We start from the raw sequence: 72,089 nt of genomic DNA on the forward strand, positions 1-72,089 counted from the left end.
ATATTATACTAAAAAGAGTTTATAAAAATAAAATAAATGTAGATAAAATCAGAAGAAAAAATTGAAAAAAAGTTATGAATAGTTTCTCAGATAAAAATCTTAAAGCTCAAATATGGAAAGAATTTTCTGCAATTTAAAAAAAGAACAAGTCATTCTCCAATTGATAAATGGTCAAAGGCTATAAACAGATAGTTTTCCAATTATGGATCAAAACAATTTATATTCATACCAAAATTCTCTAAATCATGATTGATTAGAAAAACACAAATTAAAATAACTTTCATATATTATTTTACACCTATCAGACTGACTAAAGTGACTGAAAGTGAAGGCAACAAATGTTGGCAGAGATGTGGAAAATTGGGACACATCCATTGGTTTTTGGTTTTTTTTCTTTTTTAATTTATATTTTTATTATAGCTTTTTATTTACAAGATATATATATATATATATGGGTAATTTTTCAGCATTTTCAATTGCCAAGCATTTTGTTCCAATTTTTCCCCTCCTTCCCCTCACCTTTTCCCCCAGATGGCAGATTGACCAATACATGTTAAATATGTTAAAGTATAAATTAAATACAATATATGTATACATGTCCAAACGGCTATTTTGCTATACGAAAAGAATTGGATTTTGAAATAGTGTACAATTAGCCTGTGAAGGAAATAAAAAATGCAGGCAGACAAAAATAGAGGGATTGGGAATTCTATGTAGTGGTTCATAGTCATCTCCCAGAGTGTTTTCGCTGGGTGTAGCTGGTTCAATTCATTACTGCTCTATTGGTGGCCATGTCCATCAGAATTGATCATCATATAGTATTGTTGTTGAAGTATATAATGATCTACTGGTCCTGCTCATTTCACTCGGCATCAGTTCATGTAAGTCTCTCCAGGCCTTTCTGAAATCATCCTGCTGGTCATTTCTTACAGTACAATAATATTCCATAATATTCATATACCACAATTTATTCAGCCATTCTCCAATTGATGGCATCCACTCAGTTTCTAGTTTCTGGCCACTACAAAGAGGGCTGCCACAAACATTCTTGCACATACAGGTCCCTTTCCCTTCTTTAAAATCTCTTTGGGATATAAGCCCAAAAATAACACTGCTGGGAGGAATACAGAAAGGCTTGGAGAGACTTAAATCAACTGATGCTGAGTGAAATGAGCAGAACCAGAAGATCACTGTACACTTCAACAACAATACTGTATGAGGATGTATTCTGATGGAAGTGGAAATCTTCAACATAAAGAAGATCCAACTCACTTCCAGTTGATCAATGATGGGCAGAAATAACTACACCCAGAGAAGGAACACTGGGAAGTGAATGTAAATTGTTAGCAAATCAAATGGTATTTACACACATATATTGTATCTAGGTTATATTGTAACACATGTAAAATGTATGGGATTACCTGTCATCGGGGGGAGGGAGTGGAGGGAGGGAGGGGATAATTTGGAAAAATGAATTAAAAAAAAAAAAAAGAATATTCTAAAGATCAACTGGCAAGGTAAGGTACTGGATGTTGGAGTCCCTAAGCTAAACTGCCAAGCATTCAAACTGTACTATGGAGAGCTCCACTCCTTTTTTTTTTTTTTTATAATTATAAAAATTTTTTGACAGTAAAAAAAAAAAATAACACTGCTGGATGAAAGGGTATGTACAGTTTGATAACTTTTTGAGCATAGCTCCAAATTGCTCTTCAGAATGGCTGGATGTATTCACAATTCCACCAACAATGTATCAGTGTCCCTATTTTCCCACATCCCCTCCAACATTGCGCATTATCTTTCCCTGTTATTCTAGCCAATCTGACAGGTATGTCATGGTATCTCAGAGTTGTCTTAATTTGCATTTCTCTGTACTAATCCATTGTTGTAGAATTATGAACTTATCTAATAATTAATTATTATTACAATCTGGATTTATACCTCTAAAATATTAAATTGCTTATACCCTTTGACTCAGCATTATCATGATTATGTTGATTTCCAAAGATGATTAGGGGAAAAAAAAGAAAAAAAGAACCTATTTGTCCAAAAATATTTATAGCAACTCTCATTGTGGTGTCAAAGAACTGGAAGTGAAAACTGGAAATTGAGAGGATGAATATCAATTGGGTAATGGCTGAACAAGTTGTAGTGTGTAATTGCGATAGAATACTACTGTAGTATAAGAAATGATGAGCTCAAAGATCTTTAAAAATATGGAAAACTTTTATAAAATAATGAAGAGCAAAATGAGCAATTACTTCAGGAAAAGTTTCAGTTAGAAGATGAGATTTTATCCAGGACTTGAAAGAATTCAGGGAACCCAGGAGGGAGAGATGAAGATGATGAACATTCCAGGCATGAGGGATGATGCCCATCAAAAATATCCAAAGCTGGGAGATAGATATTTTTTGAGGAACAGCAAGAAAGCCAATGTTACTAGATCACAGAGTATTTGTAGATAGAGTGGAGTAAAGCATAAGAAGATAGAAAAGGTAAGAGACAGCCAGGCCAGAAGAACTTTGAACACCAAAAAAGAGGATTTTATTTTTGATCTTAGAGATGATTAAGTAGCCACTGGAGTTTATTGAATGGAGAGAAGAGGTGACAAGGTCAGATGTGTAGTTTAGAAAGATAACTTTGATAGCTGAATGGAATATAGAAGGGAGTGAGAAGAGACTTGTGGTAAGAAGACCAGTAACCAAACTACTGTAAAACCTAGGTTTGGAATGAGGAGTTCCTGAATTAGAGTAGGGGAAATATCAGAGGAGAGGAGGAAGAGTATGTAAGATCACTGTATAAAGAAAGATCAAATCTGGGGCTGTAAGGCAGAGGGTAGGGTGGAATGACAACAGATTGTAAATTGGATAAGAGAAATTTAAAATTCATGAATACTGGATTGGTACATGTGTGGGTGATGATAAGATCAAGAATACAACTATCTTTTGTGTGGCTGAGTGGGATGGAGTAAGTAAAGGAAAATGAATTAGTTAAAGAACTATGAGGCTAGGATGTTTGAGAGCATATCGATGGGCATTTTGAAATCACTTAATGTGGGACTTGAGTAGGAGAAAGATTGTGTCAGGCACTGAACTCAGTGTAGAAAGAGATATGAGTGTTTTAAGAGATGGTAAACAGCAACTACCAGAATTTTGATTGAGTAGATACAGTTTGAGTGTGTAATGCCGGAGAAACTGAGACAAGATAGACATTAGAGAGTTTTTAATATTTTATTAATTGGAGAGTTTAATTGACTGGACAGGACTCTCGTCTCAAAGTATCCAGTGATGAATGGGGGAGTGACAAACCCTTTTATAGCTTTCAAACAAAGAAAAGAAGAAGAGCAGGAAAAGTTAGAACCGTTTGGTTCTGTCAGAATGGGGAGAGTAATAAATGCCAGAGTCAGGATGTCAATTGAAGTATCTGGGATGATCTTATCTCTTTTTAGAGGGACAGTGTTACAAATTCTTTGAAGGCAGAGGGAGCTAGGAGCCAGGATGTCTGATCTTGACAATTTATAACCTTAGAGCAAATGGTCCTCAGTCTTAATGAACCAGGGGAGTTTTTACAACTTAAGGGGACTGAGGCAGAACAGTAAGGAAACTGAGATAGAACAATTCAGGGAAACTCAGGACAATAAGGGAAACTAGTGCAGGGAAACTGAGGTAGAACAGCTCAAGGAGACTGTGGCATAACAAGTGAACCTCAAAAGAGGAGAGATTATTCAATGATAAAGGTAGAGTGAACCTAAAAGTATCAAAGAATACTCCAATTTAACCCAATCTCCTCCAGCAAAGGGGATTGAGTGAAAGTGAAACTAGTGGTGAAAAGACTGGTCAAAGAGTCTGTGTCATCAGGAGTCAGCCAAGTCTCAATGATGGTCTCAATGATGGAAGGAATAGGACACAAAAAAGATAAGCATCAGAAGCAAGTTTTTTTCTCCTATGGACCAGGCATTCTAAAGTATATGGTAGAAAGGATTAAGTAGTTTTGGAGTGGGGAATTCTATGGATTTAGGTGAAGGGGATTGGAAGGAATCAGAGAGTAAGGGGCTAAAATGTAGTTCGAAGGGTACTAGCCCAGAGATTAGAATCAATAGAATAGGGAGATTATGATTAGGATGCTAATCAAAAGGAAAACTATAGGGCAGCAATGTATCCTTGTAATGGAATGAGTGTTGATGTGGAATTCAGGAACTGAGGATTATTCAGAGATGTGTTGGAACCAACATAGTTTGCAAAATTTTTAACATAGCTATTTTCATCTCAAAATTCTGCAAATGCTACATATCGAATTTAATTTATTGTTGTGTTTTATATAGTTATTATTTTGATTGTCTAGATTTAAGAAAGTGAAAAAGAAAGAATTCATAATGCCAGTTAAACTTTAAAGTATGTTCTAAAAAGCAGCTAAGTAACTCAGTGGAGAGAGAACAGGTTTTGGAATCAGGAGGAACTAAGTTCAAATCCAGCATCAAAAACTTACTAGTGATAAGTGGAACCTTGCTTGCCTCTCCCTAGCATATTCTGCATATGGAAATATGAATATAAATTAACTATATATGTATATATCTATATCTATATCTATGTAAATATATATATACACATATATGTATATATCTATATCTATGTAAATATATATATACATATATGTGTAAATATATATATATACATATATATGTATATATATATATATATATGTGTGTGTGTGTGTGTGTGTATATATATATATATATATATATATATATATATATATATATATATATATATATATAAAATTTCTCTAGAGAGCCCAACATATCACAGGTTCCTGTTTTGCCACTGATTAAATTAAATGAATTCAACAAGAAGTTATTAGACTCTGTGCTATAAAATATTTTTCTAATTATTGGGTGAATCAATTTAGATAAGACATAATCTCTACCTTCAAAGAGCTTATGATTTAATAGAATTAATATGAATATTGTATGGGAAATGTTTTAAATATTTAATCTGATAAAGAAAAAAAACTTGGGGGAGAGGACCAAGTATTTGAAGGATTATCATGTGAACCACACATTAGAGTTTTTCTGATAAAGGTCTCATGTCTAGGATATCTAGGGAACTGATACAAGTCTATAAGAATAAGAACCATTCTCTAATTAATAAATGGTTGAAGGATATGAATATTAAATTTTCAGTGGAAGAAATCTAGACTATCAATAGTCATATAAAAATGCTCCAAATCACTAAAATTTAGAGAAATATAAATTAAAATAAATTGGGTCTCTTCTCATACTCAAGAGATTAGCAAAGGTGACAACAACAAGTAAGAACAATAGCAAATGCTGGAGGGGCTGTGGGAAAACAGGCACATTAGTGCATTGTTAATGAAATTATTCATTGTTTCCATCATTATAGAAAGCAATTGGAGCTGTGCCTCCATCTCCCAATTACTAACTTTTGTATACTTTTGCCTACCTTTTAAGTGGAGTTAATTCCAGTGCTGGAATTTAGACTCCAGCTTTCTTAGTCTCAATAATACCTAGCATTTATATAACTCTGTTATTTACAATTTGACTTTGATGGATGTATTTCACCCTCTGAGTTTCATTGTCTTGAATTGAAACATTAAGGAAGTAGATTAAGCCTGTGATTCTCAGGTAAATAGCAGAATTCCTAAATACAAGGTTTTTACATAGGAGTATATTCTCTGCAAAGCCATGCCAGGAATAGAAACAGCTGATTTATGGATTATACCAAAATCTCTGCCAATTTTTAGGTGTGTATTAATTCAGCTTCCTGGAATGGGTATAAAGAAGAATGGGTGTGTAGAGCTCATACAAACAGATTTCTTTATGAAGCACATAACTCTGTGAGTGTATACATTCATATATATATATATATATATATATATATATATATATATATATATATATATATATATATATATGTGTGTGTGTGTGTGTGTGTGTGTATACATATATACACACACACAAATGTGTAAATACACTCATGCATATGTGTGTGCATATATGTACGTATACATATATATGCATGTTGTATATGTAATTATATGTTAGGTATGAGTTAGAGTAGTATTAGAAGTCTAAGTCATGCATAATCTGTTATCTCCTTCTTTGCTTTGGTCTGTGGAGATGCTAAAATGTACCCTAGCAAATCCTCTGGGTATTTAGGAAAGTCCAAAATTGTGTATCTCCATAAGGAGGATGGCTACATGAGGCAATTGGGTTGTTTCTTTCATCTCTGTTCCTTTGAGGCTGGCTTATTGATTTCTATACATTGAGAGCAAAAGAATAATCTTGCCAATTCACTATCACTGGCTCTGTAATACATATACATTTGTTTTGCTTCTCTCTTTTCTTCCTCTCCTCTTGCTCACTTTCTGTCCCTTTGCAAAGCTGGGACAGTTACAGTGACGCAAGCAGCTACTTTGCTAAGCCAAGTTGCTTAGTCAGGTTTCTATTTGTGCTGCTTCAGTAGTAGTTGACCTTGGAGGAGACTAAAAAAGAATCTAGGTTGCATTGTCAGAGCTTGGGATACCATGAACGGCGGTCTTTCCCCTCCCACCACAACTGTTATATGCTGGTGAGATTTCTAGGAGCAATGAGCAATAGTTTGGGAGGCTAAGGAAGACTAAAAACGTTGATAGGGAATCCAAGTACTGATTTGATTTTGCTTTTGAGTAGCAGAATATACACTTTATAATTGGGTATATAGTCAACATTGTAAAGAGATCATTTTTTAGATGATGACAACAATGGTGATGATAAAACCAATCAACCTGCATTATTAAGCATTCTTTGAGTATTGGATAATGATGATTGATGTCATTTCCTGCCGTTTTGTTATTCAGTCATTTCAACTATATCTGACTCTATGACCCCATTTAGAGGTTCCTTGGCAAAAATACTGGGATGCCTTATCATCTCTTTCTCCAACTCATTTGACAGGATAAGGAAATGAAGCAAACAACAGTGAATTCACTTGTACTTCGGCTTTTTAGGCAGGGCTGCTGTTGAAGGCCTACCTGCACTCTCACCGGTTCCTATTCAGTGGAAGACTGATTCTCCAGTGTGGGAAGAACAGTGGCCCTTAAGAAGTAATAAAATTCAGGCCTTATTAGACATAGTGCAAGAACAACTTGATCAAGGACACTTGTGGCCTTCTCTAAGTCCTTGGAATTTCCCAGTATTTGTGGTGAAAAAGAAATCTGGAAAATGGAGGATGTTAATTGATCTAAGAAGAGTAAATGAACAGATGAAAACTATGGGAACTCTTCAGCCTGGACTTCCATCTCCTACTCAGTTGCCAAGAAAATGGCCTCTTTGGGTTATAGACATTAAGGATTGTTTCTATTCTATCCCTCTAGATAAGGAGGATATGAAAAGATTTGCTTTTTCAGTGCCCAGTGTTAATTTGGCTGAGCCTTATAAAAGATATGAATGGACAATTTTGCCACAGGGAATGAAAAACAGCCATATGTGCCAAATGTATGTTGCTGCTGCTCTTGCTCCAGGAAGAAAAGCATTTCCAAAAGTAATATTGTTACATTATATGGATGATATTCTGGGATGTGCACCTGAGGAACAAATGTTAAAAGCATGTCTACAAAAGACCATGGAAACACTAAAGTACTACAAACTGCATATAGCTGCAGAAAAAATACAAAGACATGCTCCTTTTCAATATTTAGGATATGAAGTATATCCTAAGACACTCACAATACAAAAGCTTTCTTTAAGAACAGAGAAGTTGGACACCTTAAATGATTTCCAAAAATTAATAGGAGATATCCAATGGATGCATCCAGTGTTAGGCTTAACTACCAATCAACTGCAACCTCTATATGACATTTTAAGGGGAGACAGTGCTTTAAATTCACCATGCCAGCTTACAAAAGAAGCACAAGAGGCTTTGAGAGAAGTTGAACTGGCTTTTTCCTATGTGGTTGAAAGAGTCACTCAAAAACTCTTGGAAATATCAGTTTTTGCTACAAAAGAGGCACCCACAGCAGTCATTCATCAAGGGGACAGAGTGATTGAGTGGGTGAACCTCCCAGCATAACCAGAACAAAGCCTTACTCCTTACCCAGTGCTTGTGGCTAGAATTTTATTAAAGGCCATTAAGAGAGTAGTACAATTAACTGGGATAAATCCTGAAAAAATATACACATTCTATACTAATGCACAAATTAATGTATGCTGTGAGACCATCCCAGAATGGCAAATTTTATTGACCACCGCTCCAAATTTTGCACATGGGTCTCCATTAAAGATAACCCGGCTACTACATAATTGGTGATGGATTTTTGAAGAAAAGGTTTCTAAGATTCCTCTTAAAGAACCAACAGTCTTTACAGACACCTCCAAAGAAAATATTTGTGCTGTATACTCTCATGATTTAACCATAAAGAGAGTAGTCAGAACTCTTTTTCAGTCCACTCAGCAGAATGAATTATTTGCTATCATGCTAGCTCTTACTTATTACCCAGGAGACATAAATATAATTTCTGATTCAGCCTATTCAGTAGGTGTAGTACAAAGAATTGCCCCAGCCCAAATAAAATCTGCAGCTTCTAATATTTATCAGCTCTTTAAGGAACTTCAAGAGCAAGTGAGAAAGCATCCAGGCAAGATTTATATCTTGCATGTCCACTCACATAGTGGACTTTCAGGTCCTATTTTTGATGGAAATTCAAAGGCAGATAGCCTTTTAATAACTATGTTAGCCAGAACTCCTTTATTTCAGGAAGCACAAGAATCTCATTCTAAATATCATCAAGCTGCTCGAGCTTTATGTTTACAATTTGGAATAACAAAAGAGGAAGCTAGGAACATAGTAAAAAGCTGTACAGCTTGCCTTCCTTTCCACGCTCCTACACTCCCTCTAGGGAAGAATCCTCATGGTTTGAGACCCAATGAAATCTGGCAAATGGATGTGACCCATTATAAATCTTTTGGTCATCTGTCTTTTATCCACGTGGTGGTAGATACCTTTTCAGGATTCACTTTTGCAGTGCCAACAGCAAAAGAGACAGCCCCAAGTGGTCACTGAATTCCTTATCCAAGCATTTGCAATTATGGGTGTGCCACAAGAAATAAAAACAGATAATGGACCTGCATATACTTCTAACATTTTTCACACTTTTGTGTGCAGTATAAGATTTTATACACCACTGGCATATCTTTTAATCTGCAAGGTCAGGCAATAGTAGAGAGAAGAAGCAGAGACATTAAGATACTCCTCCAAAAACAAAAGAAAGGGGGAGCCACAGGTAACCCTAGAGAACTCCTAAATTTAGTTCTCTATACCATTAATTTTTAAATTTTTGACAAAGATGCACTGGCTCCAGCAGACAAGTTTTATAACCCACCAGAAGGGCAGTGTCCAGTACAAGCAGCTCCACTGTCTAGATAATCGTCAGGTAATGTGGAGAGACCCAGAAAGTGGTGAATGGAAGGGACCAGATAGTTTAATTGCCTGAGGGAGAGGGTTTGCTTTTATTTCTTCAGATGGAAAAGGAATCAGATGGGTACCAACGAGTCCCTATTCATCTTGTCCATCAGAGAGAGACAGAAAAAGAGAAAAACCTCAAAACAAAGGAGAAGATCTAAGAAACATTTGACACTGAAAGAGCATGGCTGATAAGGAGACTGTTAAAGATTCCCTAACACAAGATAAGACTGGTAAAGAACTTTAAAACCAGCAGGAATCATTGGATTTCCTAACATAAGATGAGACTAACAGACAATAGACTTATGGACATGTATAAATTCTCAATTTATGATTATTTGATCATGTTATTTGTTACATCACTTCTAGCATGTGTTATGTTACTATGTGTTTATGTAATTTATATAATTATGTGTAATACCTCCCATATTGATGGATTTATGTTTCAAGGCCATGACTACCCTATGTTCTAAATCAAAAGAAAGGGGGAGATGTTAGGATTACAAGGTGATAACTCAGGTTATCTAAACAATTCTCTAGCTCAGAATTCACACCTTTAGTTCAAACCTTTAAAAAGAAGTTTACACCTTTAGACTTCTGAAAAGGAGTTTACATATTTAAAGGAGCTTACACCTTTAAAAGGAGCAAGTTCATTTGTTGAAGTATTTCTCACAAGCCCCTGAGTTCTCACAAGTCCATTCTCTGTGAGGATAAAAGAAGGCAACATTGAATCTGAAGTCAGTTTAGAGTGGGAGAAGAACAAGACTTCCTGGGAGAACTTCAGAGAAGCTCAAGGAGATTCAGAGCCAAGATTCAGGAAGAAGAGGATTTGAGATTCTACCTTCGCTCTGGCTAGAGGCTGCAGAAGCCTCCCAAGAAACCTGCTCACAGAGGAAAATATTTTACAGAAAAGAAACCTCCTCTCAGAGAAGGATTATAATTGAGAGACCACAGGACATTACACAGGATTGCATAACTAATAAATGTCTGAGATCAGACTTGAACTTATGAAAAGAAGTTTTCCTTTCTTCAGGCTAAGTACTGTACCCATTGTGCCACCTACCTGTCCCAACGCTTGCTCAGATCTTTAGCTTTATTTTTGACTCTACTGATTGATGAGAGCTCCAGCTGTCCTATCAGGCCATTTTCTTGCCATTATACCTTAATCTTTTCCTGTTTCTTTCTGCTTTTTCTATTAAGATGAGGAAAAGGAGTATACCTGTGATTTTATTGGCATAGGGGATTTCTAGGTATAGAATTAGCCATTTTTAGTCTTTGAGATTGATCTAATGCACAAAAAGGCTAAGTAACTTGATCTCGATAATATAACCAATATGCATCAGAGTCAGCACTAGAATTCAGGTTTTCCTGGTGTGCAATCCAATTCTCCAGCCATTATCACATGAGACCCTTCTCTAATAATAGTAATGAAATCAAAGTATATTAGCATTAGAGTACGGCTCCTTCATGTACTATCTCTGTGACTTTTCCTTTCCCTGGCCAAAACCCCCTATATATAGTACCTTCCCTCTTAGAATAAATGTTCCTTGAGAGCTGGCACTACCTAGATTTTGCATTTTTTATTTTAGGTGCTTAATGCATGGTGATTAATATGTAGTGACATATTAGTTAATTATAGTGTTATAGTAATTAATGCATAGCATTAATATATATATATTTTTTTCATTCATTCACTTTCAGTCATGATGATAATGATGGTGGTAGAAGCAATAGAAAGAAACATGGTGAGCACAGGTAAGCTGAAGAGTATGATCAAGGATGATTTATGCTCTAACACCAGCATAAAAGAAATAATTAGAGATATGTATAATTGAAAAAGGCAGTGGCAGAAGACTATACATAGATCATGTAGTAAAAATAGCTAATAGTCTGTGGGCAACCTCTAATAATTCTGGAAAACAATTTGGAACTATACCCCAAATATTATCGAACCATACCAACTCTTTAATTCATTGATACTCTTACTGGGTCTAAATTCTAAAAAGAGCAAAGAAAGAGGAAAAGGACCTATTTGTAAAAATATTGATAGCACATTTTTGTGTGGCAAAATAATTGGAAACTAAGGGGATATATATCAGAAATGATTAAGGGAATGGTTTCAAAAATACCTGGGTTGGGGCAGCTAGGTGGTGCAGTGGATAGAGCACCAGCCCTGAAGTCAGGAAGACCTGAGTTCAAATCTGACCTCAAACACTTAACACTTCCTAGCTGTGTTATCCTGGCAAGTCACTTAACACCAATTGCCTCAGGAAAAAAAAATACCTGGGTAGATTCGAACAAATTAATGCAAAACAAAGTATTCAGAACAAAGTTCAAAGCAAAGTGGACAGAACAAAGAACAATTTATGTAACAGAAAAATATTTTGAAGTCAAATAACTTTGAAAGATTTAAGAACTCTGATCAAGACAATTACCAACTATAATTCCAAAGGACTCATGTGATTCACCTGCTGATAGAGAGATGATAATCTCAGATTGAAGATTAAGATACTTTTTTAAACATGGCCAATGCAATAATATTTTGCTTGACTCTACATACTTATTACAAGTCTCTTCTTTTTCTTTCTTTTTTTTCCAGTGGGAGCATAGAAAAAAAAAATTTAAAAACAGTTGGGCAACCTTAATACTTAATTAATATTCACAAAATATTAAATTAAAAATAACATTAAAATTAAAAATTAAAATAGTTTTAGTACATTGGATAAATCTCTTTTGGAGGACTCACAGGATCACATATTTATTGGAGGTCAAGAATGGACCAGGATGAAAAGGTATAGAGAAATTATTAACTGAATCTGTATGAGAGTGCCTAATGTTGATGAGGTCATGGAGCCTAGTGTTCAAATATGATAAATATAATAAGGATCTATAAATCCTCAGATGAAATTGCAGAATCACTTGCAATGTTATGTTATTATTGAAATGAAAGTGCATTGGCCTCAGAGTCAGGAAGACCTGAATTCAGGTCCTGCCTATCACATATAATGTTTATTGTGACCCTGTTCAAATCATTTCTCTCACTGATTTAGGTAACTCTCAATAAGTCTACAAGTTACAGGTGAGTGGATGGTTTGCATAAGTAAATGGTGTTCTCTAGTGGAAGTGCCAGATATCAATAAGTCACTGGCCCAATAAAAACAGATAGATACATAGATAGGTAGATAGACAGACAGATAGATAGGCAGATAGATCGATAGATGATAGATACATAGATGGATAGATGAGAGTGACAGAGAGAAAAAGAGAGAATGATGGATTGATGCATGAACAAATAATTAATGAATGAATAAAATTGTTATTTTTAATTTTCAAAACATTGGATAGAATATAATGATTTTACCCAATATGGGAACAAATAAACAAATGTTTCAAAGGATGAGCAAGCATCTTTGGAGGGAGTATCCACTTGGATGAGATCAGAAATCTCTTCAGCAGTGTTTTAGAAGCATCTGAAACCAGCTTTCTATATGAGCATTTATACCTTCAAAAATCATCAAACAGTATATACTTCACTTTTTTTTCACAAATTTTAATTAATTAGATGATTAAATAAGTCAAGGCCAGCTTTATGATTTTATTGATTGTCCAGACTTTTTAGAAGTGATAAGAGCATTTTAATAATATATATATTAAATATAAAATTATATCTTCTACCTACTTTTTGAGGGAGAGTCAATTGTTAACATTTACCAGTGTCTGTTGGGGTATTAAAGTATTGGTGTGTATGTGAATCTTGTATCCCCAGCTGAATGAAAAGTTCCTTGAAGATAGGAACTATGTGTTACACTTTATTTTCCTTAAGCATCTAATATCATATGTCGCATATTGGAGGTCTTTAACAAACATTTAATGCTTTGATTCATATGTGTTACATGAAACCACTCAGAATTAAAAGTAACACAATTCTATAGTAAGGCAACTTGCATGGATGCAGAAAGTTACACATAAATATTTTTTAAACCCAATGGGTCTGTCCTAGGTGCCTCTAGGTTCTGGTAAATCAATATCAAAGTTCTAGAGAAGATACCCTGCTCATACCTTAGAAATTCCTAGAAATGGTTTTCTTTTATAATTCAGAGCCCTGCCTTTTTCATGAAATGAATTTTTTTAAGGAAGGAAGTTTTTTGAAAAAAGTGAACTTAATAGGAAATTACTTTCCAAGCAGACTTTTATTAAAAATATTTTATATGCAGTAATTTCCATCTAAAATATTATTAAAAATAAATACATTAAGAAACTGATCTCTTTTGAGGAATAGAACAGAAATAAATGAATAAAAAATCCAAATATGTAGTGTCATAACTGATATAAACATAAAAAATGCCTGCCAAAAATGGGCTTATATTTTAGACAACCTACATGATTGACATTGTCATTGTGATTTAATAATTATAAAATGGACTTTTCCTTAAAATAATCAGTAGCATCTATTTAAAACCATCAGTAAGCATATATGTAATAGAGATAACCTGGAATCATTTCCAATAAAATCAGGAGTAAAACATAAGGTTGCCCACTATGACTATTACTATTCAATATTCTATTAGAAATGCTAGTTTTGGCAATAAGAGATGAAAAACAAATTAAAGGAATTAGAACAGGTAATGAGGAAACCAAATTATCACTCTTTGTAGATGATATGATGGTATACCTAGAGAATCCTACAGAATCAACTAAATTAATCCACAACTTTAGCAAAGTAGCAGGATGCAAAATAAATCCACATAAATCATCAGCATTTTTATACATCACTAACAAAATCCAACAGCAAGAAATACAAAGAAAAATTTCCACTTGAAATAATTATTGATAGTGTAAAATCTTTGGGAATCTATGTGCCAAGGGAAAGTCAGGAACAAAACACTTTCCACACAAATAAAGGTAGATCTAAACAACTGGAAAAATATCAAGTGTTGTTGGATACATCAAGTAAATATAATAAAGATGACAACATCAAGTGAATATAATAAAGGTGACAATATTCCCTAAATTAATCTATTTACTCAGTGATATATGAATCAAACTTCCAAGAAACTATTTTATTGACCCAGAAAAATAACAATGAAATTCATCTGAAAGAACAAAAACTCAAGAATTTCAAGGAAATCAAATGAAAGTGGCTTAGCTGTACTAGATCTAAAACTATATTATAAAGCAATGGTCATCAAAACAATTTGGTACTGGCTAAGAAAAAGAGTAGTTGATCATTGGAATAGGTTAAGTTCACAGGACAAAACAGTCAATAACTATAGTAATCTAATCTTTGACAAACCCAAAGACCCCAGCTTTTGAGATAAGAATTCACTATTTAATAAAAACTGCTGGGAAAATTGGAAACTAGTATGGCAGAACCTATATATATATCTATACATATATCTATATATATATGTATAGATATAGATATATGTATAGATATAGATATAGATATAGATATATAGTGTTTAATACATATTTTAACATATTTAAAATGTATTGGACTATCTGCCATCTAGGGATGGGGTAGGGGGAAGGAGGGGAAAATTTGGAACAGAAGGTTTTCAAGGGTCAATGTTGAAAAATTACCCATCTACATGTTTTGTAAATAAAAAGCTATAATAAAAAAGAAAAACTATTGATCTTTCCTTTGTCTAAATTTGTCCAGCTTCTTCACAACATCTATTATTCTCAGTTCTGTTTTCTGGAGCTATGCTAAACAAGTTTAAACTCTTTTACCTTGACAATTCTTCAGCTTAAAGATAGCTATCAAATTCTCCTCCAGTCTTTCCCACAACACACACACACACACACACACACACACACACACACACACACATTAATCATTCCCAATTTTTTAACTGTTTAACATATAGCATGAACATTAAGCCATCCATTACCCTGATTGTTCAGTTTTTGGCTTTTCTCCAGATTATCAAAGTCCTTTCTAAAATGCAGTCGTCAGAATTAAACCCCATATTCTAATTATCTTCTGATCGATATATCAGGAATATATGCCTCCTTATTTCTGATTATTATCATCCTCTTAATATAGCCTAGAATTGCACAAGCCTGTCTGGTTGCTTATATAGTCTGATCACATGACTTGGTTTCATTTGCTAACTTTTCCACTTACTCTTTTTGATAATGTAATATTTATTCCCCCCAATTACATGCTAAAATAATTTTTAACATTTTTTCAAGTTCTAAGTACCAAATTCTATTTCTCCCTTCCTCTGTCTTGTATACCTGACTCTCCTACATAATCTTTTTTCTCATCTCTACAACCTGCCAGATAGACTTCTCTATTAGAAAATTCATTTTTCTCACATAATTTTGTTAATTGCCCTTATGACTAGTTAATTATAATATACTGCTGATTGATCGCAGGATAGCTTCTGACATGAAAGGTAAGGAACCATTCAAAACTGGAAAATGTGTGAATAAGATCTTGCCATTTCCTATGGAGGAAAAAAAAACAATCTAAATCTCTTCTGAATCTCTCATTTGTTTCAATCTATGGATTAAGGATGTCCTGGGAAATTTCACAGGCTCATGAAATATTCTTCATTCTGCCTTGGCCTGAAAACTATTGTGCCCATAGCTATGTTTTGACTGAGGAAGGAAAGAACAGGAAAGAGATGTAGTCATAGCTATGTTTTGACTACATCTCTTTCTTGTTCTTTCCTTCCTCAGTTTGCTTCAATCCCACTTTGGAAGTGGGAACTATCATAGATTTGGAGGTGTCATTTGTTGACCCAATTAATGAGAAGGTATTTTCCTAATATTCATACTTGTAATATTTTCCCTTCCTTCTGTTCTCCCTTGGATTTATCTAGTCAGACCACTTGGCCTTATCTTAAATATATTCAATAAAATAACCTATTACTTTCAGTATCAACAGACTCATTTCATTCTTTTGGAATGCCTTTTAATACTACAGACAACACAATAGTAGAAAATCCTATCTTTCAAATTAAAGTTGAATTAAATTTGTCATTTCTTTTAATTTTCTTAGAGCTTTATGCTTCATTATAAGTAGGACCACCCAAAGATACCACAAAACAGTTAACATTTCTTTTTCAAGATAACCATCTGAGTATGCAAAAAAAGATAAATGAGTCAATCAAGTGACCTAGTTTGCATTTTGCATGATATTTTTATAGTCTGTTGATTTAGCAAGGTTATTAATCTTTTCCATAGCTCTCCTACTGTGCAATTCTCAGTACTGAGGTAGACTCCATTATTTGGGAAATTGTAGCACACATCATGGTACGTGAATGGAATAGAAGATCACTGCCTTGTAAGAAATGTTGAATATCATATTGCTTGCCTCCTTAATGCTGGGAGAAGAAGTAGAGGAGGATAACTTGGAATCAAAGGCAATTTTTAAAATGAAGATTAAAAAATAAAGAAAAAATATGAATATGAAGAATTTTAAAAAGCATGAGAAGAGTTACACATATTTTCGCATAATGAGTAAGCAGAACCAGGAAAACAATATGTACAATGACTTCAACAATATAACTAAACGAACAAAAATACTGACACAGAATGTTGTGTAATTACAAGTGACAAAGTCTGGCCCAGAGGAGAGTTGAAAAACTTCACCTTCCCCCACTTCTTTGCAGAAGTTTAGGACTATGAATGTGGAGCATTGCATATATTGTCAAACTTGATAGATGCATTGATTAGTTTTGCTATATTACCTTTTTTTCCTTTGTCTAAATTCTATAAAGAGGAATCACTTACTCTGTGATTAAAAAAAGATGTGTTCATAAATGATAGCAAAGTAACAACAAGGTATCAATATACTTTCTAAGGAAAACAATGACTGTACAGAACTGAGGAGTCAAAGTAAATGTATCTTTCTTGCCTAATTAAGGTACAAATTCTTGAAGGGCAATGACATCTCTGTGCAATGCCTACCAATCCCTGAGGTACAAAATTAATATAACTTGAAGAAAACACTATTCTTAATTCCTTTGGGCTGTTAGCTACTCATCAGATAGTTGATTAGTCTGAATAAAATTAATAATAAAAGTTTTATAGTTTAACAAGGTTGGATAAACATCAATGTAATACATTCATTGATTGTCTTATTTATTGCTCACATCTCTGTGAGGCACATGCTATAAATCTTACTATTCCCATTTTATAGATGAGGAAAATTTTCTTAAATCAAATATTTAAGTAACTATTTAAGGTTTTCGAAATGCTTTACATATGTTGTATTATTTTATCCTCACAGGAACCTTGTTAGATAAAGGCTATCATCATCTTTATTTTTGTTGTTGCTATTTAGTAATTTCAGTCGTTTGAATCTTTGTAACCCCATTTTGGAGGGTTTTCTTGGAAAAAATATTTGCTAAAAGATCTTCTCCAGATCACTTTACATATGAGGAAACTGAGGTAAACAGGGTGAGGTGAATTGCCCAGTACCACAAAGCTAGTAAGGATCTGAGACAGGTTTTAAATTCAGATCTTACTGACTGTAGACCTGGTGCTCTTTCCACTGTACCATCTAGCTGTTTCTTTCCTTATTTTACAAATGAGGAAATACAAATTAAGGGGAAACTGAAAGAGCTTAAATAACTTGTTGGTACTTACATAATGTATATAAAAAGGCATGATTATCCTTCCCCTTCCCTTTTCCAGAGAGCCATTCCATATCACAAATATGACTTTTTTAGAGGAGAGGAAGTCAGTTCAATTGATCAATACATTGAAAAAAATCAAAATATGTATAATATGTGGACCTTCCACCTACCATCTCCATAAAGAGGTAGGTTAGAAGTGCCTTCTCAACACTCCATTCATGTCCTATTTGATCTTTTATAATATTGTCATATTATTTGGCATATATATATATATATGTATATATATATTTCCATTTATATTGTTGTATATGGTTTTCTTGGATCAGATTGCTTTATTCTGTATCAGTTCATAGAGATCTTTCTATGTTTCTCTATATTCATTGAATACATTTCATGCAGAACAGTTGTATATCATTACATTCATGTACCACAATTTGTTGAGTAATTCTTCAGTTGATAGATATCTGCTTTGTTTCTGATTCTTAGCTGTCACCAAAAATAAATAAATAAATGCATGTTGATTTCAACAACAACAAAAAAATAATTAATAAATAAATAAAAATAAAAAGTCATGATTCAGAATTAGGACTTACTTCACTTCAAATCCAAGATTCAATTTCACTATAGATGGTGTCTAGTTTGTTTATTGTGGTGGGGTTCTAGTTACTTTCTTCTCTATTTTTCACTTTATATAATGAGAATATGAAAATAACTTGGGAAAGAAGAGGAGGCTAGAACATTGATTGATCTTTGGTGCCTACATTAATTCATCAAAAATGTGTGATTCTTAGGGGAAGCTAGATGGGACAATGGATAAAATGCAAGGTTTTGAGTGCCGAAGTCACTTTACCTACTTTGACTCAGTTTCTTTATCCATAAAATAAATTGGAAAAGAAATGGCAAACCACTCTACTATCTTTCTAAAGAAAACCCTGTATGATGTAACAATGTGTCAGACATGACTGAAAAGACTTCCCAAGGTATAATTCTTACAAAGATGGGTGGACAGTGTAGAATTGAAATCAATTATCAAAGAGTTCCCAAATTTGCCATCCTGTAAAAAAACAAACAAACAAACAAAACCAAAACAAAACAAAACAAAAATATAAGATATATTTTGCTGTAGGTCCTAATTTCCCCTAATCAAAACTTTCTAAAGGATGACTTCTATAGAGAATAAGTTCCTCAGATACCCAGATAGCCAGGATGCTTTAGCAACACATACATAGCATGGATCATCAAAAATAGAATTGGCCTTTCTGTGTTGGTCATCACTATGGCTATTAGGAGCATCTGCTGTCATAATTAATCTCCCTAACTAAGGCAGAGTTCTCCAACGGAGAAAAAAGCTAGGTTTTTTGCATTGCACCTTTAGAAATTCATTAAATTGGCAAGAGCTGAGGTAAATTTGGAGAAGTTATGGGACAAATTGAATCAAATGGGCTGAGGTGAGAACAGGCAATGTACATAGTCATTTTGAATTTCCTTGGAAACAGGGCAGGAAACAGCTAAGAACATTGTAGTAATCACTTCTGAGGTATATAAAGGCCACAGAAAGCTTTCCTTTAAGCATTAAAGACATTTAGAAAAGTAGATATGTGCATAAAGTCCAACTACCCATTTCTATCAGAATATATTGGAACATAATGAAAAGCTGGGAATAAATGAAAATAGAACAAGATATCAATACTAGTTCTATAAACAGCACAGAATAAAACTTTGGTTTCTTTTTCTGCTTCTATGTCTTTTGCACTGATTCTATTTTGTCAGGTAAGCAGAAAAGAAATAATAAGATGCAAGGAGGGGAAAGAAGTGTGGAAAATGCTGATGAAGCCCATGACACCTCCGGTTTCTTAATGATCCTAACTATATTTCAGACAATATTAAGAGCCAAACATAAAAGAATAATAAAACTGAGGTATCTTCTTATTTTAACCCTTACAGAGGCAACATGTTAAAATAACTAGGGAGCTAGACTCACACATCCTAAATGAGTGATCCTGGATAATTAAATTAAACTGTGAGGGGCCATATGGGTACACTTATTTAAAACTATCATGGAGAACACATTTCAGTCTACACTAGTAGAAGGAATTTTCTCACTAAGATTTCCTATACCAATGGAATCACAGGCTTGGCGCCATCTCATTTCATCCATGTCAATTGTTAAGCTAAGCATATTTGTCACAATACCTCAAAGCAATCTTTAAAGTGAATCATTTCCCCTTGCTTTTACTCAGAAGTTGTCTATGGGTATAAGTTTGGGTGAGATTGGAGATAATTGAATTTTCCACTTATATGGTTAATGAGACCCAATCTCATCCCTTCTCCTAGTAAAATGTTTAGGGAAAAAGGTGGACTTTTTCCCTCTTACAAGAAAATGGAAAGTTTACAGATTCCTTTTAGATTTGTGATCATGCAGATGGAGAGATGAACGAGAGAAGCATAAGATACATCTATGACAGGGGAACAATGATTAATAACCAGTGGCAAGTCAAAGGAGGACCTAAATAAAATGGTCTTCTTCAGAGTCACCTGAGGAAAAATGAGAGAGAAGAGCAAAAGAAAGGAAAATTCTGTTTCCTTCCAGATTTTAGAGAGAACAGTGATCAGGAAGGATCACGTCTAAGAAGATGAGGGGAGAGTTCCTGATTCTAGCACAAATTTCCAACTCAAGAACAGGGATTGAATTAAATTTGGATACACAATGAAGAAATATAATGGGTTAAAGGAAACCTAAGAAATAAATATAGAAAAAGAGAGGAACTACATTTGGTAAATAGAATCACTTGGTCCCCAAGATTCAAAAATTGGATGGGGAATAAAGCAAGAGGTAAAAAATTAAATTAGAGCTCTGATAAAAAAAAAAAAAAGATAGGGAAAATAAATAGCTTAAAACAGAAGGTATAAAACCTGATTGGCTAGTTCTTTCCCTGAAAAATAGAATATTTTAACTAACTCTAAAAATTTAATGGAATAATAAGAAATATTGGAATAAAGTTAGAAGATAGAAAATTGGAAGATTTTTGGGGGTATCTAAACAACTGGCCTGGAAAAGAGGAGAGGAGAACAATTTCAGAATAACTGAGCTCCCATTACTAAACAAAAAACATATATTATCTTCTTTGAAAATATAAAGAATGCTCCTCAAATTTATTAGAAACAGAGAACAAAATCAAAATAAAAATGATCCACCAAAAATTTTCTGAAATTAGCACCCAACTCAAAATATTCAAATTACAAACTTCCAAAATAAAGAAAAAAATCCTGCCTCTAAGTCAGAAAAATAAATTTTAAATATCAAGGAACCATACCAGGTTCACAGAAGATTATGCAGCAATTTCTATAAAGGGAAGTCTTCAAATATGAAATATCCAAAAGACAAAATTAAAATGTTTACTTTATCTTTGAATTTGAATTTGAATGAAACCCAACAGGATAAAAAATTGGAGCCTCAAAGTATATCCAAGGGCCTCCGTACATCCCTTTGTGTGTTCTTTGCTGTTAGAATTTATTTGAGAATTAGTTTAGACATGGGTTGGCAAATGGCCCATATATTGAATGCATCTCATATGGATTTTTTTTACATGAACCAAAAGCCAAAAATAGGGTTTTTATATTTTTTTTAATGGTTAAAAAAAGTTAAAAGAAGAATAATATTTCACGACATGTGGACATTATATGAAATTCAAATTTCAGTCTCCATAAACTTTTTTATTATAGCTTTTTATTTACAAATTATATGCATGGGTAATTTTTCAGCATTGACAATTGCAAAACCTTTTACTCCAACTTTTCTCCTCCTTCATCCCACCCCCTCCCCCAGATGGCAGGTTGACTAATACATGTTAAATATGTTAAAGTTAAATACAATATATGTATACATGTCCATACAGTTATTTTGCTGTACAAAAAGAATTGGAATTTGAAATAGTGTACAATTAGCCTGTGAAGGAAATAAAAAATGCAGGCGGACAAAAATAGAGGGATTTGTCCATAAACTTTTACTGGCTCATGGACACACATTCATTTATGCATTGTTGAGAGCTCTCTTCCTGCTATAGTGAGAATTGAGTACTGGAGAAAGAAACCAAAGGTGGTGTTCTCAGCACTACTACTCCAAACACTACAAATTCCACTGATGCAATTATAACCCAACAGCATTTGAGTGCCATGTGTAACATTGTACCTCAACATTTTCTTATTTTTATTAGCAATACATACTCATTAAGTGGATGAGAAAAGTTTTTATGACACAGTGGAATACAGATTATTTTGTTATCAAATTAGATGGATTGAAAGATATTGTGTATATTATGTGATGTTATTATATCTGTGCTAAAAGTATAATATGCATTGATATTATCAGGTTAAGTATTTGGATAATAAGCATGTATTAAGGAATTATTATGTCATGGACTGTGCTAAGTGCTGGGGATATTTTTAAAAAGGTAAAAGACAGTTCCTATCTCAAAGAGCTCACAATCTAATAGAAGAAATAACATGTAACTAACCATATACAAACAAGATATATACAAGATAAATAGGATATAATCAAAAAGGAACTATCATTAGAACTGAATTTGCCTTTTGAGTCAATCACATCATACTACTGACTTATATTGAGTTTGCCATCCACTAAAACCCCCAGATCTTTTTCAGCAAACCACCTTATACTATTTAAATTATAACATATTGTAAAATATTGTGATACTTTCCTTGATGAATTTTGCCTTATTAGATTCAGCTCAGTGCTCTTGCATGTCAAGATCTCTTTGAATCCTAACCCTATATTTTACTACATTAATTGTTTCTACTAGCTTTGGGCCATTTGCAAATCTGATGAGAATATTAAATGCACTTTATTCAAGTCATTGATAAAAACATTCAATGACATAGGGTCAACCATCAATTTCTTGTACATTATTCTGGAAACTGTCTGCAGTGTTGATCTACTCTTTGACACTGACCATTTAACCAATTTTTTAATTATCTAATTATATTTCCATTGAGTAATATATCTCTTCATCTATCCCATAAAAATAGTATCAAGTATTTTATTAAATGCTTTAATAAAATTTAAATACTAAAATTTCCCCCAGCTACCCATTTAGAAAAAAATAAAACTAGCTTTGTTTGACCTGACATGTTCATAATTCCATACTAGCTCGTTGTTTTTGTATAGTTTTCCCCCCTTTAATTTATATTGAACTAAATACCAATTAAATACTAGCATTTCTCTATATGTATATGTACATATATATGTATCATGCATGTATATATGATAGAACAATAAAAAGGATTACACATAAAACTCATAATCTTCAATGCACCTACATATCTATCTTTTCACATGTATAATAAATTTAATATATAAATTTCAATGTTGTCCTGCTTGTCTATAATTCCTTCTGATCTATTTTGTGGTGTGCTTTTTCTGTTTGTGTTTTAAAATGTCTCAGTGCTTCCTTTTTCTTTTCTTTTCTTCTTACTTTTTTTGACTAAACTATCCATGTCTCTCCTCACTTTCCTGTCCCCCATATTGGAATAAACAAAAACTTGTAACAAATATAGTTAAGTAAACCAATTTCCTCTATGTGATGGTTCTAAAATATATGTCATATTCTATGTTTTCATTCCATCACCTCTTTTATCATGAGGTAGGTGGAATGTTTCATAGATCATCTAATTGGTCATCTTCACAATTTTAATCCTTTCAAGGACTTTTGTCATAGATTTGTTATATTAATTCTTTTCCTATTTTTTCTCATTTTGATCTAAATTATTTCATATAAATCATCCCAGTTTTCTCTGAAGTCATCCTTTTCATAATTTCTTACAGTGCAATAATATTCTGTGATTTGTTTAGCCATTCCTTAAATGATTGGGTACTCACTTGGTTTCCATTTCATTCATACTGGATTATTTTTAATCACTACTTCCCTTTCTAATTGTCCAACAATCATCTTTTTCACATAATTATGAAAATATAATTGAAATTGAAATAATAATAATAAAATAACAATATTGAAACTCAGAGTATTTGTCCTTTCCCAATCTTATGATGTCACACCAATTTCACTTGATCTGATCTTTCAAATATCACTGACATTTGGTCAGCCACTGTCGTTTTTTTCAGTAGAGAAATGTAGTTCATCTGATTTATGTCACTTAAACTTACTAAGGACAACTATCTCCTTACTTATCTTAGGTGCCAATTCTTTGTTAGCTATTTTTAGTTTGTTATTTCCAATGTAAAAGTTTTTTCACTGACAATGACAACAAAAGTAAAATTATGATACACCAATCTTAACCTTTCTCTGTTATCAGTTCATCATGCCATCCTCTTCTGTCCCTTATCTTACCTTAAAAATCAATTCTTTTCAGGGTCTTTGGCTTCCCTTATCAGTCTCTGTTAATTCTGAGTCTTAGCATTACTCATACTACTTTAACAAGACCATTTTTGTAAATTCATCTTACTTTACTTATATTTTCTGTATAATTTTCTTTAAGTAAAGTTGGTTGAAAAGTTTCCTTTGTATCTATATTGGTTTCTTCATCCAGATCCTATTTTCCTCTTCTTTATAATTATTTCCTTTTGTATCTTCAAAATCTATTTTTGAGTATCTCTCATACCTCCTGGGCTAAATTTTGCTCAGGGCACAATCACTCCTAAGGAATGGGAAGAGGTGGATAAACTTAATGAAAGCAAGAAAAATAGTAAATACATTACACAGGATGTGAACAAAAGTTTTTATACTTAAATTTTAGGTCCTTTGCTCAACTCTGCAATAATATTTGTGTAATACATAAGGAACAACACATTTAGAGTAGGTGATACAATAGTCATGGACTTCAGATGATGAGAACCAGAGATAAGGTAGTAGTTCCATATTCTGGAATAATAACTGGGTACCATGATGAGGAGAATGAAGGAAGATGAGGTTTTTTGTTTACTTTTGTTTTGTTTTGTTTTTGAGAGATAAGGGATACAGAGACATTTCAAAAGTCTTAAGTTGCCCATTAGAGAAAGAATGATAGAGCAAGAAATAGGTTTAGGTAAATGGAAATTTTTAGCTGGATTTCCAACAGAGAAGAAAGCAAATACTTCTAAAGGGATCAAATTTGGAAAATTGGGAGAGGAGTGGTTTGAAAGTAGTCTGAATGCGACTAAGGATGAACTATTTCTATTCTAGAAAAATAAACTATCACAAAAATGTCAGAAAAATAAAACAAGCCACAAGGTTTTATGCTCTATCTTAGTTTTAAAAAAGGCAAGCAGAAAATACTCTGTGCAATGTATTAATGTGAAAATGATTATGTTTCATTTTCCTCAATGTATCACTTGACTTTCAACTCTCCCTAGATTTGAAACAGAGCTAGAGGTACTTTTGTCAATTCCCAGAATGACATTCAACAACAAAATCTGTCTGGCAAATTCTCATAGGCACTTAGCCTTATTTTATCTTAGAAATGGTACTCTAGCACTCAGACTAGCCTTAAAATTGTATAAAATAGGTGACTATATAATAGAATCTTAGAAAGAGACTTGGAAAGAACAATCATAAAGGTTGGAGGACATACAAGTACCATAGAAAGCAAGAGAAGAGATATTATGGGGGGTAGGAAGAAGAGGTCAGCATTGTTTCAAAAAGCACCTAGAAAAGTAAAAAAAAAAAAAAAAAGGCTAGAGATAAGAAGTCACCTTATTTTACAATATGAAAGACAATATAAGGACTTTTGAGAGATCAATTTCAATCTGTTCTCATTACCTAATTGTACTTGTTCGGACTTATACCTACATTTCTTTTTATTTTTACCACTTAGCACTTACCATGCATATAGTATTTAATAATTGGTAACTGATAAATTGGTTCTATATGTTAACTGATTCACTCATCTTTTAAGAAGAAAATGGGAAATTGTGGAAGGTAAGCCTAGACTGGTGGTGCCCTTAGTGTAAAAAGCTCCCAATCTGAATACTTCCTGTCCACATTCAGATTGGCAACTTAATTGAAATTTAGAGTTTTGCAGTTGCATAAAACACTGAGAGTTAAGTACTTGCTCATATTTACGTAGCTAGAATGAGAGAATCCTGATTCTAAGACCAATATCTATTAACTTTAAAATGCTACCTTTTACTGAGTATTCTAGCACATATTTTTGCTCAGAACTTTTTTTGTTTATTTGTTTCTTATTTAATGAAATAATGACTCCCTTTCACCAATAATTTTAGGTCACATCTTTCTCTTGATTTCCAAATAATCATATCATCAAAGATTTAGAATTTTAAAGGACCTTAGAGATAACCTAGTCCAAACTTCTAAATTTACATATATGAAAATGAGCTCCAGAGATATCAATCTCTTCTTTTCCACCAATCCTACTTATTTGCCTACAAATATAGCCAAGTTTTTTTTTTTCCCAATTCTACAAAAGCCTTTTTTAAAATCCTAATATTAGGGCAGCTAGGTGGAGCAGTCGATAGAGCACCAGCCCTGAAGTCAGGAGGACCTGAGTTCAAATGTGGCCACACTTAATACTTCCTACCTGTAATGATCCTGGGCAAGTCACTTAACCCCAATTGCCTCAGGGGAAAAACAAAACAAAACAAAATAAAAAAAACTTCTATTAAGGGAGAAACAGAAGTAGAAGGGGAAAAGGATAAAAAAGAGGAAGGGCTGTAAAAGGGGTAGGCTGTTTGAGGGAGGTGTTGGTCAGAAGGGAGAGGAGGAAAGGAAAGAGAAAAGTATAATTTAGGAAAAATAAGATGGTGGGAAATACAGAGTTAGTAATTTTAACTATGAATGTGAATGAAAAATGAATTCTCCCATAAAACAGAAGCAGATAGCAGACTGGATTAAAAGCTAGAATCCTATAATATGTTGTTTATAAGAAACACATTTAAAGCAGAGGGATACATACAGAGTAAGAGCAGAATCTATTATGCTTTATCTTAAGTTAAAAAAGAAGTAGTAGTGATCCTGGTCTCAGATCAAGCAAAAAAAAAATAGGGCTAATTAAAAGAGATAAAAAAGAAATTACATTTTGCTAAAGGGTACCATAAATAATGAAAGAATATCAATACTAAATATATATGTATTGAGTAGTATAGCATCCAGATTCATGGAGGAGAATTGCAAGAAAAATTTGACAGCAAAACTATACTATTGGGGGATGTCAATCTAGCTCTCTCAGAACTAGATAAATCAAACCACAAAATAAATAAGAAAAAAGTTAAAGAGATAGATAGAATTTTTAAAGTTAGACATGATAGACCTTAGGAGAAAACTGAATGGAGACAAAAGAATTTGACAAAATCCAACACTCATTCCTATTAAAAACAGTAGAGTATAGAAATAAGGAATATTACTTAAAATGATCAGTAGTATCTATTTAAAATCATCAGCAAGTATCATATATATAATGAGAATCAACTATAACCATTCCCAATAATATCAGGGATGAAACAAGGTTGTCCACCAACACCATTATTATTCAATATTGTATTAGAAATGTCAGCTCAAGCAATAAGAGAAGAAAAATTAAAAGGAATTAGCATAGGTAATGAAGAAACCAAATTATCACTCTTTGGGGATGATATGATGGTATACTTAGAGAATCCTAGAGAATTGACTAAAAAACTACTAAACAACTTTAGAAAAGTCTCAGAATACAAACTAAATCCACATAAATCATCAGCATTTTTATATGTTACCAACAAAGTCCATTAGCAAGATATACAAAGAGAAATTCCATTTAAAAATGTAGATCATATAAAATATTTGGTAATTTACCAGCCAAAGCAAAGTCAGGAAATATATGATCACAATTACAAAACATTTTCCATACAAGTAAAGTCAGATCTAAAAATTAAGTCAGATCTAATCAATAGGAAAAAATATCAAGTGCTCATGGATAGGACAAGCCAAAATTCTAAAAATGACAATACTACTTAATCTATGTATTCAATGCCATATCAATCAAACTCCAAAGAAATTATTTTACAGAACTAGAAAAAAGACAATAACAAAGTTTATCTGGAAGAACAAAATGGCAAGAATTTGAAAAGAATTAATGAAAAATGCAAATGAAGGTGGCCTAGCTATACCAGACCTAAAACTATATGATAAAGCAGTGGTTATCAAAACCTTTTGGAATTGGCGAAGAAACAGAGTAGTCGATCAGTGGGATAGGTTAGAGTCATAAAACACAATAGTCAATGACTATAATACTCTAGTGTTTGATAAATTCAAAGACCCCAGCTTCTGGGATCAGAACTCACTATTTGACAAAAATTGTTGGGAAAATTGGAAACTAGTATGGCAGAAACTAGGCATTGACCCATACTTAACACCCTATACCAAGATAAGGTCACAATAAGTTCATGATTTAGACATAAAGAGTGATACTATAAGCACTTTCAAAGTGCTCTCAGATCTATGAAGAAGGAAGGAATTTGTGACCATAGAAGAATGAGAGTACATTATAGAAGCAAAATTTATAATTATGATTATATTAAGTTAACATATTTTTGTATAAACAAAACCAAGGCAGACAAGATTTGAAGAGAAGCAAATAAATTGAGAAAAAAAATTTTACATCCAAGGGTTCTGGTAAAAGCCTCATTTCTAAAATATATAAAGAATCAATTAAAATTTATAAGAATTCAAGTCATTTTCCAATTGATAAATTGTCAAAGGAAATGAACAGACTATTTTCTAATGAAGAAATTAAACAATTAATAGTTATAAGAAAATGTAAAGGGTCACAGATAGTGGGGAACCCTGAGAAAGATATAAGAACCTTTAGTCCAGTGGAATTCTGCTGACGTATTTGCTCCCCATCCCCCCAGGAGCATCTCGGCCTTCCTGAGAAGTCAGGGAGCATAACAACATGTGTTGTAATTAAAGCAGAGTGACACCAAATGGCAAAGAGACATCTACACACAAAAGCAAGTTGTTTATGTGGTCCCCCATGCATAATACCCTGTAGTTAGTTCATGTGCAGTGTACTATAGTTATGTAAGTGTATTAGGGTATATAAGGCTGAGAAAATTTTGACCATCCAGTTTGACCATCTTCAATAAGTTCTATCCCTTCATTCCTCAACCATGATCAGGAATCAGGTTGATACCAAAACCTTCTAGTGAGCAGGTCTGGAGAAGAAAAAAATGTTCTAAATCACTATTGATCAGAAAAATGCAAATTAAGACAACTCTGAGGTACCACTATATAGCTCTCAGATTGCCTAAGATGACAGGAAAAGATAATGTAGAATGTTGGAGAGGATGTGAGAAAACTAAGAACTAATACATTGTTGGTGGAGTTGTGAACTGATCCAACCATTCCGGAGAACAATTTGGAACTATTCCCAAAAGGCTATCTAACTCTGCATACCTTTTGACCCAATAGTGTTTCTACTGGGCTTATATTCCCAAGGAGATCATAAAAAAGGGAAAAGGACCTACGTGTGCAAAAATGTAGCAGGCCTTTTTTTTTAGTGGCAAGAAATTAGAAACTGAGTGGATACCTCTCATTGGAGAATGGCTGAATTAGTTGTGGTATCTGAATGTTACAGAATATTATTGTTCTATAATAAATGATCAGAAGGATGATTTTGGAGAGGCCTGGAGAGACTTATATGAATTGATGCTGAATGAAGTGAGTAGAACCAGGAGAACATTGTATACAGCAATAGCAAAATTATATGATGATCAATTCTGACAGATGAGGCTCTTTTCAATAGCAAAGTAATTCAGGCCAGTTCCAATGGACTAGTGATAAAGAAAACCATCTTCACCTAGAGAAAGGATTGTGGTGACTGAGTGCGAATCACAACATCATTTTTTCATTTTTTGTTGTTGTTGTTTGCCTGCATTTTGTTTTCTTCCTCATCATTTCTTATACCACCTAGTTGTTCCATATAATGTATATATTGAGGTAATGCATATATGTATGTGTGTGTATATATATATATATATACACAGTCAAAAATATATCTAGATCAACAAATATGTATACTTACTACATACAACAAATAGGTATACTCACATTAGACTGTGAGTTCTTTAAGGGCAGGAATTCTTTTTAACTTTTCTTTGTAATTAGTAGTTTAGCACAGTAGCTGATACATTGTAGGAACTAAATAAATGTTTATTAACTAGGAATTGGACCCGTGATTTGATATAGTGATCTTCTGGATGATTAATCTTCCTTTACCAATTCAAGTCAGTATCTTCTTTGCAAATTATAATCTTAGAAATATACATATAGCAACCAAAATGTGCCACTGAATACAGTTTTTCCTGGCTGGGAAACTGGCTCTCTATCCAATATGATAGGCTTTTATGAATGATGCAACAATGTATTTCCTTAAAGGGAATTTGTTTTAGTTTACTTAGCAACTGTATCTTGAAGAACATATGAATATTTGTGCATTTGTGTTTCCTCTCAGGGACACATAAAAATATAATCCAGAGGATATTTATTCTATAACTGTGATAACTCTATTAAGTGTCTTCAAGAAAATCAGATAGCTGCTCTTTGCACCACCTAGATATCATTATACATTGTTTAGCACATTATCATTCTTCAGATACCTTTTAATTCCCAGGTTCTAGATACATTCTGTAGCTTTTATATTAGTTTAACTTAACTGTGCTATTGGAATAGCATAAATTTCTTTTTATTATATGAACATCAAACCCCTGGTATCTCAGATTGAGTCTTTGAGTTTTACCAAGAAGAAAGACAATGTTTAATAGTAATCTACCATCTTTACATAAAGAGGTATAGTGGACATGAATTTTTTTCTCTACCATTGATGTGCAAGGTAGAATTTGACAATGTATAATTATGAGCACACAAATATGAAAATAGACTATTTGTTATTTTTTTCGATTTTCAATATTACAGATGTGTGGAAATTATTCTAGTTTAGATGAAGAACCAAAATGAATTGAAAGTCTTATATTAAAGTTTATCCAAAACTTCTTTTATTGAATAAAGGAATGGGAGAATTCTTTATTCCTTCTAAGGCTATCTTTTGTGTGTGTAATATATATGCATATAAGTAGATTTTATACACAGACCTCTTACCTCCCTAAGGGCCTACCCTGATGCCTTGCTCTCTTATGCAAGTGATTGTAGTTTCTCCAAGTCTATACTCATATATAGCACAACTTCTAATAAGTCTTAGAAACCTAGAAACCTTGGAAACCTTTATGAAAAATGGTAAGTCTATTATTTCCTGATTTCCTTCAAATTTCAGTTCAAGCTCCACCATTTGCATTAGCCAGTTCTAACCCTCCATGTTGTTAATGTCTTTCTCCCTACCCTCAAAGAAAAAAACAAAAAGCTTGCATATATTTTGGCTTTTTAGCATATTCATGTATGCACATGTTTTGTTCTCAAATGAATGTTCCTTGAGAGAAGAAACTTATTCTTTAATGTTTGTAAGCCCAGGTTTTTAGGTGCTTAATGATCCAAGAGCTAATTTTGATAAGTTCATCAAGGCTCATCACCAATTTTTTCAAAGGAAAATGAAGTTTTTTACATAGCAACTCATAAAAATAATTTAACTTATAGTGGGATCATGATTTTCGTTGGTGAAAGGATAAAATTCAAGTTGATAGTAATGAAATAACAGATTTTTGAAATATTGAAGTGCATATTTGTAAATATACATAGATGTATATATGTGTATTTATGTGCCCTTTAAAATGATTTTAAAACAATTTTTAAAAAAATAGAAGTAAAGGCAAGTAATGGAGGATGAATACAAAAGTGAAGTATAGTTTATAAAAAAAATGTCAGAAATGTCAAAGCTTAGAAAGAATGAGCCTGGTAAAGAATGCTTATCAAAAAGAGTCAGAAGGAGAGAATAAGAACAGCACAAGGGATTCTAATTGGTTGATTGGTTGGTTGTTTTTAATTTAAGCTATATGGAGGGGGAAAGAAATATCAAAATATGGAAATATGACTTCTCAGAGTAGATTGGATGATTATGATTAAAACAGAGGAATGACAATAGATTGAGAGTTCCTAGATAGAATACTTTAGTTTTTAAATCCCCAGCATGTTAAACAGTGCCTCATTCATATTAGAAGCTAAATAAAATTTCATTTAATTGTATTGGTGCCATAAACACTCAACTCTTTATTTGACTTTGTTCTATTACCAGAAGAATAATATTTGAACTATATAGGGCAAAGGAGAAATGACTAATAGAAAACTGAAATCCAAACTCCATAAAAAGGTAACCTGAGGTTATATCATTGCCCTATATGACGAGTTCAAGTTAACAAAATTCCAAAATTTCGGAAATTCAAAAATTGCATATTCAGGTATAATCAAAGTACTAATTAATGTGATAAAAAACTGTGGTTATTGAATGGTCTTATAAGCCAGAAATACCATATGAGATCAAGGCAAATATTACTGAAATTTTCCGAAAAGGAAACAGAATGCAGTCTGCACACTATCAGTCATGAGTTTAACTTTAATTCCTGGCAGGCTTCTAAAATTTATTATTAAAGTGATGGTTTAAGAATGTCTAGAAATGAAATTGCTGTTCTTAATGCCAGCATGACTTCAGTAAGAACAGATTGCTCCCAATTAGGACTTTATGTACTTTTTGGATAGATTTACAAAGCTTCTGGATCTGGGGAATCTCTAAGTCTAGTTTAACAATGTTTTATTAAAGAATTTGACAAAGATTCTTGTGTTATTCTTGGAAAATATAGAGAGATATGGCCTGAAATGTGTTGAGTTAGGTGAATTTGGAACAGGTTATATGGCTGGAACCAAAGATTATTCATTAAAATTGAATTTCAAGTTGGCAGGAAGTTTCTAGTATAATACTGCAAGGCTCTGTCCTTGACCCTGTGCATAGACGGGCATAATTATGACCTTTGCTGATAACACAAAGTTAGAAGAGATGCTTAACAAGTTGGATGACAGAATAAGTATTTTCAATTGTGACACATTAGAAAATTCTAATCTAAAATGATAAGTATGAAATTGTATACTTAGTTAAAAACAATAACAACCAAACTCACAAGTATAAAATGGGGGACGCATAGCAACAGGGTAGCTCAACTTAAAAATATTTGAGGCTTTGAATGTATTACAAGGTCAATGATATGATATAGCTTCTAAAAATGGTAATGTAATATTCACCTGTATTGAGAAACAAAACTTTCATAAATAAAGAGATGAAAATATCTCTGTACTTTTCACCAATTAACCCCTGTTAGTATTATTATATTTGGTCCACAATATCACATTTTAGGAGATATTGACAAATTGGAAAGTATCCAGATAAAAGCAAACAGGATGATGAAGGGTTTTAAGGTTACAATTGTTTGGAAGAATGGAGGATGTTTAGCCTGATAATGAGAACATTTAGGAGATATTATACTTGTTTTAGATTGTTTGAAAGGCTGAAACCTGTAAGAGGGATTAGATTTGTTCTCTTTGTCACTAGAGGGAAAAATTTAAGATAAAGCATAGGAATAGCAGAGGAAGATTTTTCCCCATTATTTTATATTTTCCCAGTATAATTATTTTAAAATATGGATATTTTTGAATATGAAAGATATTTAGATGTTGTGCCACAGTTCCCCTTTATTGTCCTGCCTCAGTTTCCCTAATTGTTCTGCCTCAGTTTCCCTAATTGGTCCTGCCTTAATTTCCTTAATTGTTCTGCCTTAATCCCCTCAATTGCAAACCTCCCCTCTGGTTCATTAAGACTATTATAACGCAGAGGTTATAACTTATCAATATGTAAACTCAAAAAGGGGGAGTCCAGATTTCCTGACTCTAAGCTAGACACATCTTTAACTCCCAGTTTGTTAGAATTTATGGTCCTACCCCCCAACCTGTCAGAACTAGATTGATGGATCTGCCTGAAGATTCGTTCTCACCAGAGTTTGGACTCACATGCTCTGCTGTATGCTTTGGACATCAGACCTGGGAGCATCATGCCCCCAGAACAATCTCTCCCTTTCAATAAAATATTAAAAACTCTCTAATCTCTATCTTGCTTCAGTTTCTCCAGCATAACATAGACAACTTTTTATTTCCATAATCCAAAACAAAATATTCTATGTATACAAAGATATTAAGTATCCATTCCAACCATTTCAAAGTATGGCGACAAAATGAATAGGTGAAGCTTTCTGTGGGTTCACTGATTTCTTCAAATCCCAAAATCAAGTGGTTGCTTAGGATGATAATGGATTGCTGCTCACTTGTTCAGTCTTCAAGCAGGGTGAGTATTGTTCAGATACAAGCTTGTCTTTGGGATCCCTTTCATCTCTAAGTTCAGATAGATAGATGAGTATAAAATAGCTATATTGATTACAGACATGATGGATAGACAGCTAAATAGGTAGAAAGCATATATATAAATACATATATGTGTGTATACACACACAGAAATACTAACAGATTGCTGGATAGATTAGATGAAGAGATAGATAATAAATTAATAGGTAGATTATATATTAACTAGATTGTATATATGGGGAGACAGATAAATAGATAATATTCAGTGAATCAACTACATTCAAAATCTACAGGCAGTATAAGTATTTTGACATGTTCACTGTAAAACAAAATGGAAGAAAATCCAGTTCCTCCTGCTAACTATATTAGCAGATCAGTAAAAAAAGATCCAATAATAACACTCAAGGTTAGTTCTTGTTTTGCTTTTTATTTCCCCTAGCATTCTAGTTCATATTAAGCTTTGAACCCTAGTCACCCTCCAAGACTAACATCTAGATTTACTTTTTTTCCAATATTAATTCTAGCATATACACAAAAAGAGAAGGATTTTGTCCCTCTCCTCAGGATTGGGTTTTTTTTTTCACTTCTATCTGTAGCACTCTGGATTATGATTTCCAGTAATATAGCCAACCTCTTTCCCATTCTCTGTTTCTAAGAACTTATGCAGTTGACGTAGGTATTTGGAGAAAAAAGTAAACATTCGGTCAACACTTATAGGTTTTATTCTAATCACTGTTTGCTCTAGACATGAGAAGAATGCTGTAGACTAGAGTTTTATATTAAAAATATACAACTGAGAATATTTATAACATCAAGTTGTGTGATTTCCTGTTTTCCATTAGCAAGTCCCCATCCTCTGTCCCATCATGTCTTTTAAATATACAATTGCTAAGAGATAGAATATAAAGGGTAATATAAGAAGGGTTTTCCTTCTTTGGTCAGTACTGTTTTTGTAGTTCTCTCAATATGTTCCTGAGACTGAATTTGTTGAATTTTATCAACAAAGAAATGTCAGCCTAAGCCTTATGTTTAACTTATTTTCACTATTCAGTTTGCAGCTCACAAGGTGCCAATTAAAAGCAGGAGGAGATTCAGAAAAGCCTGCCTGTCAGCCTGGTGGGAGTGAAAAGCTGATATTAATTATTAAAGTGCTTCAAAATTAACAACAAATTAACCAGGGAAAACTCATCTTCTTAGTACAAAAGGAGCTGATATATCGAATTGAAAATTAAATGAGGAAATGGGCTACAATTGAAGCAAGAGGGAGTTGAGTAGGATATTAAGGCAACATTCTTGACAGTGAGTATTATTAACACAAATTAGTCTCTGAGGGAAATAATAGAATCTTATTTTCTGGAGTTGTTGTTGTTGTTGTTGTTGTTGTTGCTGTTGCTGCTGCTGTTGTAATGCAGTTGTTTCATTTAAGTAAAATAAAATTTTATTTGTATCATGCTTATATGTAAGCCTCTACAAGTCTCTAAGTGAATTCAGTTGCTAGGATTTGGTAGCCTCTAGAAAACTGAAATATTATATTTCTCCTTTTCACCTATGTTGCCTTGCTGCTCACAGGGGTCATTTCAGTAAAATACAAGTTCATTAAGGGTAAATTAAAAAAATACTGTCTAAAGAATTCCCCAATTCTAAAACAATTATTATGGGTGATCTGATTGATTTTGACTGTTATGGATTGATTGGGAATAAAGTAGTTTGCATAAATTTTTGTGTATTGAAGCTCTCTCTATGATAGGCCTATAAAAAGGATCTTCATCATAGACTTAGCCATTTCTGGCTTTCTGCTGTTTTAGTTCCTTTCCTGGAGAATTCCTAACAGAAGAGCTGATTTACAACTGAACCTCAGTATTGGTGGTTGCCTTGGTGGTGATGTACTTTCAGCTATATTTAGCTATCACCCGCATCACCTGATAGAAAAATGCCTGACCTATCATCACCACTCCTCCTAAAGAGAGGAAAGGGATATTTTTAAAACAATTTCAACTTTCTGGAGAGTTCCTGTGTATCTCTGATACAGGAAGACAACTTTAATGTGGTAGTCCCAGCCTCTGGATCACCCTTTAACAACCTCAAGTCCTAAAGTTCCAGGATTCAGTCTTTTAGAGAAACAAAGAAAAGCTCCTAAGCACAGTCAGTCTCTTTGGAGAGAAAATGTTCGTATGTTTGCAATAAAGATAAAGGAGAAATAAGGAATTACAATCACAAGGGAGTTGGGAAGAATCTTGTCTCCTGTGAGTTATTCTGATAATGCAAGCTTAATTAGAAAGAAGTAGAGAGTGGAAATCTCATAGACAATATTAAGTTTCTTGAGAGTTTCAGTCTTTCAAAAGATAGAGAAACAAAGAGGGAATACTTTAAATTTATAGAAATGCTATATTTTTACTTCTATCTATATAAATGTTTCTCTTCATAAACTCTTATTGATCTATTTATCTGAACAAGGAGACTAAACAATAAATTTTAAGAAGATGCAAGTAACCTTAAGAAGTTGGGTAGCCTTATCCACACCACAATATATCCAAGGTTCCAGAAGTCTTAGATCTCAGCACAATTCAATTCAATCCAATTTTCTGCTACACTGTAAACTTCTATAAACAATTCAAATAGCCCCTCAAAGGACTTTCAGTGTTGTAGAAATGGTATCAGAAAAAAATATTTTACTTTTGATTTTTAACATTAGTAACTTAGAATTTTAAGACTTACATAGAGGTAATCCCTTGGACTATTTTCTCTCTTCACCTATATGCCCCAAATTGTGGATGGGACTTATCCTTGTACTGCTGCTAAATGATTATTCTACAAAAATCAAAGACCAAGTGATGATTAGAAACCACAATTAGTAGCTACTTAAATAATATTGCCCAATTGTGATATTAAATATTAGACTGTCTAAATTAGAGTGATGCTAATTAAATTCAGATAGTAGGCCTAGAAATAGAATTGTCAATTAGACTTCAAAGAAAAATAAATTTCCCTTTTCATCTTTTTTTTTTTTCAGGAAACTGGTGGTAAGAAGGTTTCCATGTTTTTGCTGAAGGCACATTCTACCACACTTAATCTAATAGGGGGCTGGCTTTGCATAAAATCAAATTTGAAGACCAATTATAAAGCACTTGGGACACTGGATCTTTTATCTTCTATTCCTCTAGCCATCTCATTAGACCAGATCTGTTTTTTTTTTTCCTCTTCCTTTTCTCATTCTTTTTCACTAACAATAACAACTTGGCTTCTTCCTCTACTCCCATCCCTTCCATTAGGGATATATTTGGCATATAGTAGGTGATAAATAAATGTTTATTGAATTATATCCAGGAGAATTCTGATAAATATTTAATAATTGCCTCTTGACTTGATATGGTAGAGCCCAAATGGCAGAGTAAAATTGGGAAGTTGCTTGAGCTCTCCCAGTTTCCCTGAAAACCACATAAAACCAAGTCTCTGAACAATTCTGATTCTTCTGCTCAAGATAGACTGAAAAAACTTCAAGAAATGTCAGTCTCACTGAAATGAAAATAGTTTTCAGCCTAGATCAGATACTCTGGCAAAGCCAGTGAGAGGGTCTAAACCACTGCAAATCAGCAACTAAGACCCTCAGTCCTGGCTCAGTAGAGAAGCACATCAGTGGGGCAACTTTCAGCCCCACCTCAGAAGAAAAACTCTGGGAAACCAGGCTACTTGCTAGAAGGAGCAGCTTCTACAATAAAATAATACCGTATTCCAGAAGGCAAAGAACCAGGGGTTACAACTAAGAATTAATGACCTAGGGAGACTCAGCATCATCTTTCAGGGGAAGCAATAGAGTTTCAGTGAAGTAAGAGATTTTCAATCATTTCTGTTGAAAAAAAAAGCATAAGTAAAAGAAAAATTAATCTACAAACATATTTAAAGGTTACACTGTTGATTCCTGGATAGGAAAATAATATCTGTAACTCTTGTGAACTATATCTGCCCTTGGGGCAGACAGAGGAGGACATAGACTGAGGGTGTGGTTATGAATAGTTCCTGATGGGATGACATCAAAGAAAAAGACATTAAGGGGTGGGGCTATATGGGAAAAAGAGAGAAAGGGAAGTATAATGGGACAATTAGTTCACATGAAAAGGGGCAAAAGACCTGTTACAATCTAGGGAAAGAAGCCAGATATATGAACATTGTCTGAAGCTTGATGTGATCAGTTTTGGCTTTAAGAGAGAATAATTTAATCATTCATTCAGTTATAGGAATTTATCTTACCCTAAAAGGAGTAGGAGGAGAAAGAGGAAAAGAAAAGGGAAATACAGGATAGAAGGGAAGGCAGAAATACTAAGGAAAAAGAGAAGAGGGGTGGAGTGATGGAAGAAAATAGTGGGGTGGTAAAACACAGGACTAAGGAAAGGGAGGAAAGAGAGAACAAAAGTATATACAGGAAAGAAAATAAAATGGAAGGAAATACAGAGCTGGTAATCATAACTGCTAATGTGAATGGGATAAACACTCCCATAAAGTGGAATCAAATAGTAGAGTGGATTAAAAAACAAAATACTATCATATGTTGTTTACAAGAAATACATTTTACACAGATAAACACATACAGAATAAAGATAAAAGGCTGGAACAAAATTTATTATATTTCAGCTTAAGTAAAAGCAGAGATAGAAATTCTGATCTCAGATAAAGCTAAAGTAAAAATAGATCTTATAAAAAGATATAAAGAAGGAAAGTACATCTTGATAAAAGTCACCATAAATAATGAAGTAGTAATGATACTAAGTGTGTATGCATCAAGTGGTAGAGCAAGAAAATTTTACTCCAATTACAGAAAGAAATTGCCAGCAAAATTATTCTAGTGAGGGGCCCTCAAACTTCCCCTCTCAGAATCAGACAAATCTAACCACAAATAAAACAAGAAAGAAAATAGAGAGATTAATAAGCTCCTAGAAAATCTAGATATGATAAACATCTGGAGAAAATTGAATAGGGACAGAAAGGAAGACATCTTTTTCTCAGCAGTTCATGCAACCTTTACAAAAACTGACCATGTATTAGGGCATAAAACCTCACAATCAAATGCAAAAAGGCAGAAATAGTAAATATTTCCTTTTTTAGGTCACAATGCAATAAAAATTATATTCAATAAAGGGTCAGGGAAATACAGACTAAAATCCAATTGAAAACTAAATAATCTAACTCTAAAGAATGAGGGAGTCAAACAACAAATCCATAATTTCACATAAGTAGTTCATAATTTTGTTCAAGAAAATGACAATAATGAAAAAAACATATCAAAACCTATGGGAGATCAATGAATTAGGTATGCAACTAAAAAAGCAAGGGAAAAAGCCAATTAAACTCCTGTAATTAAATATCAAATTAGAAATTTTGAAACTCAAAGAAGAGATTAATAAAATAAAAAACAAGAAAATTAATGAACTAATAAATAAAACTAAGATTTGTTTTATGAAAAAAAAACACAATAGATAAACCTTTGATTAATTATATCAGAAAAAGAAAAGGAAAAAACCAAATCACCAGAATCAAAAGTGAAAGGGGTAAACTTACCAACAATGAAAAAGAAATTAAATAAAAACTTAGGAGTTACTTTGCACAACTCTATGGTAGCAAGTCTGACAATCTAACCAAAATGGATGAATATTTACAAAAATATAACTTGCCTGGTTAACAGAAGAGGAAGTGAAATACTGAAATAGTCCCATTTTAGAGAAAGAAATTGAACAAATCATTCATGAATTCCCTAAGAAAAAAAATCTCCAGGTCCAGATGGACTCACAAGTGAATTCTACCAAACATTTAAAGAACAATTAATTCCAATACTATGTAAACTATTTGGAAAAATAGGTAAAGAATGAGTACTGCCAAACTCCTTTCATGACACAAATATGACACAACAGAGAATGAAAATTATAGATCAATACCCCTAATGAATATTGATGCAAAAATTTTAAATAAAATAATAGCAAAGAAATTGTTACCAAACTGTGCATACTCTTTGATCCAGCAGTGTTACTACTGGGTTTATGTATCCCAAAGAGATCTTAAAGAAGGGAAAAGGACCTGTATGTGCAAGAATGTTTGTGGCAACCCTCTTTGTAGTGGCCAGAAACTGGAAACTACGTGGATGCCCATCAATTGGAGAATGGCTGAATAAATATGAATGTTATAGAATATTATTGTTCTGTAAGAAATGACCAGCAGGATGATTTCAGAAAGGCCTGGAGAGACTTACATGAATTGATGATGAGTGAAATGAGCAAGACCAGGAGATCATTTTGTACTTCAACAATACTATATGATGATCAATTCTGATGGAAGTGGCCCTCTTAAACAATGAGATGAACCAAATCAGTTCCAATAGAGAAATAATGAATTGAACCAGCTACACCCAAGGAAAGAATTCTGGAAAATGAGTATGAACCACTACATAGAATTCCCAATCCCTCTATTTTTGTCCACCTGAATTTTTTATTTCCTTCACAGGTAAATTGTACATTATTTCAAAGCCTGATTCTTTTTGTACAGCAAAATAACTGTATGGACATGTATACATATATTATATTTAACATACGCTTTAACATGTTTGACATGTATTGGTCAACCTGCCATCTAGGGGAGGGGGTGGGGGGAAGGAGGGAAAAATGGAACAAAAGATTTCATAACTGTCAATGCTGAAAAATTACCCAAGCATATATCTTTTAAATAAAAAACTATAATAAAAAAAGAGATTACAGCAACTTATCATCAAGTTAATATGTGATGATCAAGTGAGATTTATGCCAGGAATACAGAGCTGGTTCAATATCAGGAAAATTTACCATAATTTACAAATAACAAAAAAATTGACAATAACAAAACCAACAGAAATCATATGACAATCTCAACAGGTGCAGAAAAAGCTTTTGACAAAATATAGCAGTCATTCCTATTAAAAATACTAGAGAGCATAGGGATAAAAATAGCTTTCTTTAAAATAATAAGCATTACCTATGTAAAATCTACAAGAAGCATTATTTATAATGGAGAAAAGCTGAACACATTCCAACAAAGATCAGAGAATCTGATTATAATTATCATCACTATTATTCAACATTGTACTAGAAATATTGGCTTTATCAATAAGAAAAGAAAAAGAAATTAAGGGAATTAGAACAGGCAATGAGGAAATAAAACTATCACTCTTTGCAGATGATATGATGATATACTTAGAGAAATTTTAAAAATCATACAAAATTCTACTGGAAACTATTCACAGCTTTAGCAATGTTGCAGGATATAAAATAAAACCATACAAAACATCAGCATTACTATATATTACTGACAAAGCCCATTAGAAAGAGTTGAAAGAGAAATTCTATTTAAAATCACTGTAGGCAAAATAAAATATTTGGGGGTCTATTTGCCAAGACAGACCCAAGAACTATATGAACAAAATTACATAACACTTCTCAAACAAAGTCAGATATAAACAATTGGAAAAATATCAGTTGTTCATGGATAGGTTGAGCTAATATATTAAAAATCACAATTCTACCTAAATTGGTCTATTTGTTCAATACCATACCAATCACACTGCTAAAATATTAATTTATAGAACTAAAAAAGTAATGACAATCATCTGGAAGATAAAAAGATTAGGAAGGATGGTATCTTAGCAGTAATAAAAAATAAAGCAGCAATAATAAAAACCATTTGGTATTGGCTAAGAAATAGAGGTTGCTCAGTAGAATAGTTTAGATAGATACACATGACACAATAATCAAGGCCTATAACAATCTAGTATTTGATAATCCCCCAAACTCCAGCTTCTGAAATAAAAACTCAGTCTGACAAAAATTTCTGGAAAAACTGGAAAATAATGTCAGAAAATCAGTGTAGACCTATATCTCATACCCCATATGAAAAGAAATCAAAATGGATACATGATTTAGGCATAAAGGAGGATATCATAAACAAATTAGGAGAACAAAGGATAATTTACCTATCAGATCTTTGGAGAAGGGAGAAATTTATGATTAAAGAATAACTAAGAATATTATGACAAGCAAAATGGACAACTTTGATCAAATTAAATTAAAAAGTTTTTGCACAAACAAAACCAATAGAAACAAGATTAAAAGGGAAGTACAAAGCTGGAGAAGAATATTTAGAGCCATTATTTCTGATAAAAGTCTCATTTCTAAAGTATATAAATAGCTGTCAAATAAGAATACATGATTATATTATACATGATTCATAAAGCAATGTGTATTGAAAATAAATAAAATTACCACAATAAAAATATGCTATACAAAAAATCCAAACAATTGACTCTCAAATAATTGGATTTTAGATATACTTTTAAATTTTAATCTGTATCATTAATCTGCATCATTTTCTCTATAAATCTAGAAAATCAACAAAATAATAAATCAAGTCCCAATTTGTAGTTTGTAATTTCTGAGGTATAAACTCTCACATGAAAACTTAACAATGGGCTTTTCCCAATCTGGTACAAGCCATTTTGATTATATCACTGGCTCTAGTTCATCACTGCAGGACTTAAAATATCAAAAAGCTAATCTCATAAAGTAAGCCAGGTTGACATGGACAAGGCTCAAGAAATTCCTTTTTATTATTTTGCATATGCTTATATGTTTAATTGCTCACAGAATTATAGATTTGGAGCTATTAGGGATTTAATAGGTCATGAACTCCAGGGCCCTTATTTTATGGATGAGGAAACAGAAGCTGAGAAATAATAAGTAACCTGCTCAGAATCACATGGTAAGTGTTTAAGGCAAATCCAAGTTAAGCATTATTTCACTGACTACACAATTTTAGTTCAATAATCTTCCCTTACAGAGAATAAAACTTGGAGTATAATAAGTAAAATGTAGAATCCTAACCACTAGACCATCATGTTTTCTCTCTCTTCCCAAAGCCCACCCACTTAAAATGCAAACTTCAGGAGGGCAAAGACAATTTTGTTCTGTACACTTAAGCACTAAATTAATCTTATTTCATTGAATTAAGGGCTGATCCAAATATCATGTTAATTTTAAATTGATTCTCCCAGAGACAATGCCAACATCTTCATTGAATATACCACTCTAATGTAATTAATTTTCTGAGTTATAGGCTATATCAGTGATGGAGGGATTTTTTATATAGATGAAACTTTGAATATCACTTAAATCATCCCAGAAAAATAATGATATACTTTGGTCCTGTTTAATGCTCATCCACCTTTGTTGTCCAAAGATGTGTCCATTTTTTACCTAGTGGCAAGGTATAGAATAGAACAATTTGAGGAGAGAGTGAGGTTGGTGACTTTGCACAGTTCTGTCTTACTTAAATCCATTTCACTTATGGGTCATGTCATTACCTTCCTGATATCAGGAAGAAGTAAAAGAAAATGATCTGTGAGTAGTAGTAGCTGCTCCTCTGGGGATCCAACTGGCCATTTCTAGTTGGACAATGCAGCTCTATCTTTCCTTCCTTCCTTCCTTCCTTCCTTCCTTCCTTCCTTCCTTCCTTCCTTCCTTCCTTCCTTCCTTCCTTCCTTCCTTCCTTCCTTCCTTCCTTCCTTTTTTCCTTCCTTCCTTCCTTCTTTCCTTTCTTTTTTCCTTCCTCATCCTGCCTATCACACACATTGACTATGTGACTCTGGGCAAGTCTCTTAAAATCTCAGACAATTCTCTAGGACTAGAAATGACAGGGCAAGCATTGATGTCCCCACGGAGATATAATTTTTTCCATTAGAATTCCCTATGTATAAAAACCATTCAAATTCTTTACACTTAAAATCTCTCAAAGTGGTGAAAAAAATGAATTAGTAATACCTTATGGTATTATTACTGCCTACCTTAGGGTTGTCAGAAAGGAAGCACTTGGGGAATCTAAAATTGCTGATTAAATGACAGGCCTCAAACCTATCCATCAGTTAGGGGAATGTCTATCCCAACATGTGAAGATTCCCCTCCCAATGGAATGGACAGCAAGAACAATTTGTTCCAATGGCCATGAAGAAAATGAACCACGAACTACAGAGCACTTAGAGTTTGGTCAGACATAAAGACGGCAAGGTCATCACTGTATGCCAGGCCATTGCCAGTCATCCTGACTGTTGTCTTGTCAACCAACTTCAATGACTCTGGAAAGCAGAATGAAGCTCATGATTTTGTGTAGTTCTGCCTCAATTAAATGCAATTCAAATTGAGGTTATGTCATTGGTCCTCTTTGAAAATGACAAGCAATAACAATATCAGCCCAAACCTTGTGATATAGGAGGAGGAATACTGGAGGCTGCATCCAATTTACCAATAGCTTGTGCTCCAAAATATATATTATGCTTTGCTATTTGGTCTTTGGACACCTTTCCCTTTCCAATGTAATTACATATCGACCCCCCCAAATCTTATCATCTGCCAAAGTGCTTTTTCTAAGGCACAAGTCTCATCATATTACCCTTTCTCTTTTCTATCTCCCCATTCAGTGAGAAACAGTTCTATTATATCCAGAAGCAAATATAAATCCCTTTACTTGGCATTTAAAGATCTTTATAACTTTCTTAACCATTCCAGGTTTCTTATATTTTACCATTCTCTACTTTATGAGTTAGATTAGCAACTACAATGTTAGCCTACTTAGCCTTCTTCTAACACAACACGAAATCTTCCATCATCTCATCTTTGTACTGTTTGTGCCCCCTCACATTTGCCTCTTAATTTCTTTGCTTCCTACAAGACTTAGCTCTCAGCTCAAATCCCATCTCTTTCAGGAAAACTTTTCTTGTCCTATATCCCATCTTCACCTTAAATGCTCTCTTCTCTTTAATTTAGACTGTATATAATTTGTATGCAGATATTCATATTCTCTTCCCCATTAGATTGTGAAATTCTTGAGGAAAGGGATGTTTTTCTTTGTATTTCCAACACATATCATAGTGATTGACACATATTAAGTATTTACTTTACTTTACATATAATGTTTATCAACTGATTTCATACATTCTATTGTTAAGCCAAATAGGATGAGATTATATCCTTCACAGAAACCATTCCATTTTCTGTTTCACTGCCTTAGCATCCCTGAAATACAATCCTTTCTTTTCTCCATCTCTTAAAATTTCTAGCTTTTCAAATTTCTACTCAAATCATAAAAGAGGGGGTGGGAAACCACATATGCAAACATTTTTGTCACCGTTCTTTAGGCGGTGGTAAGGAAATGGAAATTGAGTGCATGCCCGTCAATCTCTAGTGGGGAATGGCTAAATAAGTTATGATATATGAATGTAATGGAATGTTATTGTTCTATAAGAAATGATAAGCAGGCTGATTTCAGAAAAGCCTGGAAAGATTTATATGAACTCATACTGAATGAAGTGAGCAGAACCAAAACATTGTACACAATAACATTAAGACTGTGCAATGATTAACTGTGATGGATTTGGCTTTTTGAAGCAATGAGATTCAAGACAGTTCCAATGGACTTGGAATAGAAAATGGCATCCGCATCCAAAGAAAGAACTATGGAGATTCAATGTGTATCGAGGCATAGTATTTTCATCTTTTGTTTGTTTTTTCTCTCTCATGGTTTCTTCCCTTTGATTTAATTTTTCTTATACAATATGACAAATATGGAAATATATTTAAAAGGACTGCATACATTTGACCTATATCAAATTGCTTACTGTCTTGAGGAGGAAACAAGGGGGGTAAGAAAAATTTGGAACACAAGTTCTTACAAAGATGAATGTTTAAAACTATATTTGCATATATTTGGAAAAATAAAATACTATTGGGGGAAAAAGAATGTAAATTATTTTGAACAACTGTTTGGAATATTACTATGTCATTGTTAATGAAATAAGTGTTACCTAAAACAAAACAAAACAAAACAAACAAACAAAAAAAAAGTTCAGCTCAAGTCTACCACCTAAGCCTCCCTTGAATTCCCCAGTGACTCTCCCTGAAATTGTCATGTATATTAAATATTGCTATCTTTTAAATAGCACATTAAGTCTATAAATCACTTTATTCATGTCTCAGTAAAAGATCATAATAATTCTGGGAGTTAGTTCTATTATTATCCTCATTTTACAGATGAGAAAACTGAGGCAGACAGCAGTTATGTGACTTAACCAAGAATCACATAGTTAGTTAAGTGTCTTAGGAAGGTGCGTCTTCTTAATTCTAGATTCTATGCCCTATCTACTGTACTATCTAACCACCTATAAACTATCCTGTTGTTTTCCCCAATATAAGGTCCTAAAGGACAGGGACTTCTTCATTTTGTCTCCCTATTTCCAGCGTCTGCCATAAGGCAAACATTCAATATTTGTGAATTGATTTATTACTCTTAGAAACAATATTATTTTTGATAAGATTGGAGACCAACGCAACAATATGAGATGTACTTGACATAATACTAAATAAATAAAAACAGTACTGAATTCATTTTTGATTCTTGAGCTCTAATATCTTGGCTCAAATCAAAGCCTCTCACCTCTTTAAGTCTGAAAATGGTAGGGAATACGGTAAGAATTAGGTTTAATTAAAACTGGGAAAGACTCCATTAGCAGCACCATGCTTAAGGAGCTTATACTTGCTAAGATTTCCAGAATCAATGACAACACCATCAATTGAAGGAATCACAAAGAAAGAGCTCCAGGAGCACAAAAAGTCCATGTTATAGGAATATTCTGACAAAGGGGCAGTGTCAAAGGAGTAAGTTTCAGGGAATTATTTAGGCAGAATATCCCCATGGATCTTCCTAAAACCATAGGTCTGGCCCTGTTACCAACTGGGCTTCTCCACTCTAATTTATGCAAACTTCCTATTACTTCCAGGATAAATTGACAAATCCTCTATTTGCTTTGAAACTCCTTCAAAACCTGCCCCCTTCCTAGCTTTCCAGTTTTCTTACACATTACTTGCCTACACATATTCCTTGCACAAGACCCTCCATTTCCCTAATCTGGACATTTTTTCCTATAGCTTAAGCTTGAAATTTTTTTAACCTCTTCATCTCCATTTCCTGGCTTCTCTGGCTTCTTTTAGGTCCCACATTCTGCAAGAAGCTTCTCCTTAACTTTAATGTTTTCCCTCTGAGATTATCTCTAATTTACAATTTCCCCCCTACATTATTGCCCCTATTAGACTGTGATCTCCTTGAAGTCATAGCTGGCTCCATGTCACACTGTCCAATCAGGGGCTCCTAAGGCATGACTCATTATAGGAAGAATTTGAAAAATGGAAATCTATATAGGCCACTGACCTAGAATGCTTAAGCAAATTCCATATTTTTAAATGTCAGGTCTAAAAACTAAAGATGAAAAGAGGTGTTGGAACCTGTATTTCTACCTTCAATACTCTCCTCAAGGATGAATAAATAACCGCTTAAGTCATTTACCCCAGATCCCCATTCTTTATCAGTAGTCTAGCTCTCTTGCATAGACTCACCTGGTAATTCCTGTGGTGATAGCTGCATGGGGCAGAACTTTTCAAAGGCCAATTAACTCCAAAATTTCCCACTGGGATCCCATTCTCTACTTTTTTTTTTTTTTGATAGGTAAAGAGGACAAAAGAGATTTTCTTACCAGTCCTGAGCAACAAGAATTCAAGACATTTGAAATAAAGTGTTAGATGCCTTGACAAAGTAACTTTCTGTGACTTACCATTGTTTATTTTTGGTGTCTCTTTTCACTTCCTAGATGATTTCCCCTTGACCTTTATTATATCCATTATAAACTTTCCTGCAGTAGTTCAGGAATAGTGTATTATTGTCAGTATTTGGCACTGTTTTGATTTTTCATTGACTTTTTAATATTAAAGGTCATTAACTTCTTTTACCTCAGATAGTCCCATTAAGGACATGAGCTTTCCCAAATGCAATGAATAAAGTATTTTACAATTCTCATCTCCAGACCTATAACATTTTGATTTCACTGAACTGAAACCAGACAAAATAAAATTCTCTGTTAATGATGCTATCAAGGAGCTTTTAATTAATATATTCTGTTCTTTCCTGATAGAATTTTGGGTAGTCATAATAAAAAGAATAAACTCTTCCCTATGGAATTATTTTTTCATTTTATGTTAGAATTTTCCAAATCAGGAAAAGGGGGTTGTTTTACTGCTCTCTCCTTTTAGATCCTTGGAAAATTCCTCTCTGTAGGAATAGAAGAACAAAAAGGCCACTCTCTACATTCAAAAACATATGGGAAACTCACAAAAATTGTTAAGGCTTCTTTGTGAATTAAAATCTTATCCTTTCCAGTTTCATCCTGCTTCTTGTGAAATAAGAGCAAAAGGGAGTGAATTAATCTAGCTCATCTTTTTTTTTTCCTTTGCTTTTGTACCTAAATTTGGACTCACCTCTCTCCTTTAGAGGTGAATTGATGGAAACTTGGTGATCTAGGAACCTATCCCAGAGACCAGCATATTACCCAGAATCCCCCAGGCCATACTCTTGATTTTTACAGACTTTCAAGAAAAACCTAGAAGGCAACCCAAATGAGATAAACATGTTGTGGACCAGAAGAGAAGCTCCAGGACTATCTAAATCAGGAGTTAAGTCTTATGGATTTGATTGATAATAATAATAATAATAATATAGAACTTTATGTTTGTAAAGCCCTTTAAATCTATTATTTCAGAACAACACTAAGAAATAGCTGCTGTTATTATTTTCATTAAACAGAAGAGGACATTGAGGCAGATGAAGGTTAAGTGAGTTATCCAGGTTCACATAGGAAGTTAGTGTCGGGCAGGATTTGGACCCAGGTTTTTTTCAACCCTAATCTAGCACTCTGTCCACTATGCCATCTAGCAGTCATTGTAGTCTGATATATGGGACAGAAAAGAAGGGAAATACAGAGATCAGAAGCCCAAAATTGTAAACTGCAATGGGGAGCAAAGGAGGAGCAGTGAAGTAATGACCAATAAGTCATGGGATCAGTGAGGAACATCCATCCATGTATTAATGCTTTTTTTTTTCCTATTCACCTTGTACTAGTAGGAAAGCTTTTTTCCCCATTTATCACCCACTCCTCTACTTCCTGCTTTTAACCATTTGTTCCTCCTTGAATGCTAAATAAAGCAGCTGGCACTGAAATATTTTTCCTATGTGTTTTCTTTCATTTCTGTACTGTTTAAACTTGTTCTAAAAGTTATGGCTATAAAATGGACTCACTTGATTATTTGGATGAGCATGATGTTAATGATTATAGGAAGGAGATAGCACAATTCTTAAAGGAGCAGTAGTTTTTTTGTTTGTTTGTTTGTTTCCAGCATAACCTGGGATGGAGGAAATAGAAGGTAGAAAACACATATTTTTTCATTCTTCAGAAAGCATGACCCCTGATTTGAATCCCAGATATTTCCTTTTGTCTGAAAAGTGTGTAAAACAAAAAGGATAATGGAAAAAGGACATGGAATGAGGATATGAGCCACTCTTATTTTGAGGCCACTTTAGGACAACTGGATCTGAAGGCTGAGGCTGCTAGGACTAATAACGTAACCCGGGTGGAGACAAAATAATTCTTTCATGCAGGAGAGTTAGTAAGACCACATCTGGCTCTCCTCCTTTGTTGGGTGCTAGAGAGCTCCTGGCTTCTCTCATATATTTCTCCGGGAGGCTCCGGCATCATTTCAGTCGTGTCCAACTCATAGTGACCTGGTTGGGCTATTCTTGGCAGAGAAACTGGAATGGTGGCTGGACTTTATTGTAGAAGAGGTGACTTGATATGCTGACTATAACACAGGGCTTAAGTTAAGGAGACATGGGCTCAGATTCCAAATGTGACACTTCATGCTTGTGTGATCTTATCTCAGTAATTTCATCTTTCTCCATTTCAGTTCTCTCATCTGTGAAATGAAAAGGTTGAACTAGATAAGCTCTAAAAGGCCTCAGATCTCTAAAATGATCTTCCAAAAGAAAGATGGCCACTGCTATTCATGCAGATGAGCACAGAACCTGTTCAGTGTTTCAGTAACTTACTTTACCACTTCCCATGTGATAGATGGACATCCCTGCCACAAAGTACCAAGAAAATCCAAAATAATTCCTTTTTTTCTCTCCAGTTTTGTTAAATAACTGGCAGGTAGGTAGTGCAATGAACAGAGGGCTAGACTTAGACTCAATAGGACCAAAGTTTATATCTAGTGTCAACTGCTTAATAAATGTTATTTAATTTTTTATATACCTCAGTGCACTTATCTCCCAGGATTGATGTAAGAATCAAATGATATACTATTTATAAATAGTTTAATAAACTCTAAAGTGCTATAAATATGCTAGCTATTATAAAGAGCAGTGAATCCCACAACTATCATTCCCTTCAAGTTCTCAAAATAAAACAAAATAAAACATAAATATAACATTTAAAATATTATAGGATCCAGTTCTGAGTGATATTTGAGGAAAGATTTGTTTTTGTTCTCCCCCTTACATCTCCCTGATTGAGTTATTTAGTCTAAGTCTCACTCCTCTCATCTATAGGATAGGCATAAGAAGATTGATAGGAGCCACTTCCCAGAGTTGTTGTGAAGATTAAATGTGATAAAAATTAGTAAAGGACTTTGTAAACTTCCAAGCACTAATGTCTCTGCTGATCATGATATTGGTTTTCTCAGTCTTAACCCTTGCTATTCTTCAGGGAAGGAATAAATGATCACACTCAAAAACACTGAAGTTTGTTTTGATTTATTCTAGTGATTAGAGAATCCAGCAAGGCTGTAACTAGAGATTTTTGTGCATGGAGAAAAGTAGCACAAGCCACTCCCAGGACAAGCTCCATTAAGCATATGTTTAGTTAGGCAAGGAGTAGGAGGGAAATGGGGAAGAGAATTAGACAAGATTCTGGGATGCTATTTGAAGTGACTGCTAGGAAGGACTCTTGATGGAAAGAACATCTGATAGTGTCCTATTTTAGTTTGTTTATTTTACTCATCAGGAAATACTATATACTATTCTTTCTATCCTATTGAAGGATTGTAATATTTATACCCTGTGAATGTGAAGCCATCAAAATTCCACACCCTGGGACAAGGCTGCACTTGTTCCATCCTAGTTATAAATCTTATAGAATAAAAAGGGATTAACTATTTATATAACACTTTATATTTATATTAAGCACTTTATAAATATTATCCATTAGATACTCACAACCCTATGAGATAGGTAAAGTACTTTATAGTTGAGATTAAGTGACTTAGAAAATTAGGAAATTAGATTGAACACAGATCTTTCCAAGTCCAAGCCCAGTGATCTATCTATATTTCACTGCCTCAAAATGGAAACTGACCACTGAAGCATTTACTTTCAATACAATAAGTATTCTCCAGAAGCCAGTTAATCAAAAGGTATTTTATTAGAAACTTATTGTATAATTGAGAAGTCATGATTCTAAGCTATTTCTACCATAAAGAAATCATATATATATATATATATATATATATATATATATATATATGTATATGTATATTTACATATAATTCGCTTTTTAAGAATTAAGAGAGTTTATTTAATGTAGGCTCTATTCCAAGGCCCTCCACAAATGTAAAAGTGAACTATGAGGTCTTTTCAATTTCTTTATGAAATATCACATCAGTATATCTTAGCAGATAAGCATGGCAAGACAAGTAATGAGATATTTTTTCCTCTTTTACAAAGTTTTGATGAGAGTTAGGTACCTGGATGAAATTAGGGTTAATTGAGGTCTAGTGGCAGGTTCGGTGTACAGGGAGTCAAATAGAGCTCCCCTGTAATCCCTTTGAATTCGGCACAAGGATATGGAGTTAAATGAGGTCTAGTAGCAACGCAGAATCCCCTGTAAAGGAATTTATAGACCCAAAAACCTAGATTAATAAAAGAGGCTTATTTGGGGTTTGGAAGTAAGGGTAAAGGTAGAAAGACACCAGAGCCAGAGCTGGCACCAGGCAGACAGGAACCCTGACATGGCCAGCATGCCATGTTTGGGGCTCTTGCAAAGAGTGGGATCCAGGTTTCCCCTTTTTATAATGGGGGGCTTTTGGTAATCTTGAAGATGGGTGGAGTCCCAGGCTCCTGGCTGTTTTCAACCAGGGTTAAAATTGAATAGAATTCAATGGGTTTTTAGATAAGGAGGAAGCTGTTTGTGGGGGTTGGGGAAACCTGATCAGATCATTAGAGTGGAGGCTGGGGCCGCCCAAGTTAGCTCAGATCCGGTGGGGGCTGGGAAAGCCTGGATATCTCCCATTTAGATTCATGGGGCTGGGAATTAGAAAGGAATCTTTAACCCCTCTCAGTTCTAATTCTACAGACAATTGATAAAAAAGGAAAGAACTGTTTTGACTATTAGGATGTAATGGAATTTTCAGTAGGAAAGGTCTCATTCTTTGAGCTTATTTCTTCATGCTTTAGCACAACATATACAAAAGATATTTAATAAATAATTGTTGATTTATTTATGAACTGAGGTAGAAGTCTTAGCATTAGTTCAAGGTAATAAAGGTTAACAACACAAGTAACAATTTCTCTAGGGTAAGAAGCACTTCATTTTTTCATGTTATCTGCCCCAGAGCCCTCTGAAATCTGTTATTGACCTCACATTATTCATGTCATCATTCTTCCCCCATCAAAAAAAACTAACAAACAAACAAACAAAAGTGAAGAAGTAGCTTAGAAAAATTAGGTGACCTTTTCAAGGTCACATTGGACCTTGGTCACTTTAGACCAAGGTCACCTTCTGAACTTGAACTAAATCTTTTATTCCAAAATCAGTAATTTTTCCTTCTCCACTCAAATATCTCTTGGCCTATTTTTAGTCCATCCTTTCTCATTTTTCTCATAGACACTTAATTTTTGAAACAGCTTGTCTCTACATCCCAAGTTGCAGACTACATATGTGCTACTATAACTTAAACAAGTCCAGCATTATAAGAGCTCTTGGGGAAAAAACCTTCCACTGGGCATCCATTTTTGTAGTTACAAATGATCTCTTTCAACCCCTTTATTTGGAGGACTAGAATTTCACCTTAGCACTTCTGCACAGCAATAATGCTCTGAGCTACTTTAAGAAATCAGCTAGCATTAACAGATTCTGGTTTTTCACAAAATCTCTTTTAGCTGCGTTTTCCTGTTTCAAAAACTATATGACCCTTGCAAAAAATGGAAGTCCTAGTTAGTTACAGGTAAGGCAGCAAAAGAACATTAACTATGAAGGGTTCATTTCAACTCTTATAAGAACTCCAGCAAGGAGCTGGATTTTGCTAATGGAAATGAACAGCCCTGGAGAAGTCAACTTAAATTTCAAACATCTAAAAGGTAATCACAAATGACTGGAGGCAATAGAAAAGTGGCTTTGAAAACTAACTGGTAATTTTTCTTTGAAATGAAGGATAAAATTGATGTTCTTTTTGGACACATTTCATTCAGGAAGTGCTTCAAGACTACGAAACTTCTAAGATGGATACTCATAATAGTTGTCAATTCTCAGCATTGAAGGACCTTGGAACTGAATTCATTTGGAAGAGTGGACCTAGCTGTATATAAGTAAGTGTGCAGAAACAAAGGGAAGGAAAGTTCAGCTGAGATGGCAAGTAGTAAATTGTGTAGTGCTGAGGACCCCATGCCCTTTTGTTTCTCATTGTTATGAGATGGCATTTTTTCTCATCTAGTAGCATCAAATTCCAACTCTAATGGCTGCTGAGGCAGTAAAGTTTTATGTGTTTTGCTGACTAGCATTTCCAGAACACATACCCTCTGTTCAGTAGATGAGGATAGCATTGCAGTAAAGTTAAGAAGCCCAGCTGGGGGAAGTTGGATTTGGTATTAGCTATAATGTATGCTTTCGATTCAATGCAATTCATTTAAATGAAGATTTGTTAAACTCCAATTGAATATAAGCCACTTGCTAGGCACTGGAATACAATAAGAAATGTGAGACTAAAGCTGTTATAAAGTAACATAACTGAATAAGGAGAAAGGCATGCATATAAATAAGTAAGGGGAAAGACCTGGATGAAAATCCAACAAAGCAGACTGAGAGAAATAGGCATACAAGAACACTTGGAAAGAACAGTATCAGGCAAAAGAAACCTATAGGGGAGAAAATATCAAGGAAAAGAGGGAGATTGATAGAGTCTAAGATTTGAAAAAAGTCAAAAAGAATGAGGAGAAATGAAAGATCATTGAATTGGATAATTAAGAGGTCAGAATCAGGAGAAGGCACAGTAAGAACGAAGAGAGAATGGAGATGTGGAAAATAACCCAGTTTAGCAGGAAGATAGAATACTTGAGGGAGAATAGTAACAGATGAGGCTAGAAGGTTTTATTAAATCCACTCTATGGAAGGTCTCAAAAGCCAGAATCCACTGTAAGCACTGGGAGTCCCATTGAAAGTATGTGTGACTAAGAGTAATATGATCAAATTTGTGCATTGGTGAGATTGTTCTAACAACAATACAAAAGTTAGATTGAAGAGAGGAAAGAGGAAAGGCAAGACAGCCAATTAGGAAGTTTCTATGATGGTCTAGTTGAAAAGAGATAAGAATCTAAATAAGATGATTTTAGTGTGTGTAGAGAGAAGGACACAAGAAATGAGTCAGACATGGAAATGATTGAACAACAAAACCTAATTAAATAATATCATGTAAGTTCATTGACTTCGGCTTTTCCTAAACTCTGTAAGGAACACAGAAATTTAAATTGTAACAAAAGTAGATAAAGGGGAGTAATTTATTAGACAGGAAAACTAGGTAGGGACCAAGTTCTGAAGGGCATTAAAAATGAAATAGAGGATTTTAATATTTTATTGTAGGCAGTTGCTTAAATTTTATTAAATAGGTGAGTGACACAGTTAGATCTACACTTAAGGCATTTTGCTGGCTGTATGAAGGACTAGCAGCTATGTAGCACAGTGGATAAAGTGCTGGGTCTGGAATCAGGAAGATTTCCCTTCCTGAGTTCAAATGTGGCCTCGGACATTTCTACTTGTGTGATTCTCGGAAAGTCACTTAATCCTGTTTGTCTTAGTTTCCTTATCTGTAAAATGATCTACAGAAAGAAATGGCAAACCATTCTAGGATCTTTGACAAGAAAATTCTAAATGGAGGCACCAAGAGTCAGATGCAACTGAGATGACTGAATAAAAATAAAAATATCTGATTTACTTTATATACTGAGGAGCTTCTTATTCCTTTTGGTGGGGGCAAGTATAAACATGCTCTAAAGCCTGTGCTACAAGTATATTTTTCTCTGAAGTGTTAGTTAGCATGAGACTATTAAAGAGCCTACCTCCTCTCATTGGAGTCCAAGCGTCTCCAAGCCTCAACTTATTCTAGAGCAGAAGGAGGTGAGGGAGGAATCAGTGTAGTGTCCATCTCTTGGACCCATCTAGTTCTCTATTACTAGAATCCAATGCTAGAAAGGCTGCCAGATCAGTTAGATTATCTAGTTCAAATCCTCCTTCTGATACTTAATAGTGAAAGATCATGAACAGATCACTAAATTTTTCTGAACTTCAGTTTCATTATTTGTAAAATGGAGAACAATCACACATGCCTAATCTACTTCCTGCTGGGCAGGTGGGCAGGGTTACTTGTAGTGATTGAGAAGCTCTCTCTGCTCTGGTGTCATGTTCATGCCAGTGAGTTCTTCACTATGTTAACTCCCAGGACTTTCAGGAAAGAGGTTCTTTGTGAGGAAAACAAAATCAAATTTTCTTATTTTTCCCTGAATTCAAAAGAAAAGTGGCAAGTTCAGCAACAACTAAAAAAGAAAACACTAAGTTTCGAGAAGGACCAAGCTAGATTTATTTTTTAAAAGTTATCAGTGTTTTATCCTAGTATACCTAAACCTAAACCTAACCATGACAGTTTCACCTGGTCAGAAATACATGCCATTACTCTACCATTCTGAAAGATATTTCTAATAATCATTGATCTAGATCTGGAAAATACTGAAAAGACCATAAATAGTTCCACTCCCTCATTTTATAGATAAGAAAAAGACATTGAACAACTTTCTCAGGATCATACAGGTACTAAGCATGAGAATTAAGATTCAAACCCTGGTTCTTTACCTCCATTCAGAGCCTGTATTATTCCTTATGTGCTGTCTTCCAAGGGACAGGCACAAAGAAATTTTTGGCAAAGAGGCTAAACCTACCATTTTATTTTCGTGAGCTGTGTTCATGGGTTCAGTAATAAATGTGCATGGTATTTTAACCACTCTTGTAATTTTAGGGGGGAAAATGCTTTGTAAATCATAAAGCACTATATTAATGTGAACTGTTATAATTTTCATTTGAGTGGATATCCCACTGTGCTCTGCTGCTGTACTTCCTTCTAGGCCCATGCCATGCATAATAGATGAGATAACCATAAATTAAAGTCTTTCTATATCTGAATAACTAAATCTCCTTGGAATACGGTCCTTGTTATGTCTGCCTTATATCGACTTCTGCTGTTATAATGACTTATGAAGAAACCTTTGTATTATGAAACCTTTGAGTCTGACTACTTAAACAAAAATTACCACAACTCTGAATTTCTCTTTGCTATCACAGCTGTTAAATCAGCATTAAAAGAGTAAGATTTTCTAAATCAATATTTTCCAGGCTGCCTTAATACCACTTTAACACTTTTAACAGCCACAGCCAAAATATCATTGCTGAATCCTTAGTTAAACCAAACCTGAGTTAACATTTTGATGCTGAGATACTGAAACAATTTGAAAAGATTTCAAGGTCCTTTTGGTTGTACCTTCATGCTTCCAAGGTCATATAATTTCCTAGTGTAAACTGTGAGAAAGCACCTCTTTTTTGTTATTTATTAGAATGTCATTTTCACCCATTTATGTTATAATGATTATTAATACCTCTTTCCAGTGAAAGAGAAAGGACACACACACACACACACACACACACACACACACACACACACACATATATATATATATATGCACATATACTATATATGTCCACAAATATGTGTGTATGCATGTTTATATAGTATATATGCTTATATACAAATGTAATTCAGAGGTATAGTAAAGATATAATAGAACTTGCTTCCTGAGATTCTGAATAAATTGAAGGAAGTTATTATAATTAAAACATTGACTTCTTTTACTCTTATGAAGTAATATTACTAAGTAACAATAGAATCCAATTCAAATCTCAGGATTTAGAGAAGAAAGGGATTTTATAATTTATTTTAGTATAATCCCTTCATTTTCCAGGTGTGAAAACTGAGGCCCAAATAATTTCGCTAATTGGCTTAAAGTAACACAAATTGTAAGTGGCAAGGCATGGAATTTTAACTCCTGTCCTTTGACCCCAAACCCAGGATTCTTGTCACTCTTCCACAATGTTTCTATTTAAGCAACACATGTTCTTTTATTCTGTGGATAATATATGAAGATATGAAAAGCAGAATGATGAGTGAATAGAGAGCTAGCAAGGAATTCCTGGGATGAAAACACATTCTAACAGAGTGATCATGGGAAAGCAATTTAACCTCTCAGAGGTTCAAGTAACTAATATTATATGTTAGAGATAAGTTGCTAAATAACTGATCTAAACTTCCTTCTCTACTTCTCTATACAAACACACACACACACACACACACACACACACACACACACACACACTCCTTTAAATTATCTTTAGATATAGTATCTCCATCATCCCCATATAAGCATCTTTTGATCATGTTAAGCAAATGTAGTTTACCTGGAATTATTGGTGCCATGTACTTTGAATTTATCTTGAAATCCAATAGGACGATGTATATATAGGTTCTTCTTCTTTTTTTTTTTTTTTTTTTGCATTGGTAATGGTATCAATTATTTGATATCTGTTAAAATTTTTAAGTAGATATATGACTATATTGCATTATATTTTGTACTAATAAAATTCCTCAATATAATTTCTTCTTCTGATATTGTGCCACAGTTCCCTTTAATTGTCCTACCTCAGTTTTTCTAATTACCCTACCTCAGTTTCCCTAATTGTCCTGTGTCGGTTTCCCCAATTGTTATGCTTCAGTTTCCCTGAATTGTTCTGCCTTAATTCCCCTGGCTTACAACCCCCACTTCTGATCATTAGGACTGATATAACTTAGAGCTAGTTACTCTAAGGTTATAAATTGTAAATGTGTAAACTCAAGATAAGGGGGAGTTCAGACTTCCTGACTCCTAAGTCCTCCTAAGTCATCAAGAATTTATGGTCCTACTCTCCAACCTGTCAGAACAAGATTGATGGTCCTTGCCTGGAGATTCCTGCTCACCAGAGTTTGGGCTCCATGGCCAGCCTTTGTTTAACTACCCAAGCTTGGAGCCAAGGGTATATATTTCATTGAGAATTCACATTTGCTGCTGGATGCTTTGGACATCAGCCCTGGGGGCAACATGCTGATAATGCAACAAAGTTGTGGCCATTTCTTCCTTTGTTTGAGACTTAAAGCTTTTCACATCCACATCCCCTCCTCCCTTTTAAGTCTACTTAGATATACACACTCCAATATCCAGTCATAATTGCCTATATTCTATTCTTCAAACACAGTGGTCCATCTCCCATTCTCCATGCCTTTCTTTGCAATGACTATCCTTCACACCTAGATCATTTTCCTGAGATACTTCTACTTCCTGGAATTCCTGGTTCCCTTGCAGGCTCAGCTCAAATGCTACTTTCTCCATGAGGCCATTCTTAGTACCTTCAATTGCTAGTGCCTTCCTCTCCAAGATTATCTTGTATTTAAAATATATATTTGTATTTAACATATATGTAGAATATAAGCTCCTTGAGGTTAGGAGCTATTTTGTTGTTATTGTTTCCCCAGTGGTTAGTATAGTACTTGGAAAACAGTGGGCCTTTAATAAATCCTAGTTGAGTAAATTATTTCCAAAAGTCTTGAAGGATTTATTAAGTCTGATAGTTCTAAATGAGAGGGATGTGTAAGGACTATTCTCTAAAGTTATAGATTACCCAAAGGACAATAGACACATGATAGAAATGAGTATTGTTGCAGTATATGATCAATGAAGAATTTTATATAAGTAGTAGCATATAAAAGTTACTATCAAAAATGAATAAACAGAAGCTGAGCCAAAATGAAGAAGTATAGGCCTGAATTCACCTAACTTCTCTCAATATTTCCCTTCAAACAACTTTAAGATAATGCCTCAAATTTTAGAGCAGCAGAGTCAAAAAGACTCAGAGGGAGACATTTTTTCCCAAGCTAAGACAACCTAAGAAGTCTACAGGACTGATTTGTAACACTAGGATGGAGAGAGGCCCAGAAGGTGGCAGGAGCAACAGTGGTGGGCCTTGACAGCTTGCAAGGGGCAGCAGCAGCAGCTTTGGAAACCCTCAGAGCAGATAAGGGGATTGGACAAAATCTCAGAAAGAGATTACAGAGGACTCTTTGCTGACAAAGGGTGTAGCTGGTGCTGATTGACAACTCTGTTACCCATCCAGTTATGGGTTCTAGAGCAGAGAGGAGTATTTGTAATCAATCACTAAAAAGCAAGAGCCCTATAACAGCTCTAAGATTAAGTGGGTGCTAACTTTTGCAGAAGTAGGGGAACAAAGGATCTGGTCACAGTCCCAGGGCCAAGAGGTATACTAGTACTTTCAGCTACAGAGGAATATTAGCACTCCTAGGCAAAGAACAGAGTAAAAACCTGGAAAGTAGTAACCATACCTCTCTCAGGAGAATACCACCTTAGAAGCACTAAAACTTACAGGATTCCAGAAGAGTTCTAAAAAGAGTAGCATGAAAATGCCTAAAGATTAGCACAGTACCTCAAAACTCCTAGGTAAACAGAGCCCAACTCCAACATAAAAATTAAAAATCAGGAAATAGGCTTAGAAAATGAACAAACAAAAGAACTTGACCATAAAAAGTTACCATACTGACAGGAAAAACTAATATTCCTCTTTCTTGGAGATGGGGAAGGGTAGGGAACAAGTAATCTTATGTCAAGCTATGCAGCTTATCCAAAAGGAAGACTGTTCTAAGAGTCTTTATGGTTGATTTGATCTACCTAGGACCTCTGACTCCATCCCTACCTGCATGTTGTGGAATTGGGTCATTTTCTTTGCATGAAAAGGACTCCCTGAAAGCCAATGTGGCAATAAACTTGCAGGAAATCAAAGGCAGAGCCCTGATAACAGATCCTGTCGACTGCAAATTTCACTCATGGCTATTTTCCAGCCCCCTAATAGAATGCGTAGTTATGAGTTTCATTCAAATTTTGTGTGCAGAGACCAATTCAAGGATTTGTGTCACTCAGGACGCAGAACAGGTTTTCATTTGGCGTTGCTGAAAATTGCACAGGAGGATAATTTGTGAGTTTCTTTCCTTTCATGGTTAAACATAACCTTTCTATAAGTTAATAAAAGAGCAGAGGCCTTATCCATATTCATAAGATGAACCACAGTTGGAGCTACTCTGTTATTCAGATGAAGAGTCAACCCAATTTAGTCTTAACATCAAATCTGCATTGCTAGGATTGTACTGAATGAGCATCTGGCCAGAATTTTTAAATTGTACCCAATGGCAGGCAAATATCAGGCAGGGGGGATTTGCTGAATTTAATCTACTGTCCAATAAAGCAATAATGCATCGCTTCAAGTGTCAAGGGGCTAAGAAGGGAAATTCTGACTTAAGAAAAATGCTGGTTCTTTACTTTGCTATCAAGTCATTCTATTTAAAAAGAGATCACACTTAGATTTAAGGTGGAAATTTTTGCACCATTATTTCAAAGGTAAAGCTGTAAGTCTGAATTCTTTTGATCTGCTTAACTTATCTTTATCTTCACCTTCACCTTAGTTTTAGGCCCACATTTTTATTTCCACTTTCAAATTCTGGAGGTACAGTTTTAAGGGCAACCAACATCTTCTTTTTCTAATTTCCTAATCCCTATTCTCCAAGGTATGAACAATCAGTAATCAATAGACCCTTAACAACACACTTATTAACTTAATGGAAGTGGTAGTCTCTCAATTCTTGCAGGAAATCAAATCCCCACAAAAGTTTCAACTTCTTTCTCATCTCTCGCCAACTTGAATCTTTCTTCTAATAAGAAGATAAGGATACAGGAGGGGAAACACCAAGTCCAGTGGTGAAGAACATTGTCTTTCCTTTGTCCAGCTGCATGTCTCATCTTTTATAAGTCTGTGACAGCCAAAAGGAAAACCATTCATAACTCTTTTCAGGCTTTTAGTACATCCTGAATCTGTAAGATATATAGGGGAAAAGTTTCTTTACTCAATCAGAGTATGCACTTTATACTTACTTGTTGATTACCTACTGATTGTCCAGATTTAAGCTCCTCACCTCTGATTCCCAATATACTTTATCCATAACAAGGTGTCATTTTCTAATAGTTTCTACGTGTCTAATTTCTTTTTCAACTATGGACTCATGGAGATTTAACACCAAATCACAATGTGAATTTTCAATATGATAGAAATAGATATTTTGCAATAAGGGGATCTTTTCATACTTTCATACCTTTCATGGCTGGTTGCTAATAGCAACCAGTGGTAGGAGTTTCATAATCCTTTATCTGTTCCTGTCATTTATCTCACTACCACTATCACCATCTTCAAAAGCAGCTACTATAATAGTGCATGTTGCTGTTCAGTTATTTTCAGTTGTATCCAACTCTACATGATCCCATTTGAATTTTTTCTTGGCAGAAATACTAGAGTAATTTGCCATTTTCTTCTCCAGCTCATTTTATAGATGAAGAAACTGAAGCAAACAAGGTTAAATGATTTGCCCAGAGTCACATAGCCAGAACGTGTCCGAAGCTAGATTTGAACTCCTAACTCTAGGTATAGCTCTCTCTATTGAACCACGTATCTGCCTCATAATAGTGCATAGAGGCAGAGTTTTAAAAACTTGGAATTAAAAGTTCAGTTCTGCCATCAGTGAAATGCATGACCTTAGCAAGTCACTTAAACACTCTTGGCCACAGTTTCCTCATTTGTAAAATGAGGAAGTTAGATTCAATGGACTCAAATGTCCATTTCAGCTCAGATTCCAGGACTATAAAATTATTATTCTCTATAATAGAGAGGGTAGGAATAGATAAGTAAAGAAGAGGAAAAACAGAACTGTGACAGAATTGGACGGCCTAATGCCCTGAAGCAGAGTTTCCATTCTGGCTGTCATCACCACTTCTGGATTCTGAGCAATGTTAGGCCAGAGCTGATTTTTACTTCTTTGTTGATTATACAAACCCCTAGGTTGCCATGGGTAAAGAATATATCACCAAATAGTACTAGTAGAACACCTCTATCTGCTCAGGACAATCCTCAGAAAATGGGCATGCTCCATTAGAGGGAGCTTACTGGGGTGGGTCAGTTCTATTTCACCTTACTAGAAGCCTGAAGAATTGCTCTGGGAACTATCTCCACCTCTACTTTACATACTCAGAAAATAGAGTTGCAGAGTGTCAAGGAGGGAATCTCAATTGCTGCCTAGTTAGGTCTAATTCAAAAGAAAAATCTCCACTATAAAATACTCAAAAGTAGTTGCCCTACAGCCTCTACTTGAAGATATCCATAGTACCTTTAGGCAACTCATTCTACTTTTATAGCATTTTTAGGAAAATTTCCCTGACATTAAAATTAACTTGAATTTTTTTTTCTTCAATTTTCACCTGTTACTCCTGCTCCTGTCTTCTGGGGATAAGCAAAAAAAGTCTAATTCTTTTTCCTCAAGATATTCCTCCAAATACTTGAAGACAGTATCATGTTTTATCTTCTCTGGGGTTAAACATTCCCAGTTCCATGAGCTAATCTTCATAAAATAGGAACATAAAATATTTCACCTTAAATCAAAGACAAATCATGGAACTCATTCAACACTTACATGTCCTTGAAAGAATAAATATTCCTGAGGGTGGAAAGCAACTCTGATTGGCTAGCAAGTAATGAGAAGAACGAATAATATGAGAGGTGGATTTATGGATACTCTCTCCACATTATCAGTGTCCATATACTGAGGATACTCAAAACCAAGCACAGTACTTCAGATAAAAAGTGATGAGGGCAGGGTTTTATGGCCTCCCTATTTCTACAAGTTATATCTATTTATAATACATATTTCATTAGTTTTAGCTTGGGGAGTAAGAGAGTAGAGTATTATCTCATCAACATGCTAACATTTTAAGCTTGTTGCTGTTTATAACTCCATTTGATGTTTTCTTGGCAAAAACATTAAAGTGGTTTCCCATTTTCTTCTTCTGCTCATTTTACAGATGGGTAAACTGAGGCAAATAGGATTAAATAATTTATTCTAGGTCACAAAGCCCACAAGTATCTGAGGCCAATTTAAACTCTTCTTCACTCTAGGCCAAGCCCTCAATCCATTGTGTAACTGGTAGCAAACCAGAAACACCCCTAATTTTTTTTACAATAACTGCTAACGACTGCTAACCAGGCTTCCTCTGGTACTTGTGGAGTTAATTTGTTGTGTACCTGTAAGACATTTACATTTGACTCTACTCAATTGATACACACTAGTATTCCAGCCAATTAAGATTTTTTTTGGATATATGTTAAGCCCTCCTGCCCACCTTTGTGTCACCTGAAAATACTAGCTATGTTTTCATTCAAAGTAGTTAATTTAAAAAAAATATTTCCACACAAGTTCAAGAAAAAAATAATTGAAATAATCAGAGATCTCCTGCCACATTGAAATTGAAATATTATGTAAGTCCAGCTCTCCAATCAATTCTGAATCATCCCAGATGTATAAGTTTCTAGTCTCCATTTCCTTCTTTTCCACCAGGATTTCATAAGATATTTTATCAAAATCCACTAAATATCCAAGGAAATAGTCTTCCTATGTCTATATCATCCCCCTCACCTACTAGTTAGGAGTTCTATTAAATCAAAAAAAGTTAATGAAGTTAGACAGTCATGATCTGATCTTGATGACATTAAGCTAGCATCTTATAATTGCTTCCTTTTCTAAATATTTGTCTCATATCTTTTTAATAGTTCATTCCAGAATTTTCCTGTAAATCAAATTAAAGCTCATTCATTGGTCTATAGTTTGCAGCTGTAGTTTCCTTCCTTTTTTGAAAATCAGGATATTTATGCTTTTCCAGGCTTGCAATGTTTTTCCTCTTTCCCTTCCCCCCTGCCAAATATTACAGACAATAATGCTGAATGTCTCAGTAATCACATCTCTTAAGTCTTTTAATAGCCAAGAATGTACAGCAAAGAATGATTTGTAAAAAGTTCTTGAGCCACAATTTCTGGATAATTAATCATTTTAGTAATAATGCTAGAAGAATGGTCATTTAGCCATCTATTTTAAACCAAAAACAAATCATGAAATCCACGAAACACTTACATTCCCTTGAAAGAACAAATACTCCTGGAAATCAACTCTGATTGGTTAACAAGTAATGAGCAGAATGAATATTTTGAGAATGAATATTCCAATGAGAGGATGGGAAGATGATTTGATAATGTTATTTACTTCCAAATAACCCCCAACCTTGGGCAATCTAATCAAAGATGTTATCACTACCCAAACCTGAGTAGAATACAATGAGCAGCAAAGTACTATAACATTGTTTTTTAAAAATGAATATACATGTATATCCAATTCAATTAAAAAAAAGAATAATGGGTAGGAATTCATCTATAAAATGGTGTAGGTGGAATAAAATTTTGGTACAGGTTGGTTATATCCTTCAAAGGCTATGCTTCAGACAAGTAAATAGGACAAGGGAAAAGCTTAGATCTGCCCCCTTAATTGTTAATCTATTATCATTTCTCTCAACAGTTGGGCTGAGTCAAATGACTTAACTCCATCAGGTTATCAAAATAGACTCTTATTGTCTCTCAATTTATCTTGAGGCAGTGTAGTATATAAGAATTCTTCCTTATCCCCCAACACATCATATATCTTTCTTAATTGTTCCCTGTAACCGAAGTGTTTAACCCTTCCCTTCCACTTTGTGACATCCTATTCATCTTCCAAGTCCCAGTTCAAATTCAATTATATTGAACAATCACTTAATAACAATTATAGCTGGCATATTTATAGTGCTTTAAGTTTTGTAAAGTACTTTACATCAATTATTTCACTTAGGATGTGTGAGAAGGTGCTATAGTATTTTTCATCCTCACAATATGGATAGATCTTAAAGCTCAGAGAAATTCAATCACCAGTGCAGAGTCACATAGCTAGTAAGTGACTGAGGCAGAATTTTAATCTAGATATTACTAATTCTATAGAGTCCAGTATTCAGACCATTATTGAATACCATTGTTTGCTATTGGGTTTTTGTTGTTGTTGTTCATTTATTTTCAGTTGTTCACTTATTTTCAGTTGCACCTAATTCTTCATGACACCATTTGGAGTTTTCTTGGATACAGGAATAGTTTGCCATTTTCTTCTTTTTGCTCATTTTATAGATGAAGAAACTGAGGCAAACAAGATTAAGTGACTTGCCCAGGATGACACAGTTAGTAAATATCTGAGGCCAGATTTGAACTCAGGAAGATGAGTCTTCCTGACTCAGCCCAGTACTTTATCTACTTCATACTTTATCCACTATACTGCGTAGAGTGCAAATGTTTGCAGGGCCCTCTATTAGATACGAGGTAAGATAAAATTGCCTACCCAGATTAGTAGAGAGGTTCTTAAGCTGATAGCCATGAACTTATTTTTGAAACATTTTATAACTGTTCAATCTAATTTATTCTCTGAAATACCATGCATTTTCATTCTATGAATCTTAAAAATTATTCTGACATAGAGTACGTGACTTTGCCAGATAGCCAAAGGAGACCACAAAACACTCAAAAAGGTAAGAAGATCTGGACAAGTAGGTGTCATATTCTCCATTAAACCAACCCTGATGTAGAAGGAAAGTGTTTCTTCTTCACTTGCACTCTCTCTATATGTTTCTCGTATTTCAATTGCATTTTTAAATTATCTTCACTTGTATTCTATATATGTTTCTCATATTTTAATTTTATTTTAAATTATATGCATATATGTCTTATCTTCTCTACAAGATTAAAGGTTCCAATAAGGTACAGAAGAAATAATGCAGAATTCATCAAAGAATATGTTTTCCACTCTGTTACTTTCTACCTAACTGACCTCGGACAATCCACTTGATTTATCTGAATCTCAATTTCCTTATGTATAAAATAGGGCCAGATGGGTTCTTCCAGTTTAAAATCTATGGTTTTATTATTGCAATAAGCTGATACTCACACAATAATAAAAGATGGGGATAAGGATCCAGCCATATCCATTGTGCATAGCTAGACTATATAAAATGCTTCCAAGTAGTTCATTTCCCTATTGGGGCTATTAGGGACAACACCTCAGGATTCTTCCTCTCTTCCCTATCTCTGGCTCTGCAGCCTTAGTTGACCTCAGCCTGCTATGCTTGTGAGTGACATCACTGGGCATGGGAACACTAACCTTGTTTCCTTAACTTCTCCCAATAAGCATAATGTACATCCCATGGAAGTAAGAACAGTCATGATCCAGGGCAAAGAGTCCTTCCTTTCCCCACAAATATGAACATATGGGTTTTGTTAGATTAAGGATATTTATTGGGAGCTGGAGATGCTCTTTAAATTAACGGCCTAAAGTCACTGGCCACATGACTCAAATGTTTTTTGTTTTTTGTTTTTTTAATTTGCAGAGTAGGCATTCCCATGATATGGAATGTGTCCTCCTACACTAATCGTTACTCTCAGACGTCAAAAAAGAACCTTTCTTTTGCTATCCATTTTTTGTTGTACCACTAGGATATGGTGGTTCTTGTTCTTTCCTTTCCTAAAAGGTGATGCACAAACCTGTTTCATTGCAATGCAGTACTCACAATACAAATGCCCTAAAGCTTAAGGAAAAATATACAATCTCAAAGGAGCTAGAGGACATGGTAAAGACTAGAATCAAAGGAGATTTAGTGGAATGTCCCTGAGAAATTTACCTCTTGCTCACTAGCTTAGTCTCAGGTACCATTGTCCCTCACCCAGCCTAGCACCCAGGGAGACTCAGACACAAAGTAGTTCAGTACTTCTCTGGTGTCTTCCTCAAATCTAGCTTAAGTTCTAATCTTCTTGGGTTCTTATCTAAATCTCCTAAATAATCTTTCCACTTCCAGGCTTTCCCTTTTTCATACTGTTGCCAAAAGTCTTCTTAACATGTTAATGTTTGTGTCACTCTTAACAAAAAATCTTATAGAACTCTGAAAAGCCTAGCAAATAAAGCCTGAATTCCCATTTCAGATCCTCTATACTCGTTTGAGCCTATTTCTTTATTCTTACATCATACTATTCATATATATATATATATGTATATATATATACATATATATATACATATATATATGTGTGTGTGTGTGTGTGTGTGTGTGTGTGTGTGTGTGTGTGTGTGTGTCTGTGTCTGTGTAAAATGCTCTAGGCAGATTGGACCATTCTCTTTTTCATCTTATCCTCTCCTATCTTTGCAAATGCTGGATCTTATGCCAGGAAGGATTCCACAAATCGTCATCCATTTTTATTTCTTTACCTTTCTTCTAAGTCAACTCAATTCATAACTTTGTCATCTCTGATTTTTATATCATTTCATAATGCTTTGTTTCAACTTTTCTTTACATTTATCTTACTCTCCTATGTGTCAGTTAATCAACAATTCCTCTATTTGATTGTAAACTTCTTAAGAACAGGGCTTGGGTCAAATCTATCTCTATCTACTCAATGCTTAGCAAAGTATCTTTACTTATAACAGATACTTACATGATTCATAAAATCCTGGAATTTATAGTTTAAAAAAGACCCCTTCTAGATTGTTCTGAGGTCAACTGAAACCAACTTGTGAGAGCCAATTGTTAAATTTTTAATATGAGCATTTGCACTTGAAAAATTAGCAAAAGTTAGAAACTGGGCTTTGATGAATTGTTTTGTTGATTGTATGTTTGTATATCCCTAAGAAAGTGATGGAGAAAAATGTTAATAATGAAGATTAAACTTTAGTGTTTTGTGTACTCTTTTCATAGGGTTTGTTGTTAAAACATTTCATTGAGTTCAACCCTTACCTGAAAAAGAATCCATATTGCCACATATTATACAAACCATTACCTAGTCTCTGATTGAAAATCTGTAGGCAGAGAGAACCTACTGACCTTAATTTTGAAGACATGATTTTGTAAAATCAAATCTGAATTTGCCTCTTTTCATCTTCTACCCATTGCTCCTATTTCTTTCCTCTAGGATTCAACAAACAAGTCAAATTCCTCTCACATATGACAATCCATTGTATACTTTCAGGAAACTATCATGTCTTTCTATTCCAATCCTATTTTTCTTTTTCAGTCTAAACATCTGAGTTCTTTCCATTCATTGCTCCTCATATGGAACAGAATCTGCTGTAGGCTTTTTAGTTTATCAGTAGCATTTTTTATATTGAATTAAGTAAATTAGGAGTAGGATGGAGAAGACAGTAATTATGTAACTTGATTGATTTAAAATTTCTCACCCTGACTTATTGTTCTGTAACATAACTGAAGCAGCACGTCCTTCTTTGAAGCACAGTGCATACAGAGAGCACCAGGCCCAGAGTTAAGAAGACCTGAATTCAAGTCTGGCCTCAGACATTTAATAATTAAATAATTTAAACTGGCAAAATCATTTAAACTATTTAACTCAGTTTCCTCAAATGCAAAATAAGAATGATAATAGCATCTAACTTACAGGGTTGTTGTGAGGATCAAATGAAATATCATTTATAAAAAGCACTTAGCACAGTATCTGGCAAATAGTAGTTGCTATATAAATGCTTACCTCCATCCCTTCTTTTTTAAGATATCCCATAAGAAATCGATTATGCTTTTGTTTACCTAGTCAACCATTTTTTTACAGATTAGGTACTAAAAAGCCAGTTAACTATTCTCTCTTCTACATTTCCGGGGCTCCCAGAGAGGTTGGATTTGTCTCCTCTTTCTTATGAGCCTCTATTCAATGTATTGATTATTGATTATATGATTGAATTTAGTTACTCAGAGTTAATTAGGTTTTAATTAATTGTATTTGTTGAGATGATATAGTAATTTGTTAATTGATTAAGGAAAGTGGACTCAAGTTTAAAGAGCTCATGTGTTAAAGAAGTGAATTCATAACACTTTTTTAAAAGGAAGTCAATTTCTTCCTGAAATATATGGGGAGTTTCCTTGAGCTGGGTATAAAACTCTTCTGAGATTTGTAGGTCAAAGAGTTTGTAGAGACCAAAAACAAACTTTTTATCCATTCTTAAGAAAATGAAGAATTACCTGAAACTGTTTTATCCTCTCTTAGTTCCCATACAGATGAATTTTTTGCTTCTGTTCCAGGCTCTCTAATGACAAGGTCAATTGGGAGGAAAGGAGAGAGAATGCTTATTTTCTTCACCCTTTATCATGTCTTCTGCTTATAGGTGAGAGCATCTTAACAAAATTCAGCTCTTGTTGGGAGAAGCAGTTGCTGAAATGCTCCTACTGGGTGAATCTCACTCTCTGATATCCATAAATCTCAATGTATCACTAATTCTTTCAACCAATCCCAATACATTTAACTATTTGACTTGATCCAGTGTCTGGAAGCACTTCATTCCTGCCAAACTGAGTAATTACCTTCTTTGCACCTCACTTAGACTTTTGATTTATTGATGAATTCAATTGAAGTGTTTATACCCATTCAAACTTGAATTATTCTGTAACTCAATAAAATTTTTTTCCTCACCTGATAAAAGTTTCAGGATGCAAAACATTTTGTTTGTTATATTAATTGGAATTGGAGAATAAGATAATTTCTTTTACAACTAGAGTATTATGTATTTTTTTACTTTGAGTCATCAAATGAATTTACTTTGGAATGCCAAGATCTAATTGTTTCAAGACTATAACTTTTGTAGATTCATATCATCATAAGTTCTATAGATATGCTCCATTAGTTAACCCATTGTATCACTTCATTTTGGAAAGGGTGTGTGCTAAAGCACAATTAAGAGCTAAGAAGAATTCTCAATGATTACACTGAATTACAAGTTCATCAGATCTTAAATATAGAGTTTAAAGGGTCTTTACAGGTCATTTAGTTCAACTTTGTTTTCATTTTATAGATGAGGAAATTGAGATCCAGAGAGGCTTTTTAGTTTGTCCATTGGTGGAACTAGGATCCAAACTCATGCTTTTTGACCACAAATCCATTACTTTCCACTATACCACAAAGCATCTTATACACCAGAACTGAACCTCTTGTTTATCAACACCCTCATCTTTCCTGTGCCTTCTATCTGGCTTCTACATTGCAAAGATTGCCATGCGGTATACTGCAGTGTGTTCAGAAATCTGGAAGTCAGAGGTGATGAGGATGAAGTGTACTTTGCCCTTTTGAGAGTAATTGTCAATAAACACACTTAATGAACCAAGTGATGAATCATAGATTTATTTCTTTGCTCAAACTCAGGTCTTAAGTAAAATTCCTAACGGATTGACCTGGTTCACACAGTGAGCATCTGCCAGCTCAGCCAGACTAACATAAGAGTCATTTTGTAAATATTTACTGAATTAGATTGAATGCCAGCTCTATGATTCGGAGATAATAGTGTCTTGAGAACACTTGGATAATTTCATCTTGGACTTCTAATGGCCATGACCCTGGGTGCCCTCTTAGTTTCCTTTTTTTTGCAGAACAACAGCACCATACTTGTCATGGCAAGGCAAATTGCTTTACCAAAGGAAAGGCCAGAGAAAAGATGTTATATTATTATTGTAGTGTGGTAAAGCAGACACAGTGGATCTCAGCCAAAGCTAATGTCTTGTTTATAGTGTCAAAACACCAGCTGAAAAGTGAAAAATCTAGTCAATCAGCCAGCTATAAGACACATCAAGCAACAAGTATGATGAATTCTTTCCCCTGAAGTGAACCATTGGTATGTCACTCTGTGGTACAGAAACTCATATGAGCTTAAGAAGGTGCCTGAAGGACTGGACTTAGTCATAGATTCAGTAAAAAAAAAAAAAAGCTGGCCTATAGAAGATCACTGAGATAAGAACAAGAGCAAGAAAAAAAGCAGGATAATGGGTAAAAATTACTATAGGAAGTTGATTCTAGCTAAATATGAAACACTCAAACCACTTTTCATTTTGTTGTTTTAACATAATATAAATAAGATATTAATCATTGCTGAGATTTATTGTCAGAAACTGAAATGGGCTACCCTGTATAAGCTACTAAGCTCCTCATTTCTATAAGTATTCCCCACAAAAAGATCATATTCTATTAGAATAATTCATATATCTTTAACAGTAATCAATTAAAACACATTAGCTATTCACCAATAAGATAGTTTAGGTGGTGATGTGAATATAGCATTTGTCCTGTAGTTAGGAAGACCAGAGTTCAAATCCAGTCTCAAACACTTACTAATTATGTGACTTTAGGCAAGTTACTAACTCACCTATCAATAACAGCTTACCTCAGTTTATTAAATAGCAAAGTGGAGATAATTACAGTGCCTGTCTCACCCTTGTCTTACCCACAAGCATACTACTTCCATGTTTGGAGTTTTCACAATTCCTTAATCTGATATAATCTTTTGTCATTTCATATTCTTATTCATTATGATGTCCAAATAAGTTCTTTTTTTGTCATAGTGACCTCTGTTTCCTCCACTATTCAGTTTTGTTATTTTTTAACAAGTCATCACCCTTTCCCCGACTACATTATTCTTTCTTTGATT

Source organism: Sminthopsis crassicaudata, chromosome 3 (genome assembly GCF_048593235.1).
Source record: "Sminthopsis crassicaudata isolate SCR6 chromosome 3, ASM4859323v1, whole genome shotgun sequence".
Lineage (NCBI taxonomy): Eukaryota > Metazoa > Chordata > Mammalia > Dasyuromorphia > Dasyuridae > Sminthopsis > Sminthopsis crassicaudata.